General features: G+C 44.1%; 1 protein-coding gene and 1 non-coding gene across 2 annotated transcripts; both read left to right on the top strand.

Moving 5' to 3' along the window:
- The first annotated feature begins 13,138 nt into the window (after positions 1-13,138).
- On the top strand, positions 13,139-13,217 carry TRNAD-AUC (transfer RNA aspartic acid (anticodon AUC)). The gene has a single exon. It is a non-coding gene; the product is annotated as a tRNA-Asp (tRNA).
- A 10,614-nt stretch (positions 13,218-23,831) lies between these two features.
- MRPS9 (mitochondrial ribosomal protein S9) lies at positions 23,832-62,688 on the top strand. Its single transcript, XM_010959096.3, has 11 exons — positions 23,832-24,015; positions 25,376-25,555; positions 37,861-37,923; positions 38,008-38,038; positions 44,043-44,122; positions 53,000-53,085; positions 53,914-53,989; positions 56,014-56,182; positions 57,082-57,190; positions 60,703-60,872; positions 62,463-62,688. The coding sequence occupies exons 1-11, from the start codon at positions 23,881-23,883 to the stop codon at positions 62,552-62,554; spliced, it is 1,191 nt and encodes a 396-aa protein (XP_010957398.2). The 5' UTR covers positions 23,832-23,880; the 3' UTR covers positions 62,555-62,688.
- The last annotated feature ends 9,180 nt before the right edge of the window (positions 62,689-71,868 follow it).

Below are 71,868 nucleotides of genomic sequence, written 5' to 3'. Positions count from 1 at the left end.
CATCTCATCCATAAAATGGGCGCAATGATACCCACCTTCCCTGCCACACAGAGATGCGGATGGGGATGTACGAGGCTTGTGGTAAGCTGAGGCCACGTTCACGTGTGTGGAGACATCATGGATGTCTCTGAACTGCCTGGAGAAGGTGCCAGCTAGAAGTCCTACAGCCCCCAAGCAGAAGGGCTCAGCCCACATCAGCAGGGCTGTCAGAGTTGCCTGGATGGAGAAGCCTTGGCTGAGTGAATTCTCTCCGCCACACCGCAATGTAACTTCCTAACTCAGGGGAAGCAAAGACGTGGGAACCCATCAGAAGCAAGGCGGGGCGTGAAACTCGTGACCTGAGATGTGACACCTACAAGGTCTTGGTTCTCTCTGTTACAGGACAGGGTGGACATGTGATTAGGGGGAGGGGGCGAGGCCAAACCCCACAAGCAAAAGATAACCAGGAATCCTCTCTGGTGGCGAGTTGGCACCATCTCCTCACCCCAGCCTGGTGGGTTTGTCTTGAGAAGAGGTCAGCCCAGTGGGGCTTAGGGCAGGAGAGCAGATGCTGGCAGAGGAGAAGTGCAGGTTCTGGGGCACCAAGCCCTGGCCCCCCTCTTTACGAACATGATCTTGTTTAATTCTCCAAATAGTCACCCAAGCCAGGCATCACCTCTGTGGTCTCGGAGATGAGGGAGCTGAGACCTGACTGGCCAAATATCACCCAACTTATAAATATTAGCTCCCGAAACAGACACCGTGGCTTTCTGAGCCCACCTCTATGCTGTGGACTTTCATAAGCTCCTGGTTAGCACATCATTGTCCTTGTTTACAGATGAAGGAGAAGACGTCACGGCTGAGCACACTTCCCTGACTTCCACGGTGAAACTCTGGCCACAAGACATGTAACAGCTTCTAAAAGGCGTCCAAAGGCTTTGAGTCACAGTCCCCCTAACCCAGAGCCTGAAATCCGTTTCTGTCAGCTGCTTCCTTTGGTAAAAAAGCTCTCTCTCTTCTCCGAGGTCAGCATTCCCAGCAGCGTCCAGCTGGAAGAATAGGCAGGTGCTACTTTTTTGGTCTCTATGGCCACCATTTCCACTTTGCTTCTGCTGCATGGACTTTGTCAGCCTGTTTCATGTAAAGCAGAGCTGGGCGGGGCCGGAGGTCCTTGGCCCTGCGGCATGCACCACCCCGGGCCGCAGATCCCCCCTGGTCATGGGACTGTGATGTGTACATCTCAGGGACACCAAGCCTGATCAAAGTGGCCTTGGAATTCAGAAAGAGGCTGAAATCTCCAAGCCCCACGGATGTCAGTCCCTGGTAGTGGCCTCACCGCAGTTTCTGCATCTCGCTGAGCCTAGCCAGGACACCGAGACCACACTGGCTATTTTAACAGAAATGATTCGACATAACAAACTGTTAATGAGATCCTGAGGAGCTGAAAAGGGAACACGAAGATGTCACGGAGCTGCACCTCTGATGGGGCGAGATGCAGCTGGTTTTGAGAGCGCTGGACCAACTACATTCAACTGCTCCTGCCTAAATGAACCGCGACCACGTGAAGGCAGAGACGAGGCGACAGGGCCGGGGTGACACGCCAGGAACAGGAGGCAGACAGGAAGGAGCCTCCCTTCTCTGCCTCCAGACGCCGCCATCCTCCAGCAGCCCTGCTGGCAGAGGCCATTGGGGACGCAGCTGGCAAAGATCCGGTGTGGTTGCAGAGTCCCAACACGGGATCACAAATCAGCAGACACACAAGTGGGTTAAGAGACAAGAGCTTAGTCACTGGCACACTTACTGAGACTTTGAAAATAGCGTTGACACCAGAAACTGAAAAAAAAAAAATTTAAATTAAAAATCACACCACTAAAAGATATTCTTTTGGGAAAATGTTTGGAATTTAACCACTTGCTTTTTATATTAAGCCATCGCCTTGGTACTGGAAGGCAAAAAAAAAAAAAGTGTTACGTTATTATTGGAAACCCTGCATTCAAGTAATGCAAATCTGTCTTTGAGTTCATTTAACAAAGTGACACTTAAATTACTAAGAAGAATGGAATAAACTCTATGTTATTTGCACTCTCCCAATACACTGGGATGAAATTGTCCTGGGATCAGCAGCTGATTAAGCTGATTATATACCTCATACATGTAGGATGTGGTTTTCAACCGGCCACAATCAAAATACAATTTACTTCTGTTAGTCTAATAATGCAGATGCTATAAAAGGCACCTCCTGGTAAGTGTTTTTCATTTACATTCTCCTACTCTTACCGGGTATTTGCATAGCCCTGCACTATCTTCTCCCTGCCTTCAACTCCAAGTTCTGACTGTGGAATCTGGGTGGGGGGTGGCTTTTCCTGATAAGAAGAGGGGGCCAAGCTATGGGCACTGGGAAACCACACACGCACACACAACTGCTAGCCTGCAACCTGGCGCTAAGAGGTGGGCGGTTCCTGGGAAGGTGTTGGGTAAATAGGTGGAAGCCAGCGCCCAGGGGCAATGGACCTATGAACCAAAGGCATCCCCCGTGTGTGTCTGTCCAAAAAACAACACAGGATTAGCAGGCACGTACTACTCTATATAAAACAGCTAACAGCAAAATCCTCCTGTGTAGCGCAGGGAACTATATTTAGTATCTTGTAATAACCTATCATGAAAAAGAATATGAAAAGGAATATATGTATATACATAGATAGATACCTGAATCACTCTGCTGTACACTAGAGACTAACACAACATTGTAAATCAACTATACTTCAATTTAAAAAATTAAAAATAAATAAAAAAGAATGTAGGCAAGAGGTCAGTGATGCCCACGGGCAATGATCATCGAAAAGGCAAGGAAACCACTTACCTACTCGCCACTCGGAGGACTGGGCCAGTCAGTGCCTGCTGTCTCTCCTGTCCTCGGTGTGCCTTGCATACCCCCCAGACCCCAGAGGGGAGATGCCACAGGAAGTTATCCAGATGAAGGAAGTGTTTCAAGTTGGACAGACCCGCTCTGACAGGTGCTACTCCTTGGAAGAAAGAAGATCGCCACTGAAAGTCAGTGAGGCATTTAGCCAAGTGGAAATTTCTCTAGGCCTTGCCAGTAGAATGGATTTAAGCCAGGACAGGAGGAGAGCACGGGGCAAATTTCACTGTGAAAAAGAGCAGAAAAACAGCACGATGGCTGGAAGGGGTGTGGAGCCAGGGAAGGGGTCACAGATCTCACAGCGCCTTCATTAGGTCTCGGGGAGAACTTCACCCGGCGTTCTGCGTGATCCTCTGACATCGGTGGAACCAAGAACTGATGGGCTAATAACATTTTCAAAGTAGACACTTTAATTTTTTGAGCAATTGTAAGCTTACAACAAAATTGAGCAGAAAGAGCAGAGAGTTTCCACATTCCCCTGCCCCCCACACACACACAGCCTCCCCACTGTCAATATCCCACACCACGTGGTGCATTCGCGGCCATGGATGAACTGACCTTGATGCAACGTCACCCAGAGTTCACAGTTTCCACTAGGGTTTACTCTTGGTGGTGTGCATTCCAGGGGCTTTTGACAAATGTACTAACATTTTTAATCATTGAAAATAAATTGATGCAATAATGACCTTTTATTGTGATGAGAACACGTGACGTGAGATCCACCCTCTTAGCACATTTTGAAGTGCACCATACAGCGTGGTTACCTACAGGCCCGACGTTGCACAGCAGGTCTCTAGAACGCGTTCATCCTGAGTAACTGAAATTCACACCCGTTGTCCAGCAGCTCCCCGTCCCCTCCACCCCCGTGCCTCAGGCAATTACCATTTTACTCTGTTTCAATGACATTGACTATTACCAAAAAACTGAAAGGTAAGTATTGGGGAGAATGTGGAGAAATTGGAACCCCTATGCCCTGTTGGTGGGAATGTGAAATGGTGCAGCCACTGTGGAAAACAGTATGGAGGGGTCTCAAAAAATTAAAAATAGAACTTCCTTATGATCCAGCAATCCCATTTCTGGGTAATTTATCCCCAAAATATGGAAATCAGGGTCTTAAAGAGATCTCAGTCCTCCCACATTCATTGCCGCACTAGTCACAAAATCCAAAGTGTGGAAATAGCTTAAATGTCTACTGACGGATGAATGGATAAAGGAAATAAGGACTCTGCAAACAATGGAATACTATCAGCCTTAAAAAATAAAGAAGTCCTGCCCCGGGCGACAATATCAATGAGCCTCGAGGATACTATGCTAAGTGAAATAAGCCAGCTACAAGAAGGTGAATATTGCATGCTTCCACTTCTCTGAAGTATCTCAAAATAATGACATCTTGAAGAATCATTTTTAAAATAATTCAAATTAAAGAATTTTAAGCAGCATTTTAAAAACCATCTAAGATAGCATTTGAGATAATAACATTTTTTAGAGTGGTCCTGTTTCATCATATACTGTTCTGTGGGATAGTCAGGGTAAATATTACCAACCAGAGTTTATAATTTTGAGAACAAAAGTGCAAGCATCTTGCCTCAGAAGGCAGCTCCATCCCCAGGACACAGGACAGAGAGCAGACCAGGCAGTCAGCCGGGACCCAGAGCTCAGTCCCCCAGAACCTGCTTACCATCCAAGTGATGCCAGCGCTGCTGGTTAAGGTGTTACCAGGAGCAGTCACACAATGTGCCTAGCAGAATGTGGGAACTAGTTCAGCCTGTCAACGAAAGGCTGTATACAGTGAAAGAACGTTTCAACAGCACAACTGAAAGGTGAGCCACAGACATCAATCCAGACATGTCCTAACTAAGCAAAGTCCGATTGCAGTCATGTCTACTATTTACAGCATCCCTACACTCCGCTCAGAAATTTACACACCCTGTTGCAAACTCTCACCAACCGCCTGCATCGCTGGGGCTCTTGCCCTGATTACGCAGACCCCAGAACTGAGGTTCAAGGAGGTTTGTAACTAACCATCTAGAAAGTGACTGTGATGTATCGTGGGTGTCTGACAACAGAGCACTTGTTTATTTCCTCTGCATCTTGATACCTAACCAAAAAAAGGCGGGGGTGGGGGTGGCTTTCTATTTACCACTCACAAATATCTTCCTGGAACAAATGAGAATTGTACATCTGACAAACATGCTACTTAAAGGAAAATAAATAAAGGTAACCCACCATCTGCAGTGCTGAATGCATTCTTTTCCTTCTGGAGAATACCAGACAGTCCAAAAAAGCCCCAGAAATAGTGGTCGATGAGAGATACTCAAACGCTTTGTGAACTCAGCTGGTAAAGAGTTTAGGTATTTGAACACTTCCCTTCGAAAACCACTATGAAGTGTTACTGTGTTGTGGCCAAAAGAGCAAAGTGGGCCCTTGCTATATTTTTTTAAACAACCTGCACAAATCTGTCATCTGCCCAGAGAAGCAGGCGTAGATAATACTCGGTCGGCGGAGTGCCGAGATCTAGACGGTAAGGTCACGTTTCCATCATCGCATTGTACCACATTATGTGGCTACTCCAGCAATAACGCTGGTGATTACGTATTGGCCACGTGCCTAACTGCTGCTTCGCATCTATAATTTAAGTATATATCACGCTGAATAGTGTTGTCGTGCCAAAGCCAAGAGGTATTTGGTAGCTGGGGCTCTGCCCCGTCCCAGAGACACAAAGAAGTTTATTCTGTTCTCCAGCACGCAGGTGTAACATCAGAAAACGCCTCGAAAATTCCACCCATGCATTTGCCTGGGAAAATAGTTGATTCTTTACATTATAAAAATATACTGGCTTTTCCATTTGAGTGGGAGGCTGGGAATGGGTAGAAATGTATCATTTCCAGCTGATATGTTTATGTTCTTGAAACCTTGAAAACATTTCAAAATAAACAGCCCTAAACAGTTAGGGAGCTGAAATGCTTGTCATACAAATTGTTTTGCCCTGAACCTTCACCTGTGCACGTGAAGATTAGATGAAGTTCATTTCAGCACACTGGGAATTTGTCTTTCCAAAAAGCCACTCGCTGTGGACGCAGGGTCAGGGAAAACTCAACTATATTCTCAGACTTAAACGCAGTGAATTTCTGGCAACAGATTTCAAAAATCTCAAGAACTGCGGATGGGAGGTGGTCATCATACTACGTACACTGCCTGCAGCCACACGGAGCAGCACACAAGTGTGAATGATCAGAGCATCTGCCTACAGTACGTGTCGTTGAACTTGAACTCCGTTGCCAAATGGCCTTGGCAACAGCTTGGGCTGTTTACAGAAAGCCTATTTCGCTTCTCCTGAGCCCAAATTAGTCTTAGAATGTGGTACCTACACAAGGAAACGAAAGGAAGGTTTATTATTTGACACTGTGGACCAAAATGTGGGTGGCATTACTGCCCATCTTCCTGTTCTCACTTTCCTGGTGTCGTATCCGTGTCATATCTGGGCGTTCTTAGTTGTAAGTGGTCAGAGAGGTGATGTCAGTGACCTCCCAGATGGACTGGCGTGGCTGCAGCTGGTCCCCTTTTCCTGTTATGCGTCTTGTCCTCTTGGGAAATTGAGGAGGCATTTAAGCCTTAAAACAGTGTGGCAAGTTACTAAATGTAGCTGCAAATTATTTGTAACTTTACTCATCAAGAGGTGGAAACTAATTCTTCTCCCCTCAAGTTTGGGATGCTTGTGGCCTGCTTTGCAGAAACAGCACAGTGGCAGTGAGTCACGTGTGTTCCAAGCCAGGGGTTAGGAGGCCTTGCTGCTGGTTTTCCCACTGCCAGGTACCCTTTTCCCTCCACGTGGATGAGGCCAGGCTGGCCTGCTGGACGACAAAACACCACATGGAGAAAGACCCTGCCTCCCAGGTGTCCCAGCCTTCCCAGCTGAGGTCCCAGACATGTGAGTGAGCCTTGCCAAGAAAAGCCAGGCTGGGACTTCACCAGTGGGCACCCCAATGAGCTCAGCCCAAATTGCCTAAGTTTGGGGCAGCTTGTTACTCAGCAGTACATAACTGTTACAAGCACTCTGTGAAAAAGCAGGGATGCTCCAGCCCAGCTCTCTTCTAGTGATTCCCTCTCCTCACTCAGCCTTTCCATTGATGGGAGCCGGGTTCTAATGGGTCCTTATCTGCCAAAGCGGTTATATCTGCAATGGCATTATCTGCCTTAAGGAGACAGGCTTAATTGTGAAAATCAAAGGGTTTGTCTAGACAAGGGATGCTGGTCAAAAAAAAATTAATTCTAGTCTACTGTACAAATTAAACCAAAAGAAAAGTATTATCCTGAGTTGAAAGAACTACAGATGAAGGGTCTCCAGTGACCAGAGTCGCCAAAGAATCAACAGAAATGCCTCACAAAAGTAAAAAGTAAGTTTAAAAACTGCCGGGAAGGACCAGAGAGCACAAGGCTCTCTGAGGAAAGGCAGGGAGACCGCTCCTCCGTACTCACCCTCTCTGCTTTGACAAACGATGGGGGCAAAGCTCAGAAGTGAAGAAAGCTTGTGCCCTGTATCCTTGGCCTCCCTGCAGAAGACGCCTGTTAACAGTGAACTCAAGCTTAAAGACATGGTTATGGGAGAGGGGCCAGCGCATCAGAGGGGCCCGGTGCTCAGATCGGAGCTGGTCCTCCACTGTCGGGCAGAGCGTCCGAGCTAGTGTGGGTGACCGCGAGGTGCGGTGTCAGTATCGTGTTCAAAAGGGAAAAACCGATGTGCTAACCCCTTTGGCTCCACTTCTGCTTTTAGTGCCCTAAAATCGCCATTGAAAAAAGAGTCAAAGAATCACCTGCCTCAGAGAAGGCAAACATTTGAGCTTAGTCGTCTCAAAAATGTTCCCGGGAGCCGTAGCGAATAGGTTTCCCTACATCACATCGGCCCTATATGTCAGAGAGCGAGGCTGTACAAGGAGGATGGCGTGGTCAGCAACACCCGGTACGTTCTCCCCGCAGTACCAGCCGTGCTGGGCTTCCCTCCACACCAAATTCACTTACCCTTAGAAAGAGCTACAGGTGGATCTCAGACTTAAATGTAAAAAGTAAAGTTTTTCACTCCAGAATATGGGCTGAGACTACTATTCTAGCAAAACAGACATAATCAAAGCCTGGGGGCTGGGAAATCCACACACCCTGTTAATAGGCAGAAACCAGCTCTTGAATGGATTCTTTCCCATTCTAGGAAGAAGAACACACACATACGTTTTGTGTACACACACGTGTGTACATTAAATGCTTCCTCCTAGAATGTGTGTGTCCGAACACATTTTTTTATTGCTCATCAGGAGACGGCGAACATCATTTTGAAAAATTACAAGGAAAACCTGTTTCTGAAGATGACTTACTATAGAAATCAGAAGAAAGTTTAATTAACAATTAGGCATCTTTATTAGGGTGAAAAAAATCATGTCCTCAATGGCATAAGAAAAAGTCACAGACATAGAAAACAAACTCATGGTTACCAGGGGGAGGTGGGGAAGGGATAAATTGGGGTTTGGGATTTGCAGATACTAACTACTATACATAAAATAGATAAACAACCAGGCCCTACTGTGTAACACAGGGAACTATATTCAAAAAAAGAAAAAGAAAGTTATGATGAAATGCTATACTGAGATGAAAAGAAAGCAGGGAGAAATAAAGAAGTGTTCAGGGAACTTACGGTCAGTAACACATCTATAACTTCAAGTTTTTTGGTTTTTGTTTTTTGTTTTCCAAAGGACTAACTAGTAGCTTTATTTGTGCTCATTAAAAAAAAATTGTTTTACAAATATACACACTTTTATATTTTAAATATTCAATTATCTGATAAAGCATGATCAATACATGAATTACCCAACTGCAGAGCAAAGCTAGAAATGACCCCACCCCAACTGCATAAGATATTAAAGATACTGCGTTACCTACCCCTCCTTCTGAAGTCCTTACTCCCTCCTCCTGGACTGCAGTCACACAGTATCAGCTGACCTGAAGACTGAGGTCAATCCCATGGGTAGTCAATCAACCACACCTCTGTGATGAAGACCCAGTGGGGACTCTGGACATCGGAGCCCAGCTGAGTGTCTCTGGTGGGCAAAGCTGCACACACACTGTGGCTCATGGAGTCTGCGTGGGAGAGTGTCCTGACTCCATGGAAAGAAGTCCTGCACCTTTCCTGGACTCTGCCCTGTGTGCTCTTCCCGTTGGTTGATTCTAATCGGTACCCTCTCTGTGAAGTAAACCAACTGCAAATACAAGCTTGTGGCCAGTTCTGTGTATCTTTTTAGTGAATTTCAAACCTGAGGGTGGTCTTGGAAACTTCCCCAAACTTGCAGTTGGTATCAAAACTGAGGGCAATCTTGTGTGGAGCCTTAAATATTTTTGTGTGCAATGCCACTCATTATTCTTTTAGTCACCATTTAAAGGGAATTTGTCCAAATTTCTTCAAAAGAAGGCACACAAAATAATACGAGGGATACTGTTAGAACCTGAGATGCAAGACTTTGCCAGCTTATGTGAGGGAAAGGCAGTCCTCTGGCTTCCCCATCCCCCGCCTTCGGAAACAGCACCTTCATTTGCTGCAGTAACGATGTTCAATGTAAGGTGCAGCCGGTGTCTAACCTGCAGACCAGAACTAACTCTTTGATTAAACTGATAAACCTTTAGCCAGACTAATCAGGACGAAAAGACAGAAGACAAAAAACAAACAACAACAGCAACAACAACAAAAAAAAAACCAATATCAGGAGCGACCTCTTTAAAAACTAAAGAAATTATGTTTGAGGTTAAAACCTCCAGGCCCAGATGCCTTAAATTTTGGTGAAAACTCCCAAACATTTAGGGACAAAATAGCACCAGTTTAAAATGAATTATTCCAGAAAGTAAAGAGGAAGGGATACTTATCAACACATTCTATGAGGCCAGGATTACCCTGATGCCAGACCAGACAAAAACATCACAAGAAAGCTAAGATCAAAACCCTTTGTGATTGTAGAGTGAAAACTTCCAGACAATTTTTTTTAGAAAATTGAATACAGCTTCTATCTATCTCATGACCAACTGGAGTTTAACACAGGAAAATAAGGATGGTTGAAAAGCCAAAAGCCAATCTAATTCAGCATGCTATCCAACTAAGATGGAAAACCATATGAACGTTTCCATAGATGAAGGAAAAGGACTTGAAAGAATCCAACATCCATTCCTGATAAAGTCTCTGAAGACTGGAGGTGGAAGGGAACTTCCTCAGCCTGGTTCGACGCCTCTGTGAACAGTCTGCTGCTAACGTGAGAGACAGGGTGCTTTCCCCTGGTATCAGAAACTTCGAGGACGTCCAGTCTCAATCCTTCTATTCAGTATCACACTAGAGGTTCTAGCCCATGATATAACCCAAGAAAAAAAATTGAAGGACATCCCGACATGTCCAAGGGAAAAAAAAGATTTGTGCACTTTAGAGAGAAATCAAAAATGCCAGATGAATGAGAAAATAGATCATGGTCATAGGTCAGAAGAGCTGAAATTACTAAGATATAAAAAAAACTCTTCAGAATTGATGTATAGAATCAACAAAATAGTCGAAATTTCTACCTGTCACAGAAATGGAAAAACTCCTTGTAACATTTACATGGAAATGCGTGGGGCCTAGAATGTGATATTGAAAGAACAAAGATGATAGACTTAAACTATCTGTTTTTAGCTTTATAATAGTCAAGCCACAGCAATCGAGATAGTGTGGTATTGGTGTTAAACAAACAGACCAATAGAACGGATTGTAGACATAGATTCACACATAAATGGTAAACTCATTTTTCAACAAAAGCATCAAAGCAATTCATCAGGGGAAGGAAAATCTTGTCACCAGACCGTGCTGGAACAATTGGATAACCATATGCAAAAAAATAACCTCGAGCTTGACTTCACACCACCTAAAAAAAAAAATGACTTTAAATGGATCATTTAGCTACATAAAAGAGCAAAAAACTAAAAGCACCCAGAATAAAAAACAAGTGAAAACTTTGTGACCTTGAATTCAACAAAGCGTTCTTAAATGTGGCACTGAAAGTATGAAGCACAAAAAGAAAAATCAAAACAATTGGACCGCATCCAAATTAAAACCTTCTGCTCTTCAAAAGACAACGTTGAGAAAATGAGAAAGCAAGCTACACACTGGAAGAAGTGATTTGCAAAACACATATTCCACCAAGGGCTTGTGTGTATAAAGAACTCTTACAACTCGAGAATAAGAAGATAAACCAATTTTTTAAGCAGGTGAAAGATTGAACAGGCACTTAGCCAGATAAGATATACAGATGGCAAGTAAGCACATGCAAAGATGCTCAACATCATTATTAGGGAATTTTGAATCAAAACCATGAGACACCCCTACAAGCCCACTAGAATGGCTCGAAGTGGAAGGATGAACCGCACCAGTTGCTGGTCAGGTGGCAGAGCAGCCCTCACTGACTGCCGGTAGACAGATACAATGTCACCACCACTTGGGAAAACAGTTGGGTGTTTTCTTAAAAAGTTAAACATACATCTACCATGTGACCCAGCCCTTCCACTCCTAGGTTATTTATCTAATGAGGGGACATGAAAGCACTTGTCTGCACAAGAACCTGCACACATGTGTTCACAGTAGCTTTATTCATAATAACCGAAAACTGGAAACAACCCAAGTGCTCACTAACTAGTGAACAGGTAAATCAATTATGATTAATCTATATCAAGGAATGCTACTTAGATATAAAAACAAATGAACTATTGATACAAAAAGTATATGGATGCATCTGAGCGAAAGCAACCAGAACCTTGCCTCTGAAAAAAAGGGCGTGTACCACATAATCCCATCAATACAAAATTCTAGAAAATTCAGACTCATCCATTATGACAGAAAACAGCTCAGTGGTTGCCTGGTGCCAGGGCTGGAGGGAAAGATGGCAAAAGGGCACAAGGAGACTTTTGGTCCTGATAGGTCTGTCCACTATGGTGATGGTGTTGATGGTTTCAGAGATGGAGACATCTGTCAAATTTTATCAAATGACACTTTAAATAGGTGTAGTTTGTGTATGTCATTTGTATCTCAGTAAAACTAGAAAAAGAAAAATATTCATCACCATTGTCGGGTTAGAAATTAAACACATGCATCCCATACCAAAATCAACAAGATTATAGTTGTGGTGGGTGATAAAGGAACTGTTTCTGCCTGACACAACTCGTCCTTGAGGACGGACTCGACAGGAGGTCCCCTCCTGGTCTAGAAGACAGGGTGAAGCCAAGGCAAGTCTGCATGTTAAAGCAGGTCACAGAGGGCAGGTGGGGTCAAGGAGGAGAATGCTGACCTCTTCCTGCAATGAGGGACAAGGTCGGCAAGAAGCAACGTTCAAAATGAACCCCAAGAGACTGAAATAGAAGGAGAATGAACACCTGATAGACTGACTGAACAAACACACGGATGGGGACGGGCTTTCAGAGCAACATCCATCCTCTGGGTGGCATAAGCTTCGCTCCAGGGGTATTCAGATCTGTGGTCCTACCACTAATCAAATGTAACCCTGTATTTTTTAACATGAGCCTACATTTGAGCGTCCTCATTCTTCGTAGGATGCTAGTCCTTTCACAGGCACTGCAGTGTGCCTGTTCATGTATCTATAGGAACCTCGTCCCTAGAGAAGTTCTTTTTAAACCCAGGTCCTTTCAAGATAGTTAAGAAAAACAAGTGTTCCCTTTGGCTCTGAAGGTACATTTAATAATAGCTTCCTTTAAGTGCTCAAAGCATTTTAATATAACGTTCTTTTTTTTCAATTATATAAGAATGGCAAGGGTAAAGAAAATATTTACAACATAAGAGAAGAAGGAAAAAAGTCTCCCACAGCCATGCCACTCTGAACATCCACTGTTAATATTTTGGTGTTTACTTCAAGGATTTTAATGCACTCTTTAACATTGTGGTGACTACAATACATATTGGTGTTGTTTACTTCAAAGAATAATTTTTATGTCCGTAAAGGTAATTAATTAGGTGACTGGGTTTATTTCCACTTTAGATCTGGGAATTAGATCTGCTCAAATACGAGGGATGTATCAGTGCAGTATGTCATTAGGAGACGGTTCTCACATAGATGTTTGTCTGATGGATAAAGAACAAAAAAATTAAAGCAGCAATTTTTACAGATAGCATTCAATATGAACTTACTCAATAGTAAATGTATTAACACGCTCCATTTAAAATCAGCTAATGGAGGGGAGGGTAGAGCTCAGTGGTAGAGCACATGCTTATCATGCATGAGGTCCTGGGTTCAATTCCCAATTCCCAGTACCTTCAACAGAATAAAAAATCAGCTCATGGGGAGTTAAGCATTATCAAGGGCTGTTCTGAACTTAACAAGAGTCATCAGTTTCCTGATAGTCAACTTTGAGCCAAGAAGAGGTTTGTCAATGGAAGTGTGTGCATGTGATGAATGCTAATTACATGGTTCCAGGTCTCCTTTAGCCGATACCCTGGCAGCTGTCACTCGAGTTATTTTATAAACTTCTGAAGCAGCTGTCAACATTCTGAGGGGGAAGCTCTTCAATCAATGGATTGACAGAAATGCAATACTCAGATTTTTCTGAGCAGAAGGCAAGAGAACATAATATCCATCTATTTAGTGATATAGCCAGAGAGGAGAGGGAAGGATTGATACTGCCATTGTATTGTCAAGTGTCAGAGAACATTCTCACGCTCACGGGCACGGAAAAGAGATTATGAGAACGCACTACTTGGGGGAGCCCCACAAAGTCAAATGGGACATTGGAGTGTCCTAAGGCCACAAGCAGTGCAATCTTATTTTCCATCAATAAGGAAGCTTCGGGTGGTGCAGAGCAACATTGTAAATCATATTTTAATTAAAATTTTAGTACTCGTTGATGTTATTTGTTTATTGTCTCAATAAAACATTTTTAACAGATGACATCTGGACATTTTTGCTTAATTTCTCTTTTTTTTTTTTCTCTATACAATTCTTTAGTAAATCTAATTGTCGAAAAAAGCATCAGACTGACAGGTCTGGAAAATGCAGCCGTTTCTTCAGTCTCAAAATCCATGTGCTCAGGAAAGAACTGCCTCGTGCTGCTACGCCCTTAATTCCAGGCTAGAGAGACGACCTCTTATGAGAAGGTTCAAGTCACTTTTGACCTTGATCTAGCATTTTTGCCAGGGTTGCAGCCTTAAGTGAAAAAATGAATGTCCATCAGAGAAGTACTTTCTGGAGCTGAAATTAGGTTGAATTCACCATATCTTTCCATCTGCACGTGATCTGAAAATGATTCTTGAACCAGCACGACCTACTTAAAAGTAACCCAATTTTTCTTTCCAAGAATGGAGGAAAAGCCTTGCCTGCTCAGACTTTCAGTGTACCATGTTCCTGTGTGGGTATGTCATAATTTGTCCTGTGCTGATGGCCAAAGGTTTGAATTAGGGAGGGTCTGTTTGTAGAAGTCTGCCTGGTTAAGTCATACTGGCAGAATATAGAGACCCATCTCTGCTGATAATTGAATACATGAAAACATTTTGCTGTCAGTGCTGTTCCCTAATAGGTGGAGATACCAGTAGTCACGGTGTGATAGCTGTGGGCAAATAAAAAGCCCAATAAATAATTTTTAAAAAATAAAAATACAGCTATTTATGTTTTTAGACACAATGTATAAGGATGCAATTTTGTGACATCAATAACTGAAAGGGGGCAAGGACAGATCTGTATGTTACTGAAGTTAAGCTGGTATAAATTCAAATTAGAGCGTTACAAATTTAGGATGTTACATGTCATCCCCATGGTAACCACAAATAAAATATCTATAGAATATACACAAAACGAAATGAGAAGAGAATGAAAATACTTCACTGCAAAAAAAAAAAAAAAGTCAACCAAACACTGAAAAGACAGTAATGTGAAAAAATGAGGAACAAAAATCTAAAAGGCATATGGAAAACAAATAGCAAAATGACAGAAGTAAGCCTCTCCTTATCAGTAATTACTTTAAGTGTAAATGGATTAAACTCTCCAATCAAAAGGCAGAGATCAGCAGACTGCATACACATGACCCAACTAGATGCTGTCTATGAGAGACTCTCTTTAGATGGAAGACACTAATAGGTTGAAGAGAAAAGATGGAAGAAGATATTCCACGCAAATAGTAACAAACTAGCAGCATTATTCATAATAGCTACGATGGAGAAGCAATCCAAGCATACACTGACAGATGAATGAGTAAACAGAATGTGGTGTATCTGTACAACTCCACCTTAGAAAGGGAGGAAGCTCTGACACATGCTATAACGTGGATGAGCCATGAGGATCTCGTGCTATGTGAGATAAGCTGATCACAAAAAGTCAAGCTGTATGATTCCACCTACATGAGGCTCCTTGAGCAGTCAAATTTATAAAGAAAAAATAAATTAAATGGTGGTTGGGGAAAAGAGGAGTGGAGAGTTACTGTTCTGTGAGTTTCAGTTTTGCAAGATGAAAAGAGTTCTGGAGGTGGATGGTGGTGATGGTCACACATAATACAAATGAGCTGTAGATTTCAACTAGTCCAGATGAAAAATTGTATGTTTTGTGTGTTTTACCACAAAGAGAAGAAAAGAAATGTCACTAACAAGCTAGGAAGGAAAAGGTCTACGTGGAGAGTACAGTAAGTCACTGAAGGAAATGGCAAGTCAGGGATGGAAGCGACATCTCCACCGACTATCCTCTGAACCCTCGTTGACTCACTCTTACTCTGAATTCGGAGAGTAAGCTTGAACCCTGGGCCAAGGGAATATTTCATGAAACGTGGATATCAATATTTAGGGCAAATCAGTATCTGTGGTGATGAAGTTATTTCAAAAATCACTAAAGGATTTTTTTTGTCGTATTGAGGATAATTTTTTTTTGTCCTCTGTTTGTGTGTAGAAATTAAGAACATAAGAAATTTAAGAGGTAATTCTATTTTCAGAACTGATCTACCAAGATAATGTTTTATTTTTCCTTTGAATTATGTTATTTTCATGGAATTAAAAGGTGTTTTTTTTCTTTCTAAAGATAAAATAACACTTTTCCATTGTTAATACTTGCTTTTAGCATTTAAAATATTCAAGCCAGTGTATTCAGCCTTGACATAGTTTCTAGTATGCTTAAAATACAATTAGGTTGTTGTGAGTATCAAATGAGGTAAAATATGTAAAAATGCTTTATAAATAAATTACTGAATAAATATAAGGTATACATTTTATTGTAGATATGGTTATAAATCTAATTTTGGAAAGAACAAGTCTTATGAAGTGGAAATTTGTTTAAAAAATAAAACATAGAGTTGTGTATAATGTGCAATAAATTCACTTTAATTAATTCCTCAAGGTGCTGAACTTTGGGTTTTTGGATTAAATAATCATCATAATACTTCATTTATAGAAATATGCAGGCACTGGGTCTGCTCGTAAAATAAAATGGAGGTTTCTACAGATATTTGAACGGAAAGTGTAACACCAATGATTTTTTATTGAAAGAAAAAACCAGTTTTAAAAATAAGAAATAAAAAGAATAAATAGAGGGCGGAGAGTATAGCTCAATGCTTAGCACGCACCAGGTCCTGGGTTCAATCCCCAGTACCTCCATAAAATACATACATACACACACACATACGTAATTATCTCCCTCTTGCCTCAAAATAAATAGAAAAGCCCTCTTCTGAGTGCGGGAATAGGGAGGGGGGCATGTGCCAAACCCCCGGCAGTCCACTTTATTACCCTCCCCCCCAACCCCAGCCACAGAAATAAGCCACAGCAAGGACATGCTTTGGGGGCACTGATATGATCGTCATTATTTTCTGATTAATCAGTTTACATTTCCCTTGCTTCGAGAGCTAAGACGCTATTTTCTAAGGATAGAAGGCAGACATCTTCTGCAGGGGTAAAAATCCTCAATATTTTCTGTGCAATAGAAACAGGAAAGGACCCAGTAGACAACAGTACCGTTACTATAGCGGCCAGTCTTACTCTGAGTTAAGCGAGCATCAAAGCAAATTCAGCTGACAGCAGGGAGAGCAGGGGTCCGCAAACACGCTCAGAAATCCTGCACTCATACCCACTCGATTTAGGGAAAGGAAATCAAGCAACAAAATTAGCAAACACAATGACGATATGACATCGAACAGAAACTGGAGAACAATCAGCTTATGAATCTTGACTGCTGAAGAACGGAGGAGACAGGAGAAAACGACAACTTATATTTTACATATTTATTCATTCAACCAACAAGAATTTATTGATCGCCTAAAATCAGACCAGCACAGTCGAGCTGGGGATACAATATGATCCAAACCGACGTGGACTCTGCCCTCAAAGGATTCGAAAAAGACTTCAAATTCATTTCATAAGCATATACAGATGGGTGAGGCATGGGGCACCCCTTGGGCTGGTACACATCACAGCAGTGCCAGTGGAATTCTCGGGAGATGTTCCTCCAAGTTCAGCTACAGCTTGACCCACCTTCCCTTTCAGTGATGTTGTAAGTTAGTTAATGCCAGCTAAAACATCCCAGCTACCACTGAGCACAAACTGATACAATGTTAGTAACCCAACTTGTGCCCGTGGTTTAGCAGGAATCCCTCCCTGATGCTCAGAAAGAGTGAACCTACAATATTGACTATACAAGTACCAAAAACAGAAGCTGAAAACCAAAATCTCATTTCTTTTCTACTGCTTTCTCTTTCCAACAATAGATCAAATGTATAAAAATTAAAATCTGGAAGTCACTCAGACTCGTACTATCCATTTTATTTCCCTGTTATAAACTGCATGAGTTGTTGAATTGTTAAATTGAACTCTTGATTCTGACTGCATGGAGACACATTGCTCTGATTCGAAGTTATAAAGAACATGACTATTTGACAAGTGTGGACCCTGAGGTCACTAACCTACACCAAAGACTGTCGGACACATTTATAAAATGACAGGAAATCATGGATTCACCATATAAGCATAAATATTTCTAAGTTTCAAGGTTATTAAGAATGTAACCCTAACAGCTTCGTTTGAAAATTGACATGCTTATTTCAGGAATCTGCATTTCCCAGAGTAAAGTGTTCATTTGAGTCTAAAGTTAAAATAACAGCACGCAGGTGTGTACAATCTAATCACAGCAAACTTTATTCAGAAAGAGATGTCGACAGTTTAATCACACACTAGGCTGTGATCTGTTCACTGAAATTGGACACAATTTCAGATTTCAGTTATGATACTTGATTTTGGAAAACACTTGGAAAATGGGCCAGGAATGTTTCCTCGGTGGAAATAGCAAAGGTGGCATGCAAATGCTTGAGAGTCATTTAAGGGTACTGAAGAATAATTTTTAATCGCCTGATTTGATAAATTGAGATAGAAAATTTCACTTTGTAGGATTTATAAAATGGGGTGGGTTAATTGCCTTCAGAGAGAGTTCAAAAGTGGTTCTGCATAATGGTAAAGAAATGAGTTCGACGATTTCCTTATTTTGATTTGCAACTCTATAAAACATTTAGGAAATAAAACCATCTTGATCCATTTGGCAGGAAGTAATGTTTTCCTTCTCAAACTCCCAAATTACTTTGCAGTTCTTTCATGACTATGTCACAGTCTTTCCAGAATGATCAGATTTGTGCAAGTATCTTTTTCCCGCTCGAAGTTGATAAGCTCCTGAAAGACAGGTACCATCTTAATACCCAGATGCTTCCAATCACAGAGCCTTGCAAAGTATGTCTCAATAAATAATGGGTGATAAAGATAAAAGTCTTTGTGTAGATTCACTTCTTACTATAATTCATAAAGGACCAAGGGGAGGGTGTAGCTCAAATGGTAGAGCACATGCTTAGCACGCACGAGGACCTGGGTTCAATTCCCAGTACGCCCATTAAAAAAATGATAATAAATAATTTAAGTTCCATAATTCCACTTTCCAGCTGGGCAGCAAAGTCAGCAGAAATGTTGGGCAGGTTTTCCATGTCTCCAAGTCATGAAATATTCAGTTTTCTGAAAAGGTTGGCCTTTTGGAAGAATCCTCTCGATCCTAGAGCCCGAACACCCCTAGCTATCTTTGAGTAGACAAAATCTGAGTCGTTTGGGGGTTCATGTTTGAATGGGGAAGCATCTATCAAGGATGTAGGTGCAGTGCTCACAGTGGGCACTGGAGAAGTCAGGGATGCAACAAGACCCCGGGAGCAACCAGGAGCAGACCACTGAGAATGGGGCAGGACACGGATGCAGGGTGTGTGACCAAATGAAAGCACCCACGTTTAAATTTCCCAAACATTGCTGTGCAAGCCAGAGAACATGTGTCTGACGGGCAGCCAGTTTTCAACCTCTGAGGCACAACCGAGCAGATGTAACCTCACACCCTTACCTAGGAGGAGGAGGGGATGGGTGAGCAGCAGGCAGAGCTCCGTGGTCGGTGCTGAAGCAGGAGGACAAGTGGGCTGGTCCCTGAAGAGAATGGAAGCAGTGAGCAGGTGGATTGGAGAAAGGCAAGAACGAGGCTCTAAAGCCACTCTGGTTAACTCACGGTCCTGCCCGGGACGGGCGTAACACAGACAAGCGTGGGCTCCAGCCATGTCTCCTGGCTCCATCTCTTCCTGGTTGTGGGACCTGAACAAGCCATCTTGCATGTCCACACTTCAACATCCTTACGCCTCACATGAGGATAAAAGTGTCTCCTTCATGTGGCCGTTCCGATTCCATGAGAGAAAGCTTAGAGCAGTGCTCACTTCATTCCATGTTGCATTTTATAATTCTCTTTCAATTGTTTTCCATACATGTGTGTTCCTGTGTACATGCATGTATAATTTACATAATTCTCTTCTGTATTTCTAAGAACTGCATCCCATGCTCCATCTAAATCCATACATTTTCTCTGATGGAGGCAGTAGAGATTTGCTCTTTCCTTTACTTCTGCAGAAGAGGAAGAGTGAAAATTACACTTCAGTATGTTTTTGAATGAGAACGTTCTCATTTTTCAGATCACAATCTTTTACTTATTTACATTTTCAGGCTGCATCAACCATTTAGGAGCAATGCACTTTTTAAGTTGCTCCCTTGCTGTGTAAAGTGGTACTTCCTCTATGGGTCCTAAAACAGTCTCTTTTATGCCTCAAGATGTTCACTTTAGTTCCAGTTTTTTGGAATTTGATGATTCAGCCTGTTTATTTTAGCCATGCCCTTAGTGATTTTATTGACTCCAATTCTATTCCACTCCGCAAGAACTAGCCTGTTGACTATATCCAGTCTATAATCTTTTTTATGTAGTTCCTTTTTTTCAGATCTCCTTTACCTCCACTCAGCATCCTTCACAGGGGAGTCTCGACTAAGCCCAAATCCATGCTTAAGACGTGGGTGAAATAGTCACAGAACATTTTCTATACACTGTTATTTCAAATAGAGGAACCGCTCATGATCCCAGCACTCTGTGAGGATAACTCCTTCCACTGTCTAAACGCACTTTAAAAGGATGGCTTAATCTACGACAAGTAACTACAAACGTGGTCAAGGGGACATTGGCCTACGCACACTGCTCCTTGAACTTGTGTGTGTTTGAAGTCATTGTCAATGCACAGCAAATGGTGTGATCAATCCGCCTTTATGCTCCATGTAAATTTGTTTTATTTTTGATGACGAAGCCTGGAGGAAGGATCCTTGAAGCATCACAACAGCCCTGACTGACAGCTCCCTGAGTGCTGTCTCTTTCATAGCAAACGTAATTGACAGCTTGTAGGTAAAGAGCGTCTGTAGCTCTGTAGGATTGGGTTTGCATTGAACACAGTGGGGTAAGAAAGCAAAGAAGGCATTTGTTCTATTTCTTATTTATTAAAATTCCATTCATATAATAAAATAGATGCATCTTGGGAGAAGAGATTTACTTGTGGCCTGAGACAGATTCAGGTTTTAAACTGTTCAGGAAGCCTAGATAGATAGATAGATAGATAGATAGATAGATAGATAGATAGATAAATAGATAGGTAGGTAGTTAGGTAGGTAGATTATACAGATGGTTGGATGGATGCATAGATAGATATTATGTACTTAGACTACCTCTACCTCTTATAAATACTTTTAAACTTTAGTGAAATGTACATTACTCATTTCCACACGCCATACATACTGTTTATTTACCTGGGAGTGGTCTATAAAACTAGAGTTTTTTTATTGAAGTAGAGAAATTTTTATTGCAGATGAATATCAATGCTTCCCGCTACGTGTATTCACAACTTTTAGATATTTTTAGAAATTCAAGACTAATAATATAATGAACACCCGTGTATCTACCAGTCACCTGCAGGGAAAGAACACAGACAGGAGCACTGACACCCCTCTGTGCCCTGCTCCTGACATTCCTCTCTCTTCTCCCTGCGGGTTGTAATATCCTAAAATTCCTGCTTATTACTCTTTTGCTTTTCTTCGTGGTTTCACAACACAGGAATAAACCCTTCAAAAGTATCTTACTTAGTTCTGTCTGCCTTTGAACTTCATGTAAATGGAATCATCCTATGGGTATGTAGGTGACTTTCCATTTTTCCCTCAACCTGCTGAAACTCATCCACATTCTCTAGTGTAGTTGTGGTTCATCTATTGTCACTGCTGTAGGGTCCTTCTCCATCCATTCTCCGGTCAACAGGGAGGGTTTTCTGTGTGTTGTTACAAAAGAATCGATGCCATGAACATTTTTATACATGGATCCTGATGCACTGTGCAAGAACTTCTGCAGGATATACATCCAGAAATGTAATTGACAGATTGTAGGGTGCGCACGTCCTAACTTCAGATCATTGATTCATTGATTTCAGGAAAACGGTGTCAATTGACATTCTCAGCAGCTGCATCTAACAGCTCCGTGTGCTGCTTCACTCCTCAGCAATGTTTCAACTCTCCTGATAGTCACTTTTGAAGCTGACTTTGCAGAATGGCCATCATTAAAAAGTCTACAAACGATAAATGCTGGAGAGGGTGTAGAGAACAGGGAACCCTCCTACGCTGTTGGTGGGGAATGTAGTTTGGTGCAGCCACTATGGAAAACAGTATGGAGATTCCTCAAAAATCTAAAAATAGACTTACCCTATGATCCAGCAACCCCACTCCTGAACATATATCTGGAGGGGACTCTAATTTGAAAAGATACATGCACCTCAATGTTCACAGCAGCATTGTTTACAATAGCCAAGACATGGAAGCAACCTAAATGTCCATTGACAGATGATTAGATAAAGACCATACTTCAATAAAGAAAAAATTGTTAAAAAGAATCTTTGTAACACACACAAAATATGCTGACTTTAGAACCAAACCCTCTCATTAGATGCGACTCCTCCATGTTGGACTGCTGGGACTTTATGATCCTGATGTGGGACCTGGGATGCCGGATGCCTCCGACATAACAGGTGCTCAGTAAATGAGAGAAAAATTAAATGAATGAATCTAAACTTTAGCTGTTTGGTACAATTACAGATTTTTTTTTTCATATTTTAAATGCTGATCAGCACATTCCTTGATTCCAATCTTTCCTTCTGTCTCCAAATGATGCAACTAACGTCAACCCACAGTTGTGTATTTGTTCCCAAACTTAAGGCTACACAGGGAATTCAACGCAGCAGTCCAAGGGCTGCCCCTAGAGGTGGAAGATGTTATTACACTTGCTTTACCGTAATCTAGTAAAAGATGCTAACGTGAGTTTCAGAGAAAAAATAAAAGTAAAAACCTCCACAATTATTAATCTGAATTTAGTACTTATGTAGTTTTTATATGCCCTGTGTCATATTTTAACAATGATATAAATTCTGCTTCTATATACTTATTTGATTGTTTTACACTTGGTTAAATTTCCACAATTAAGTTAAAAAATTTTTTTTACAATGTGTGGGAACTGCAGTTTAAAAACATCTATTTTAATGAGCTATAAAGTCTTGGTTCCCAAATGCTAGTTCATGGGCACATCTGATAAAAGTTTCCCTAGCCTAAAAGGTAATAACAAAAAGGACAGCGGAGCGAGCTTTGCATACAACTAAACGCACTCCATCTGAAGGACCGCACTTCATTCCCAGATAATGTTACTTCTACTTTCTTAATGCTAAAGTGTTTTCTGTGTTTTAAGAAATAATGGTGATAGTAGATGGCATTTATTTGCTTGAGAGCTTGGTCTCAGAATTTCCGTGTGTGTGTGTGTGTGTGTGTGTGTGAGTGTGTGTGTGTGTGTGTGTGTATTTGTGTATTAATTTTACTGATCCTTCAAATCTGTGTTTGAAAACCCTTTCGGAACGGTTTACTGTATCATTTTACACGTATTTCGTAGAAAGCAGGCTGGGAGTTACTGTCGGAGCACAGGGGCCTCAGAAGGGGAGGCGTCCTCATCTGCATTGGACACCTGATTATTTAGTCCTGGCTGGATTTCCAGGGGGTGCTGAGCCCCGACAGCACGGGGGTGACCTGAAAGGGCCTGTCCTCCGCGGCTGGAGGGCTGGCCTCAGCGTCTTGCACTTAGGAAGCGGGGGCTCCAGCCGCCGGGGTAGGGGAGCCCCTGGACCCGTTGCACGTGGAAGGGAGGAGATGGGGTGAAACCCAGGCCAGGAGGGGGTCAGCAGAGAGGGAAGCGCGGAGCCGGTCCCTGCCGAGCGGGAGGAGCTGGGTGATGCAGGCGGAGACAGGCGGCGCAGGGCGCAAGACGAGAGGGCTGCAGACACAGCCACGTGGAAGCGGCTCCAAGGAGACACCATGGACGACGGACCTCAAGATGAGCAGCTGGGTAACGACGCCAGGAAGCGGACCCGGGGCGGGGTCGGACACGCCCCGCGGACCCAAGCACCCAATCAGCGACGAGCGGTAGCGGGCGGCAGGACACGCCCCCTGCTCCACAGCCTCTTCCCGACAGCCTCTGGGACCCGGCTGCCTCGGCGCCTGCGCAGTCGGCAGGCCCCGCCCCTTCACCCTCCTGTCCGGGTACCCCGCAGCCAACATGGCGGCTCCCTGTGTGTCCTGCGGCGCAGCCGCTTCCTACCGGCTCTTTCTTGCGGGTAGGGTTGGCTTTGCCCGGAGACAAGGCCTCTGGAAAGCCGTGGCTGCTGAGTTGCAGACAAGTACCCAGTGCCAGGTAGGACCTGGGGAAGGAGGTGCGCTGGCCCCTGTAGCACAAGGATGTGGCGCCGGCGCTGCCAGGGGCCCCTGGGGTCTCAGGCGCCCGGGAGAGGGCTGAGGTGATAGAGGCGCGGGGCCGCCCTGGAGGGTGTTTCTGGTTCTCTCAGGGAGGAATGAGTTCTTCCTACTGGGTACAGTCCAGAAGGGCTGTAATCTGGGGCACCTGACTCAAGGTAGCCCCCGTAGGTATTCGCTCCCTTGAGATCCGGAGCAAAGAGACGAGGACGGTTTGAATATACCTTTTTAGCTTAATGGCCACGTTCTGACTTTGTTGAACGTGCCGTCGATATTTGGGGTTCCTGCTTTGTAACTGCCAGAGTTGCTTTGGACCCTGCCTCCTTTCAAGTATAGTCCTGGTGGGGGGGCCCTGTTAGCCTTCTAAGAAATGTCCCTTTTGTTTAAGTAAGGCAAAGTCAGTTTCTTGCTTGCATCCAGAGACCTCTAGCTGATAAAGGTAAAAAGCCATCCAAAAGGGTTACTGTAATCACTCTCATGGAATCCTTATACTGTTTCTTTCTATCCACATTTTCTGTAGTCTGACTTCAGTCTTTACCTTTTCTTTTATATCCCAAAGTTTTTTTTTTTTTTTGCTTTTCTATTCAAATTAGCAGCAGTTTCTTCTTTGTTTCATTTTTGTCCAGTTGAACAAAAAGGAAACTCCTTAATACTCCTGAATACCATTTCAGAGTGTGTAGCACTGGCATTCGGCTTCTTTGGGAACCTGCTTGCTTGAAATTATAGTTGTCTGAGCCACTGATTATCTTTCACAAGACAGATTTGTCAAGTTATATCTATACCATTCCATAAAAGCAAAATTAGGAAAATTCTCTGTCACAACTTTTCAGCTGGAAATAGAACCTAGAAAATGTTAGGAATTGTATCTAGCAGGGGCCAAGCAGACTCTCTCCAGGAATTCTTACTGTTCTTAACTAGAGAGCTGGTTGTTTCACACTCAGTCTCATCTTAGTGGGTTGTACTAATGAATAATGGACTCCTTAGAATGTAAATATTTTTGTCTGAATTTATTGCTGGAATAGTTCAGAACATTTAATAAGTATATTCAGTAGCCTGGTACTGATGCTGTGAGGGCCTGTAGCTTTAATACATACTATGAATTTTCAGGATGTCAAAATCTTAAGCAGTGTTACAAATGTCTTTGAAAAGAGCTTAAAGAGATTTTATGGAAAATAGCAAATTGAGGACTTTTTTTTAAAGCCACTTCTAAATGAACAGCATTAAAAAAAATTTTACAAATATTTTTAAGCCTCATTTATGTTATGTTGAAATCTTTTCTTTCAATTTGTTTTTTCTGCTAGATATTAAGGCTAAGACACACCACAGCTGTGACAACAAAGAAAAATGTTGCAGCCTTAAGACGTGAAACTTACACAATGGATTTTATTAAAAAGCAGATTGAAGAATTCAACTTAGGAAAGAGACACTTAGCCAACATGATGGGAGAAGATCCAGAAACTTTTACCCAAGAGGATATTGATGTAAGTACAGTTACTCTGTTGGAAAAGTCATCACTGTAGAGTTGTAGACACTGAAAGCTCTTGTCTTCAGCCTGAGCCTTTAGTTCTGTGTAAATTTTAATCAGACTGTCAGAATAAAGGAATAAATAAAGGAAATGCCACGATCTGCAAGTTGGAACCATGGTTTCAGAAAGAGATGCTACTCTACTTGAAGCATTGTAAAGTAGAGTGAGTTTTAGATTTTAACTAGAAATGGATGCGTTTCCTTGATTCCGGGTCACAGGAGCCACTGTGAATGCTTGCACATGATTTAGAAACATTTATCCTGTTGTGTGTCTTAAACTCAGCTTTTTTACAAAATGATAAAACAAATGGTAAGTCTATAGGAAATCCCGTAAGTAACCCCAAGCCCAGAGTTTTTATCAAAATAATTATATTTCTGTATTTTCAAAGCAGGGCATGCCCTAAGTGATTTGAGGTAGGGTTAGAATTCTATTCCTGTTTGACTCTTGAATTATTATAATCCTGATAAAGTAGTAATAATAATACTTTTTGCTAGATATCCCAGAGTGGCTAGCAAAGGAACATAAATTTAACCACTCTGAAGCTTGTCTAATTTTTAAAGAAGAAACATATCGCGTGGTGTTTTATATTTCCCCAAGGAATAACATCTTCATATAGATTTATTATTTTATATGACTTTAAATGTTATTCTTGTAATCATTTTATAACTTTATCCATTTTAGTTTAATTCCCATCTTTTTGTATACCTTTCCTAATTATTTGTAAATGGTACTTCAGTATCTCTGTAAGGTACCATACCAACATTTTTGATTAAACCAAAAGAATTTCTTACTGCCCCTCTGGTCTAGACGAATTGGAGTTATTGACCTTATAGCTGCTGTCCTGTTTTTGAATCTTATGGTAATCTGGACAGTACTGGGGGATATTAAGAAAACTACATTTTTAGTAACACTAATTTTATCATAGGTAGTATAGATATTGCTCCATTTTTAGACAACGAGACTGAGGCACAGAAAGAATAAGCATCATGTTTAAATATGTAAGTGTGGGAAACAGAAAAGCTCCAGCATGTTAAACATCGAACCTAGTGTTCTTTCCTCATATCTGCCTCATTGTGTATACTTTATAAACAGTAGACACCTGACAGGATCCAGAACGTATTACATGATGTTTTAGCTAGACAGTTGCATACTCAAAAAGTTATGATTTTTTAAGGAAAACTTGGGGAAAAGGACAAAAAACAAAACAAGATCTTTTCCTTCCCCGTTTCATAATATGTGTCCTTTATAAAAATATGGAATAATGACCATCTTAGTACAATGTCATACTGTAGATTTTTGTTCTCCAGATAGTATATAACCTCTGCTGCCCGAAATCGTCTCTCTGAGACAACTTCTTTGGCTGTTTCCATTTATTTTTTGGTAGCTGTTTTATTGAGCTGTAATTCACATACCGTCTGAAGATTGCCTGCAGTTCACTGGTTTTCAGTCTGTTCGCAGAGCTGTGCGTGGTCATGGCATTCTGCCTGCAGGACGTCTCCCTCGCTGGTCAGGAACCTCCATACCCTGTAGCAGCTCCTCGCCAGTCCCCTCCCCCCCCCCCAAACCCTCTGGCTCCAGGCAGCTGTTTCTACTTTCCACCTCTATTTAGGTGCCTATTCAGGACATTTTATGTGAACAGACTTATAAAACATGTGGCCTTTGTGACTGGCTTCTTTCACTTAGCACGCTGTTTTCAAGATTCAACCATGTCGTATCATGTATTAGTAGTTGATTCCTTTTTATTGCCGAGTAAATCCCCGTTGTACGGGGTCCACTGCATTTCTTTTTAATCCATTCATCAGCTAACGAGCATCTGGATTATCTCCATTGTGGTTATTATGGATAATGCTTTTATGAACATGCTTGTAAGGTCTTTGTGCTTTCGTTCCTCTCGTGTATATACCTAAGAAGCCATTGCTAATCCAAGGCCATGAAGATTTACACTGAAGTTTTCTTCTGAGAGTTTTATAGTTTTAGCTCTTACATTTCAGTCTTTGATTCCTCTTGAGGTGGTTTTTGTATGTGATGTGAGACAGAATACCCAGTTGTCCCGGCATCATTTGTTGAAAGGGCTGTCATTTCTTCGTTGAATTGTTTTGTCACCCTAACACAAAGTCAGTTGGCTGTAAACATGGAGGTTGATTTCTGGACTCTTAGTTATATTTCACTGACCTTCATGTTCATTGTTACGCTGTGTGACCTGTTTTGATTACGGTAGTTTTCTGGTAAGTTTTGAAATTGGAAAGTGCTAGGACTCCTACTTTGTTCCTTTTCTTCAAGGTCATTTTGTCTATTCTCTGCCCCTTGAATTTCCATATAAATTTTAGGGCGAGGTTGCGTGCTTCTGCAGAGAGCCAGCTAGGATTTTGCTAGGGATTGTGTTCAATCTCTAGATCAATTTGGGGAGTATTTATCATCTTAAGTCCTCTGCTCTGTGAGTATGGGATGTCTTTGTGTTTATTTAGATATTCTTTAATTTCTTTCAATGATGTTTTACAGTTTTCAGAGTTTGGCATTTCTCTTAAGTTTATTTCTGAGCATTAATTGCATTTTTATTCTATTGTAAATCAAATTTTTTTATAGTTTTGGGGTGGATATCTTAGGATTTTCCATATGTAAAATGTTGTCACCAGCGAATAGAAATAGTTTTACTTCTTTCTTTCCAGTCTGGATGCCTTTTATTTCTTTTTCTGGCTGATTCCCCCGGCTATGCCAGCAGTGTTGTTGGCTAGAAATAGTGAGTGCGGGCTTTCTCATCTTGTTCCTGGTCTTAGAGAAAAGCATTCGGTCTTTCGCCGTCAGGAGTGATGTTAGCTGTGGGTTTTTGTAGCTCTTTATCAGATCCTGGAGGTTCCTTCCCATACCTAGTTTGTTGAACGTTTTTATCATAAAGAAGTGTTGGAAATTGTCAGATGCTCTTTTTTGCTTTTATTGGTGTGATATATCACATTAATTGATTTTTTTTAACTTTTCTTTATCTTTATTAAATTAAAATAGTAATGACTACCTCCATGTTATTCTTAGGACTAAACAGACACAAACAAAAAAAACATTTATGACATAATAAATCACAAAGTCAGTCATAAAGGACAACCTCATTTTACCTGTAGATTTGCTCTGGGAATCATGGGAGCAAATGCAGAGTTTTGTTTGTTTGTTAACATTGTTCAGTGAAACATTACTTATGAATAGCAAAGCCTTTAATATGACCTAGAACTAACAGTGTTAGATACCAGTTAAGACCCAGAAGAATCAGAGATCTTACCTCTGTCAAACTTGACTGATACTTTAAAGGATACAGGTTATTTATTTATTTATTATCTTTGGGTATTAATTGATTTGGACGTCAAACCAACCTTGTGTTCCTGGAATAAATCCCGCTTTGTCGGGGTGGTGGGTCATCTTTTTTATGTGTTCTGGATTTGGTTTGCTAGCATTTTGCTGTGGATTTTTGTATGTAATGGATACTGCTGTGTATTTTTCTTTTCTTGTCATGTCTTTGTCTGATTACCAGAGTAATACTAGTCTCATAGAGTGAGTTGGGAAGTTCTCCCCTCTTCTATTTTTGGAATAGTTTGTGAAAAATTGGTATTAATTCTTCCTTAAATGTTTGGTTGACTTCATCTGTGAAGCCATCTGGGCCTGGGGTTTTTGTGTGTATATGTGTGTTTTTGTTTTTGTTTCCTTATAATTACTGTTTGCCTTTAAAAATTGTCCTCCCCTTTCTGCTTGTGATCCATGTGTCCTGAGTAACTGTTCTCAGTAACGGGACACTCCCGCTGCCATGGCAGCATTTTTTAGCATCTCTTTACTACCTTTTCAGATGCAGGCGAAGCATGTTTTGGTCACTGACAGAAACAAAGTCTTTCAGTAGTTCTGTAATCCTGTTGAAGGGATGAACATTTTCACAACATAAGTATTCCAAATGAATTACATTGTTTAGAGTGGTTAGTTCATTGCTTGAATGTTTAGTCAGAATGTTAGTTTGGGATGTTAAAATTATTTCATGAGGATGTAAGTTTTAGAGTAGACACGACCTATAATGTCATTCAGTTGCCTAGTTAAAAGTCCAGGCTCACTGTATAATTTTCACGTAGGTAAATGAAGTGTCATTGTATTCAGATTAAACCACTTGTTATTTTATGTATTTTAGAAACTGGTTTTTCCTTACTCCTTAACCAATTGCTAAAATAATGATATCTGAAATCATTTATGAAATGCGTATTGGCAAAAATATTGTACATTTAAAACAGATTTTTTCACATATTAAAATATCTTTAATTTTTTTGATAACATACTTGTGACAGATATATTACTGTCTCCATCTAGAATATCCTTTTTATATTGTTTAAAGAAATCTAGAAGATTCTGTCATTCAGTCCGGTAGAAACAATATGTTTAGTTCTGGTCCTTAAAATACTGTTTTCTAGAGAAGATACGTTTAGCATCACTCTGTAAATGTGAGAAGTGATAGCTTTTCTGTACTTTTAAAACTGTGTGTGTATGTATGGTGGAAGTAAGTCGATGTTGTGTCATTGTGCTAATTAGAACATAATCTTCCTTAGATTTAGCCAATAAAGTAATGAAATCATGAATTAATATAAAAAAACATCCAATTGCTTCTTTAAAATGTGTAGCATCGTTTAAAAATGAAGCTGAGTTTCTCGTGAGGAACAACAGATGCAGAACATGTAGGACTTGGTTGTTAAGTTAATCTCTTTTAAAAGGTCAGTTTCATATAGTTGAAGTGACATTATAGCAAGACGCAGAACGTGGGATCGGGAGCCTCCTTGCCGTGTCACAGCTTGTGTTGTGATGTTCAGCAAGGCACGGCACTGCGCCATGGTTTTCTCGTCTCTAAAGTAATGATACCTGCCTGCCCACCTCAGGGCAGCGCTGAGGAGCAGGAGGTGAATGACCATGTTACAGGTCTCGCTGCTGTTAACTGTGATTAGTAAAATACCCGTAACTTGAGTCGGCCACTAGTTTCCTAACTGCCGTTGTCACACAAATCTTCTGGGCCCCCGAGATGGAGTGTGCGAAGGATGGTCTGCAGTCCCTTTGAGCATGTTGGTTTGTCACTGAGGGACCTAAGCCAGAGATGACTGTGTTGTAGGCGATGCTTCGTCTCTCCCGGTTCGCTGTCTGAGCCCCTGTGCGCAGTGTGGGCCGCTTTCCTTGACACGGTGACAAGGTTGTGCTAGACTCTCCTGCGAGTGCTGGCTCTGCTTCCCCAAGTCTCATTTCATGCCACTTAACTCTTTTGGCATTTTATTAAATTTAGTTGCCTTTCTTTGGCATCTGAGTAGATGTAAAGGCAGGAGAGGACAGTGACAACCATCTGTTACCAAAGCGTCGAAATTGTGTAGGAATTTATAGCTTTATGGTTCCTGTTTTCATTTATGTTTCTGAAACTATTATTTTTGTAAGAGGCTTGGCTCTGTCTGTAACCTGAGAGACAGTGCAGCTGATGAGTCTTATTTAGCATTTCCTTACTGATAAAATGCTTAGTTATTTCTAAAGACAAAAATAAATAACTTGATATCCAAAATCAAGAAAATATTTTAAGCTTTCAGATAATCTTCAGAAGAACATTGTGATTGCTGTTATATATTTAGCTGTCATAAATGCTTTTTATAATATTTTGGCTTTTAATATAGAAATTAAAACTAGGTACTTTAATTTTTCTCTTAGTGATATGATCAGGAAGTTCGATATTCTACAGAAGGAATTCCCCAGATGAGAGAAAATTATTTTTAATTGTTTTTTGTAATGAAAGATACCACCACTTGCTGAAAACCTCCCATATATGCGCAGAAAGCTCTCTGGGAACCTGATAACATTCCAACACTCCCATGTTTAGTCCTAATGAACACTGTATGGGGTAGAGCTTTATTGTTGGGGGGACCAAGGCTGCGCAAGGTCTTTCTGTGTCCAGGGTCTGTTTTTCTCACACTTTCAAAGACCAAATTTCTCGTTAACATTTTCTATAATAAGTTGTGGTCCCCCTGGCCTTGTTTAGTAGAGGATAGTGAGTGTGATGTGCCGTTGCAGAGCCTTCGGATTTGCCTGTGTGTGGTCGTTGCACTGTGGTGCCCCGTGTGAGTGCCGGCTGGGGGCCCCTGCCCCAACCCACCGGCCTGGCTCTGCCGCTCCGCCTCCTGCCCCTCCTGTCCCGCCGGAGCCCTGCCTGCGCTGTTGCCGGGCCGCCCTGCTGTGCCCCCCACCTTCCAGTATAACTGAAGTCGTTCAGCGGGTATATTAAAATCAGGAGCCACTGGCCTGGGCATGAGGACCCATGTGCCCTTCCTACTGAGTGAGACCATGAATTCACGTCCGCTGCTTCAGCTCCTCAAAGGCTTTGCCACTGATTTCTAGGTTTACAACTTTATTCCAGAAGATTGAGCTTGAATTGCAGTCTGGCCCCTGGCCTGGCTGAGTGCAGCGCATGGAACTCAGGTGTGAAACCTGCATCAGCCCATCTCACCTGCCAGGGCCTCCGTCATCTAACAGGCCTTCGGCTGAGAGCGCTGATGTGGGTCAGTGCATAGGAAGGAGTGTGACAGACAGGATCTGCAAATAAAAATCGTTCTGCTTGTCGCTGTTGGTATTTACTTTAAGATTATGTCATTTAGACGATTTTTTTAAGATTATTAACGCTACAGCATTGTATATCTGCTAGGAATTGTTTTGCAAAGTATTTAATGCTCAATCAAGATATTAAACTTATATGAAAAATTACTACTTTTAGTTGGTGAAATAACAAATTAATTAAAAAGAAATTAGGCAGGTATAGATTTTCTCAATTTCAGAAGTTTAATTTTTGCCTAATTTCTTATGTTATATTGAAAGGGTAGAAACCGCCACCTGCTCCTTCCCCCTGAATCACGATGGTGCTGCTGGTAACCGTCTGAAGACCCGATAGGAGGGAAAACAGGTCCCTCTGCCAAGCAGTGTGGTGTATGGCATTTTCCAGAAAGTACGGACGTGCATCCTAAATATTTTGAAGATAGATCTTAATGCCGCCTCCTGTTCCATAAGTCTTCCATGGGTGATCGAACGTTGATCAGTGTGTAAAAAGTATTTTTGTCTGTGATAGTATTCATTACTGTAGAGAGGAGTCTCAGATGAACGTTGAGCTGAATGGGTTTTGTAATTCAATGGAAAGCAGTTGTGGTTTGGTCTCTGTATATGAAAACTGTAAAGGAATAGCCCCATAGTGTATAACGGGGTGGGCCAGGAAGGGTTTTCCTCCAGTCGTGACCCAGGACTAGAGACCGGCCAGCTGAGCGGTGCGGGCAGGGACCTGGCACCGTGGGGACATTGTCACGTGCTGCTGTTGGCTATTGCTGCTGCTTTTAATCCTTCCATGTGTACCATCAAAAATTCTTCTCAACATCATACTGTAAACACACAAAACAGGTGAGGGCCACTGATACTTGAGTTTTCCTTTTTGAATTAAGCAGTATCAGTTACAAATCTTAAGTTGGAGACAGTTCAGTTATATTAAATGTTATGAGTACAGAATGGCACTTGCATTTGCTAATGTCTTTATTTGGGAATTAAAAGTTAAGTTCTGCATTACTCTCGAATTTCAGGAAAGAAGCCAGCAAATTGATACATAATACTGCTGAAGTCTACCAATTACTTTTTAATTGGTATTATAGACCTCATTCCGAAACCTGAATGTTTTATTCTCCTAAGTGTGGATATGCTATGTGAAGTTTCTCTAATTGATTTGCTGTGCCCATTCCATTTGATGTATCATTTTTCACAATATTTCATAATTTGTGCTCACTTCTAATGAACAGAGTCGTTAGGACAAGCATGTCTAAGTACAACTGACAGCTAACATTAGGTGCCAGATGCAGTTTCGAAAGCTGTGTAGAACTGTAGAGAACAGTTTAAATAAATTAGCACCTGTACATTAGTCTCACTTGCTGGTAATTTATAAGCGAATCAGTAGAGATGACATTTAGGTAAGTCATTGATCAAGTTAACAGCTGCAAACCCACTGTCCAGCTGGGATGCCTAATTAATAGAGTGCATTCCTGACCCAGTGCGTCCTTCTCCTGGGTTGAGCCTGCAATTCTTTTACACTTTGACATCAGCCTGGGAATATAGTTAAATGCTTTGCCTTCATTTTAGGGACACTTGAATTTACTGGTATTCTAGTTAAAATCCAAAGATGTAAGAAACATGTTTACAAATGAGAATTACTCTACTCTGACTTACTTGGATGATTTTTTTTTAATTTACGTTTTTATTTTTGTCAGGACTTTCTTTGTCTTGGAGTCAGGTAAACCATGCCACAGTCTAATAAATTAAATGTATACTCCACTTTTTTTTCCCTGGAAGAAGCAGGGAAGCTACTACACTGCATGAGGCTCTGGTTAAAGTAGTCTAGAGCTGTGTGTTACCACTAGCTGTGTGGGATTATGTGAATTAAAGGTAATTAGTATTGAATTAAAATGCAGTTCATCAGTAGCGCTGGCCACATACCGGGTGGCCACACTGGTTTCCGGCTGTCGTGTTGGACAGCACAGATGAGGACTGTTCCCGTCACCAGAGGAAGTTTGTTGGACAGTATTGGCTAGAGGATGGCTCCATCGCTTCCCTCCCCCCTCCGAATAATTAGGAGTTTGTATTTGTTGCCTTCTGCTATTTAAAAGAAGGAGCACCCTTTGGAAGTATAAGTGATACTCTGCAATTTTATTTTTATATTGCCTGCCGCTGAAATGATCCAAAATACCTGAAGAGTTGGTTTTGCCAGCATCACTGCTCTTGCTCTGTGGAGGCCTCACTGAGTAAAATCAGGGTCACTTGCACACAAGCACTGCGCTGCCTGAGCGGCCCGTCCATAACCACGTCGGTCAGCCACTGAGGGACCAGCACGGGAGTGAGTGGCCAGGGGGCTGGTGCGTGTCCTGCCGGCGTGGTGCGGGCAGCTCAGCATCTCGCTACGTGACTCACATCGGCGCATGATGTGAAACTTACTGTTTTATCTTTTGAAATTTTCCGCCTAATGTTTTTGGAGTGTTGACCGCGAGTAACAAGCCACGGAAAGCGAAACTGCGGATAGGGAGGGGGGTGGCTGTACCTTATTTAATCGTCACAATAATGGGTAAACTTGATGTCCTTACAGATCAGAGTCACTGGGACTGGTGGTACTTGGACACTATGTTTAGGGTTAAAAGATACAATAAGGATTATATGTTATTTCATCCTGTTTTCATGTTCACCACTCCCTTCTGAATTCTGAAAGGCAGTGAAAGAAGGGGTTTATAGCCCAAATGCTCTGCCCAAAACATACCTATCTGCTGTTAATCTTAACTGCCAACATGTAGAATTCTCTCGTTCTTATGTTTACTGTTTGTTTCACAACGGTATTCACCTACTTGAGTTTTAACAGCTGTGTGTGTTAACTGGAAATTGAGCTAACACAGAGAGCAACAAAATTATGTTTTTTGTAAAACTCAGGTATTCCTTTGTTTGCTTCAGGAGCTGTAGGAAATCTGTTCAGAGTGGCCACGGGAGATAAGTGGAAGTAAGGGCTTAGGGCATGCTGTGCCCCCGCCCACACGCTAGACGGTGGGCAGCGGGCTGGGAAGGCGCCGTTCTAATTTTTGGGTTTTGTTAATTTGGCTGTTAACTGATTTGTCTTATTTACCGTTCTCTTTTTCATTCCTTTTTCTTCCATCCTTTATTTTTCATGGTTCTCACTGATTTGAGACTTTGCCGTTTATCTGACATGATAGCTTTTGCTCTGTGGCCCTTCTGCAGCGGTACTTGGCACAACACCTGATATAGCTGGTACAGTACAGCATCATACGTTGTTATACTGTATCCATGACTAGTAATACATCATACAGTGTAATGTAGTTAGTGCCCTGTAATGGAGTTGGCTGTGTTACAACCTCAAATAGTGAGGAATTGTAAACTAGTAAATAGGTGTTAATTTACTTCTAGCAAAGTTTTGTTTTTTTTTTTTTGTTTGTTTTTTGTTTTTAAGACAGAGCCGCTTTTCCTGATTCTTCAGTTAAATTTCTGGATACTTCTGTCACATTCTCTGTAAGCTGGCTTTCGTTGTCTTAAGATGTGAGGCCGACATCCTTTGCCATTGATGGTTTCTTTTCAGGGTCTACCAGGCAATTTCCCTGTGACTTTTCTAAGTCTTCATTTTTAGGAGAAATCCAGCTGTGGGGTAGAATTCCTCCCATTCTCGTCTCCCTCTAGGACTCTATCTTGTGGTCACCTGAGGTAACAGTAATTTTCATGTTTGGAAATGATGCCAGTGACAGCTTGAAACTGATGGGAAGTCGGTTGGACTTCTTGTAATTGTGGTGGTCTCGCTCCAAGGTGACGACTTAGTTTTCCACGCTGTCTCATGTTCTCATCACCTCTGGGTCTCAGTAGCCCCTCTGCTCAGACGTCTGACCAGCCTTGGAGGTGCGTGTGTGACTGAGAACTGGGCCTGAAGTCGAGCTGCCCCCCGGGGGCTGTGGGCACCTGGTGGCCCTGTTGAGACAGGTTGGGTCTGGGGAGACTGTATTTACTTACTTTAAAATTTTTAACACTTTCTTCTATCTTTTATTTTAAAAATTTTAAATTTCCAGAAAATTTCAATATTCAGTGAATACAACCACACACACACACACACACATATACACATACACCTTCCACAAATTTGCAGTTCTTAACATTTGTCATACTTCCTATATCTCTAAATAATATTTTTAAAATATAGTAAGAATAATATAAGAAATAATTTTTTAAGGATCATGAGTTTATATTTGTCTAATTCAGACTTAACTTTACTCAACATTACATTTCTTTTATATTTGTATCTCCTACAATAAAATTTTGGTCACCATAAAATTAGTATGTTTACTAACTTGCTTTATGCTCCAATGTACCCAGAATATTTCAAAGTCATAATAGCAATATTGCTACTAACAATAAGCCTACCAGGTAAAGTTGAAGATTCCTTTGCGGTTACTTTTTGTCTTTAGAGGTTAGATTTGTTTCCGTTTGTATTAGGTTTTAGTTTCTTTTAAAATTTTTAGTCTTTAATATATAAAACATTTACATGTTTAGGAGTTCAGTGTATAAAAACATACACCCAGAGAAGACTCACTCTTACCCCTGTACCCCACCCCCAGCATGGAGGGCTTCACGCAGGACGTCGGAGTGTCTCGCCCTCACCAACAGTGCGCCGTTGCACTTTGGAATTTTAGCTCATCCCGTTAGATGAGAGGTACTATCTCAGTAGTTTTCATTGTACCTTTTGTATTATGAATACATTTGAGCCATATTTTTCTTTTTTTTTTTTAATGTAGTTTAATTGGTCAGTTTTTTTCCCCTTGCCTCTGAATTTTGGGTTATAGTTAAGAAAGAGTTTCCCATGTCTAGGTTGTGAATGAATTCATGCATGTTGCCTTCTGGTACTTGTTTGATTTCATTTCCTGTGTTTGACTCTCTGACTCATTTGGACTTTATTCTGGTATATGGTGTGAAGTTTGCATCCATTTTTATCCTTTTTCAAATGGTAATCAGTTCTCAACATGACTTATTAAATAAAAAATCCACCTGCTCTCTTTCAGAGAAGGAAGGGAGAGGAGTCCCCAGTTTTTCAAAAAGAAAAAAATTCACAAAATTAACACTCTGACATTTGATCCAAGTTTTGTTTTTGTTTGGTGTCAGTTTTATTGCTGAATGAGTGACCCAGAGACACAGCTGGGCTCCCTAATATAACTGAACGTATTCGCCAGAATTACCAGCCCCTGCTTCCAGGGGCGGGTCTGGTGCAGCACGTGTACCGTGTGGGGAGAACAGCTCCCTAACTAGCAGCACTGTGTTGGCCTGAGCCCGGGGGGAGTTCAGAGAGGGGCGTTGTGTGGGGGTGGGGGGTGCGGAGCCTGTTCTTTTCCGTCTCTGTCTGGACGTCCGCCCACCCCCGGGGCTGCAGGGCCTGCACTTGTGGACGGGCTCCTGCCGTTTCCTTCAAAAAAGAGAGCAGTTGTTTGTAGTGTCGCCTTCATGTCTGACGCCGCCACTGGAAAATTGTTAACACCCAGCTCAACAGTTACACGTTTTCTCTTCTGGGCGATGTGTGTGGTGATGTTACTTTCCCATTTAAAGGGTTATGATGTGAGATAAGAAAACTCCTGGTTGACTCGGCACTGAGTAAGTGCTCGGCTGCGAGTCACAGCGTGACCGTGTTTCGTGGCGGTTGTTGATTACCCTTTTGTGTGTTTTCAGAGAGCCATCACTTACCTGTTCCCCAGTGGTCTGTTTGAGAAGCGAGCCAGGCCGATAATGAAGGTAGTTATCTTCATATTTTTACAGATTTCACTCAGGTTCATATGTTACAGCAATTATCTAAAGCATTTTTAATTTATTTTACAGCATCCTGAAGAGATTTTTCCAAAACAAAGAGGTAAGTTTGTTCGGGTGAAGTGGACGGGCCTGTCTTTCCAGCGGTGGTGTGCAGTCACCCCTGTGTTAGGGAGGGGCACTCCTGTGTCGTGGTAGTCGTAACTAATAATGCCTGAAGTTTACGAACTGTTTCTTTTTAACTAAATAATGTTAAAATTAGATCAGGTTAGAGTTTATGCCTGTACGCAAATCAGATTATTTGCATTCTGATATGCTTTTTTGAAGGAGAGTTTAGTAGAGATCTGCTGGAGACTCCGTAACCCTGCAGGTTTCGTCCTCTGAGAACGTGCCCATCCCTCCCTGTTGCCTTTGTGTGACTCTGCCTACCTCCAGTGCCTCATCAGAGCTTGTTAGTTTGATTTCCTTACAGTGGAGCAAAGACCTGAAATTTCCTAAGAAATCCAAGTGCAGAATATTTTGTGTTCCTACAAATTTTCCCCCAACCACACTGAAGTTAAACACTCTTTTTAAAGTAACTTGCCTTTGAATCTTTCTTCAGCATTCAACTTAGTTTCCATAGAAGTGGCAGCTGTCTTTTCTGTTTTCCCCCACGTTTCATCTTTTTATGTCATACTTAATTCATGTGATTGTAGAAGTAAGGACCACTGCAGTAAACACCGCTGGCGCCTTGTCAGCGTGTAGCGCAGCAGCAGGAATGTGTGGGTTGCTGGAGGGAGCCTGCTGGCCGAGTGCTGTTTGCAGGCGGCCCGAGTCAGGATGTTTTAGGGTCGATTCAGTAGAGATCAGCAAGAGAGCAAGTATTTTTATTAAAAGTCTGTTTGTTTTGTTTGCACTGGTGTTTTTGCTGAGCTTTCCCTTTGTTCAAAGTTGTCGTGCTTCTGCTCTACTTCATTCCTTAAATGATAACTTTTATTTTGAATCTTGCTATAAATATTTTGAATGTTTTTATAAATTTTATCTGAATTCTCAGATGAGTTTGATGATAAACTATAACTTCAGTGGAATTAGTAGCTTTTGGGAAAATAGTAAATGAAGGCTGAATTAAAAGTGCTCATCAAATTTAAAGCCGCAGCTGAGTTTATAGTTTTGTCCCTGAGGTCTGTCATACCTTGAAAAAGTTTGTAACTTTTATTTCATGTAACCTTCTGCCAGAGCAGAGGAAAAGTAATGTAAGCTTTCAAATACTCTTTAAAGACTCAGAAAATTATCAAATCTGGACACGAATTGCATAAAAAAGAAACCTATACTCTATTCTCACTAAATTAAATGATAGCAAATCAAATAAAGCATTATATTAAAGGAATATACCAGAGGATCTTTTTCCCCCAGGAATATAAGGATGGTTTAACATGAGGAATTTATTAATGTAATTCTCAGTGTTGATTGATTCAGGGGAAAATACTTCCAAAGATGAATAAAAAGTCATTAACACAATTTATATTTTGGTAAAAAGCTCTTAAACTAGAAATAAAAAGAGACATTCTTAGTTTGAGAAAGGCTGTCATGAGAAACAGAAACACATCAAATTAAAAAACGTATCATTGGACTCCTCATACTAAGTTTAGGAATAAGACAAGTGTGCCCTCACTTGCCCCTGGTTTTCTGTGTTGCCTCGAAACTCTTAACCAGTGTGATTTAAAAAAGCAAAGAAATTAGGAATAAATCAGTTAGTATTCACAGATGTTATGAGTGCCCACTTAGAAAGTATAAAACCATAAAACATAAACTGCATTAGAATTTCAGCAGAGTAGCCTTATTTGGATGTCTGAATACTGGAAACATTCAAGCTATGAATTGTTCTGAAATTTTTTAAAGGGACTCTTTTATGAAAACATGCCAGAGTATAGGAGAATCTGAAATGCTAGTCACACAGAGGTCCTGTGAGCCTCCTGCCAGTGGACAACAACACGGTGGCCAGATTCACACAAGGAAACCAGTGTGGGATGGAGCTTAATGATGACCTAAGTACATGGTGGTCTCCTTGGTAACAAACAAATTGTGATCTTTCTCTGCCTTTCTGTCTTTTTCCTGGACAAGAACCACTTTAGAAACATTGATTTCCAGTTGTACAGATACACACCTACACACACACACAGACACACATAGGTGTGTGTGTGTCTCCTATTTTTTTCCAGCACTTTATTCTGTATACTCCTTGCTCATCTTTGTTCTGGTTTTAGATCTACAGTTAGGTTAGTAAATGCTGTCCGTACTCCTTTTGCTAAGGTTTCCCTGATTATCTCTAGTTTGAATGGAATTCATTTTCTAGTAGATTCTTCAAAAAGGGCTCATAGATATAAGTTGCTTGAGTCCTTATGTTTTTAAAATTGTGTTCTTATAGCCTTGATGCTTGAAGGACAACTTGGCTGGAGGAAAAAGTCTGGTTCATACTTTCTTGAGTTTCTTGAGGCTGTGGCTCCACGGTGGCCTGGCTTTTCTGTCTGGTTTTGGAAGTCTTATGCCAGTCTCGTTATCTTTCCTTTTACATTATTAAATCTTCCCCCGTGGTGGTCCTAAGGATTCTTAATCTATCTAAAGCTGTGTAGTAGCTTAGTGAAAATATGACATTGAGCTGATTATTAAGGGTCAGTTTATAGGTGCCAGTGAGCCCTTTCAAGATGTAGGTTCAAATTCTTACATCAGAATATAGTTTTATTAAAAATCATATATATGTATAACTTAGTTATATATTTTTTTGTTCATTAGTTGTGTATATATGTGTAACTAAAAAAGTGAATATAACTTTTTTGTATAAAAATGTTATAAATATTAGTTCTGTTCCCCTTTTTGTCTTTGTTCCTTGGGATTCAATTATAGAAATGTTATTCCTTCTTTGATTTTCTTCCACATCAGTCATTATCTCTCTGAGTCTTTTTATTTCTTCCTTTAATCTCATTTTCATCTTTTAAGGTGTTTCCCTAACTTTTTTATGTCCTTTATTTGTTTTTAATCTGTTCTTTTGGGAGTTACTTGTAAGTTAGTCTACATTTCTGATGATTTTAACTTTTTTTTTTTCTATTTCTCTCCTGAGTTTAATCAAGTTGTTTCATTTCTTTGAGTTTTTTTCATCCGTTATGTTTTCAGTTTTTGAACTTTTCATTCTGAGTGTTCTCTAATAACCCCAAATGGTGGTTTGAGGATATTTAATGCAGTTTGCAGTATAGCATTTCAGTTTCCTTCTGTTTCACCACTGGTTTTGGTGAGGATGCATTCTCATCAGTGGAATATTTAGATTCTCATTTTCTGTGTTAAATTTGTAGCAGCCTTTTTAAAAATGGTGGAAACATGCTTCTGCATTTCTGTGGACAGAACTCTCTTATTTCTTAATCTACATAATGGAATTTTAAAAGTAGATTGTATCCAGAAGATGATAGAGTTAGGTCAGGATTTAAAAGTACATTATGATTTTGGAATTAAGTGATTGAAACTCTAAAGTAGAATCAAATAAGGTGGCTAATTGAAAGATAATCATACAGCTACCGGTGTTTTTTAAATAACATATGATATTATGCCCTTGAAAGATAATCATACAGCTACCAGTGTTTTTTAAATAACATATGATATTATGCCCTTAAGTCACAAAGAGGGCAAAGAACAATAAATCATGTATTTCAGAATCTAAAACTTGTCTCCAAAAAAAAAGATACTACAAATTTAAAATAATAAGCAACAGACTGGGGAAAATTTTAAAACACAGCAGAAGTCTGATACCTAGAGTAAATTACTTGTAAAGAAAAATGGGCAGAAGGGAAAGTAGGTTAATTCATAAATCAGGAAAATAAAAGTAGGTAAATAATTTTAGTCAAATAGGACAGGAGATCATTATTACTCACAGACTGGAAACTGCAAATACCATGTGTCAGCAAAAAACCAGAAACAATGTGAATGTTCATCAACAGGACAGTTAATAAAGTGTCAGAGAATCCCGTGGAAAAATACGCAGGTGAGAAAAAGAGTGAGACAGCTCTGCCTGCATTAGTACAGAGGGACGTGTTGTTGTGTGGGAATAGCAAGTGAAAATGGTTAGAACTGTCTCAGTCCTTCAAGTTACCCTATGCTGGGTGTCTTACAAACAACAGAAGTGTATTTCCCACAGTTCTGGAGGCTGGAAAGTCCAGATTAAGGCTGTGTATGTTTGTTACACCGTATTTCCTGAGTTCTAAGGCACAGTTTTTCAAATTTTACCATCTTTAGAAAGCAGTATTCATTTTACAATTAATGTAAACTATTGTGTGCTGTTAGCGTTTTTTCTTTCCTTCTTTGTAGAATACATGGTGGAGCATCTTAAAATCTGAGATGTCTTAGCTCAAGTGAAGTCATGTGTTCACACATGCACACACACACGTAAACGTCCATTGTGAAATCAAGTACACACAGGCTCCTACTCACACACATGGGATGAGACCCAACTCAGAAACCCTTCCAAGCTTCCAGTAGGTCTTACCTGCAACCAGGATGTTTGTCAGAAGATCCGTTTCTGACTGACTGCTTTTGTGCTGTAGTGAAAAGTGCATAGTAGTTAATAAATACTGGAAAATAAGCGGGATTTCATGAAGTATTTGCAAGTGATTTGGAGAAACAAATCACCCATACGTCATTGGTAAATAAGAATCTGTTTTTATTTTTTAAGCCAAGTTCCATATCTAAATTATTTTCTACCATTTATTATGAAATTTTGGTCTTCATTTTAAGTGTATTGACTTAAAGTGGCCTGTGTGTAATGCCACTTATCCCAGAAGAGAAAGATAACCTACATATTGTACAGGTGGTATTTTGAAAGAAAAGAGTGTATTATTCAAAAACCTGTAATGAAATGACTCTTTTTTTGTTGGACAAAATAATACATATTGAATTTCTGCCTCACAATAAATTCCAGATAAGTTAAACTTCTGATCACGAAAGCATGCAGAACTTCCAGAGAGAAGAAAATACAGGAAAATAGTTTTTTAGAAAGCTCAAAGACTTAAAACAGGTTTTCTCCATGGGGGTGATATTGCCCCCAAGGGGGTGTAAATTGGTTCATAGGAGGTGAAAAAAAGCTATCATGATGTTTGTGGCCCTCCAAAGGGCCACAGCTTGCATCAGCCCATGCGCCGTGTATCTGCGGCATTAAAATTTCATGGGGTGAGAGGCAGTTAGGGAGAAAGTGTCTAAAAAGATTCCTTAGTAGGGACGATAATGAAAGAACAGTTGAGAGACACTGCCACAGAGGAAAAATGACAGCTTCTGCTGCACGTACGCACTTTAAACTTCTTGATTACGAAAGATGCCACAAACAAAATTAAAAGGCAAGTGACAGGTTGGGAGAAAAGAGTTTACCACTCATTTGATAGACAGAGGAGTGTCGTCTTACTGGTTGGAGTTCTTACAGGTCGTTAGCAGGGAAGCAGCTCAGTACAAATCCAGGAAGAGGACGTGGAGTTAGTGTTGGCTTTACTTCCTGCAGCAGCTCCGTTTCTGTCTGTCTGGTGTATATTAGATGCGAATGACCACCTGCACTTCAAAAGGGGTCCCACGGAACACCTGGGTGGACCCCTTCTGTTGTAGACATTTTGAACTCTCAGGTGCGTCAGCACAGAGTTGAAACAAATAACGAGGCACAGAAAAATCCATTTGGTTTTTCTCTTTGTTACAAAACCTGTTTCTGATTTCCTCAGTATACATGTAACTGACTTAATCAGCTTTCCTTTTAAGATTATGGGAGTGCCTTGTATTTACAGCCAAACCTAAATTTTTTTTTTCTAGCAAGATGATTTTGGTGTTTTGTGTGTTTACTTAAAACAAATCATAAAAATTCTCATGGTGAAATATTTAGGAATGTTTTATCAAATGTAAACATTGTGTGTTAATGCATATGAAATATTAAATATTCTAAATATTTACATGTTAAACATTCCAGACTTAAAATTCTAAATATAAATACTTTTTTGTTATTTTGAAACTTAATTGTAATTATAAACAGGTATCAAATTACAATTAAATACAGTACTTAATCCCCCTCCGTCTTTATTTTTATTTTTACTTGTTTTTATCTGTTTTTTTAGTGGTCCAGTGGGGAGAAGATGGCCGCCCATTTCATTTTCTCTTTTATACTGGCAAGCAATCGTATTATTCATTAATGCACGTAAGTATATTACATTTGTGGTAAATAATACAAACTGTAAGCTAAGTAACTAATGATACCAGAGTTTTCTCCCAGCTTCAGAATTTACTTGGTCTGTCTCACAATGGACAAAAACAAGACTTCTAGAGGTAAAACAGTAAGTTGAAAGGCTTTATGTTTTATTGATTCACTTTTGCTGAAGGGGAGCATTGTGGAATCTCTGTCAGGGTGGTTTGTCCTTAAAACGCTTTTGCACCGAGTGGAGGTCGTGTTGGGAGACGGATGCTCAGCTCAGTGACCGTGTGTGGTCGCATCCCAGGTGAAACCTGAACCAGGCAGGCACCAGAGCCACCAGGCACTCACCTGGAGAAAGTCAGTGCTTCTCTCTGCTGCATTGTTACCACGTACGGTTTCTGCCTTTCATAGGCCCGTGCAGTGTATGAGTCTGGAATTTGGGACCAAGAAAGATCTAAGAAATGATTCGATTCCACTTTGACTCCCGGCTGCATTTGCGTGTTCTGGGAACAGGTTTTCTGTCTCCTGGAGCTGGACGTGTTTGATGGTGAGCACACGACAGCTCCTGGTCACAGAGGGGAAAGGCTGGCCTCTGACAGCCAGTCTTGTTAAACGGCAGAACCCACTTTATTTTAGAAGATGATGCCCAGTTTTGTTTTATTCGTTATATGATTTTCACCAGTTACTCCCTGGGCCTCCCCGTCCACAGTCCACGCTCAGGTTGCTGGCGTCACTGGCACAGGGTCCCTCTGCTTTTTTAGAGCCCTCCGGTGTTTATTTGTGCTCCACCAACCCAGAGGACAGAATCCCCACTTGTCAGGTACATTTATTTCTTGGGGGGAACAAAAAAGAAAGCCTCCTTTTCACTTTTTGGTGACCTTGGGCAAATGAGCTTCTTGCCCTGGCAGAAATGAAATGAATGATAAATGCAGAGTGTGTCTTTGCTGAGTAATGGAGCCCGGCAGCTCTCCACGCACAGCCCGCGGCCGCCCGGGACCCCCGCTGCTCATTTAAATAGGTATGTCAAATCTGCCTCCCAAGGCCGCCGGTTTGATCTGTGGTAATATTTGTGAAGGTTCCATATGGACTTGAGCCCCCTGCAGTGCTGAGAAATAATGTACAACGCTTCATGGTGCAGACGCACATTTCCCCTGGAAAGGGGTGCAGCGCTGCGTTTAGCTGTCGGAGCGGATGATGGAGCGAGGCGCTGGGCCTGTCAGCTTGTTACATGGATGGGCTGCACGCAGCGAAGCTGTGAAAATCTGTGCCTTTTAACTTTTCTACTTAATCACGGTTGTAGCATTGCCTTTATACTGTATGCTACATTAATTCTCTTCCTGCCTTCTGCCTTTCATCCCAAGTTTCACGGAAGAAAGTAAAGCATGCGGGTCTTGTAGAGGGGCCTTATCAAACAGCTGTCATCTGACAAGCCATTTGCATTTGTTTGGGCTGAAACTGAGCAACCCCAGGGCAAGGTACTTTGTGGCATTCCATCATCATGCACAAATTACACATGGTATAAGAGCCCTAACTTCATTTTTAGTGAGTATGTTTTAAAAGGTAGTGCTTGAGAAACTCATCGGATTCTCGGTGGATAAAAGACTACCCCACTCGGACGGAAACGTCACATTACATCCAGCTAATAAACGGTCTTCCTTTCTGAGTCGTAGTTCTGTTGCATATAAGAGAGTTCTTCAGGCTTCTGTGTTTTAGTTAAATTCAGTCATTTAGGTTGGGCTGTTGTATATTTTGACCCTCAAACACTGGGTTTGGTATTTGTTTTGTTGCTCAGCAGAAGAGTTTACACATATGAATTACAGATGTTTTGGCTTAACTTGAGCCTATTAATTCAGATAATAAAACCTTGTGTTTTCAAAAATATGTTTTGTGGTGCAGGTCATAGCTCAGTGGCAGTGCTCAGCATGCACAAGGCCCCGGGTTATATCCCCAGTACCTCCATTAACCAGAAAGGTTTTTAAACTCATTTTTTGGAATTTTAATTACAGGTATGTATAAAAGGACAAATGTTTTTCTAAATCTATGCTGATCACTTGGGCATCGTGAATGGCAAATGTTACTGATCACAGCTGTGGTCACTGCAGTCTCGTTTCCTGGATAAGGCAGGTCAGCGTCACACTGGGGACAGTCTGACTCTGGAGCAGTGTGTGGCCCCGTATTCACTGTTGGGTTTACAGTGGTTTTGTGGTGAAGTCAGGCGTTGCATATAAAATAAGGCGGTAAACCTGAAGCTGCTTCACATTTGCTCCCTCCTTTGTCTTGCCACTTCCTGGTCGGGGGGTGGGGGTGCCCGCTCAGTCTGTGGGAGGGGGTCCCCCTGCTGCAGCATGGTGGGGACGGCCCCCCGGAGACTGGCAGGTGGGCGGGAAGTGAATTGTTGTGCTGCCATTTCTTTCTGTGGGTGTAATTTCTTCCCCTGTGACAGAGGGAAGGACGCTAAGCCCAAGTCTGTTTCTCCCATGTCCTGGGCCTGCTGTACTTGTGAGAGACATGGCCGTCATCCGCCAGGCTGTTAGACAGAAAAGCACGGATCTCGAGCATGTGTGCAGTGGTTCGGGAGACCTTTCTGATGTCCATTAACCTTTTTATCTCCTGTAATCGTGTCGAAGCTCTTTTTAGTGTTTGGCCGCTGTTTGCAGGTTGTATGTTACATGACAGCAACAAACAGAGGGTGAGTGTGGTTCAGCTCACAGCCAGGCCCGTGCGCCGGCCTTGGTGGGTGCTCTTCCCAGTGCCGGTGATTAGTCCCTCCCGTTTTGGTGGAGATTGGGGTGGGGCTAAGGGAAGAGGAGCGTGAGAAGGAAGAAGCAATTTGTTGTTCCTGCCCAGGAATGAAGCCTGACAGGAAAGTGGAAAGTGAAGGAAAGTCCGCCGACCCAAGCGGGTCTCGGACCTTGTGAGTGTCACATCCCAGAGGCTCCTTCACAGGTTAGTTGGACGCCCGCTCCCCGCAGGCACAGCCATGCACGAGTTTCCTGGGAAAGTCTATAAAACCCATTTATTTTACAAGATAGCTGATGGGATGCACATATGTAGTAGTGACATGTGACACAGGACTCACAGGTTAGTCCTCAGTGGTGAGTAGTCTAGGCAAGAAGGAGTAAGCCTTACGGAGTTTCTCAAAGGGTCCTTGAGGACTGAGAAGGCTCCGTTCTGGACAGTACCGCTCACCCGTCTTTTTCCGCCCACGCTGGGTGGCACTCCCACCCCAGACAGCCACAGAACCAGAGCTGTGTGCTCCTCGGACGTGGGTAGAATTTCAGGTCAGGGTTTTCAGGAGCAGAATGAAGAAAGAGAATGAAAGTGTCCTGAAACAGATGAGCGGAAGTATAAAGGAGAGGGAAGAATTTGTAAGAGGACGGTCACATGTGTCTGCGATGAAGCAGGTGCTGTTCCATGGAAGAGCTGATCTGGGGGAGCCTGCGACTGGGTGCGGGAGGAGACCTGCCAGCGTGGCTGAGGGACGGGCTGGCGGGGGTGCCCTGGGGGTCCCAGCCGGCCCCGGCACCCTGTCTCCGCAGCGGGAGCTGCCCTCGCAGCCCGGCGGGCAGGCAGAGGTTCCCAGCCTGGGTGCATGGTGGGCCGTACGCGGGTCTCCCATTGTATGACATGTGTCAACTCCATTCACGCTCTGTTATAACATACGTTCCTGACAGTTTTGAAATGCACTCACTAAAAGTGAATTGAAAACTATTCAAAACTCTTTGTGGGAGGTGATTGACTCTGAAGGGGGAACCCTTCTGTGAAATACTGTTGATTAAGACAGGGCACGGCTATAACGTAGCCTTTCCCAAAGTGCTTTTGGAGAAACCCAGGTTATAAAATCTTCAAGAAAAGGTCTGAAATGAAGTTCGTTTGGGAATGCTGCATCTGGTGTGCAGGGAGATCTCAGCACGACGCACGCACTGTGCAGCCCTGCGGCCAGGAAACTTGTTAACTCCCCACTCAGAGGTGTCAGTCGCGGAACCCTTTCTGCCCAGAGCACCTTTTAACACCCCCTGGAACCAGAGCTCAGGAAAGGCGGTGTGAAATACTGAAGACACCGTAAGTCGTCACGTGCACGATGCATTTATTGAAATTTTACATCGGCTCCCCCGCCCTAGTCTTTACGACAGGGTCCTAAGCTCTCCACTGGGGGTTCAGCGTCTCGCAGAACCTCACTTGTATTTTAGGACTAGTTTTACAGTAAGCTTTGGAGTATTTTCAGACTATTTCTATAAATTGAAGAAATTACTTGGCCGCAGATGAAATTTTTAGCCTAAAAGGTATAAAATTAAGGAATAAGTAAATCATTATATACTTAAACAGTTCCACTGAATTGTTTGAAAGTTTAAAATATGAAAGAAAAGTAAATGATTCAAATGCTGGTGTATAAACAGGATTCATTTACCTCTTGAAGGAAGCCCCTGGCTTACTTAGAAGTCCTCCAGTGTGTTTTACATGACTTGAGTACCTTCTGTGTTCCTGGGGCGTGAGAACCAAACAGCGGCCCCGGGGCAGGGGGTGGGGGGGCGCGGCTCACTGCACGCAGGGTCCAGACTCGGAAAGCGAGAAGTCCAGGGACTTCGTGTCACAGAGTTCTTACTTCGTCCACTTTGTCACCTTGGGGTGAATATTTAAAACTTTTTAAGCAGTGCTCTCTAAAAGTGGAATTAAAGTAGCGACCCTTCCCACCATGAGGTGTTAGGACATACAGCGAGGCGGAGTGCCTGTTTTCCGAAGGCGAGGACCGATGCTGACACGTGCACTGTGCTGTGTGCGATTTTGAGACCTTTTCTGACAGCAGGAGTTAGCTCAGTAATTAATTCAGCAGTAGAAACTGCTGTTCTAGAATTATCCTTAATATACATTTTCCTCATATGTGAATAATTACCCTTGTATATCTTGTCCTAAGTATAACACTTAGGAAATTTAATTTTTAACACCTGATTTAGCTTATTGCCCGGGCTGATTTTCATCAGATTACTTCTATTTTAGTGATATAATTGTTTTTATAATATATGATGGAGCTTTAAAATATACGGTATCTGAGTCACAAGCACTTGTATGTAAATTACTCCTGGGCGTGTACCTTCCCAGAGTACTTGTCTGTGTGCCCTGTGTGTGAGACTGTTTCCTTTTTTATGTTGGACAGCATTACGTGAAGTACAGACTACAAGAGCACATGGTATTTACAGAGTGACAGCCCGCGTCTGCAGTAGGGGTGCGTCCCTTGGAACTTTAGATAAATAGCGTGATAAAAACCGTGATAAAGTTATAAACATGTAACATTCAGTTTTGTATATGCCAATAGCTGAAAAGTTGAGAAGATTGTTATTTAGGAAATTTAGTTTCTGTGATTTTTTTTTTAACAAACATATATGAAGTCACTATTCTGTGTTGAACTCGTATATAAGATGATAATTACTGTCAGTTTGTTACTGTATGTTTTGTTTATCAAAATCAGGTGGCTTTTTCCGTACCACCCCTCTAAGAAATGTTTTTTTTTTTACCCTTCCTAATGTCAGAATCTCTACGTGAGTAAAGTAACCAGGACAGATTTTGGAAGACTAAAACCAGATTTTTAGATTAAAAATCCTACTGCTCATGCTCTTGAAAGAGTTTAGTTTAAACATTTCTTTTCTACAACCTGAGCATCTGGTATTTTCAAATTAGGCACCTTCTAAATTTGACTCATACATTATGGAAATCTGATGGCACGAGGGGTGGATAGACTTGCTTTGATTTTATGAAATATTAATTATAGCTGTGATTAATGATTCAGCATTTCACATCTGGGTTATTCCTGTCATATTTGAAAATTATACTATTAAATACAGTAATATAAACTTAGTGTGGGTGGGGTCATGCTAATTCTCTGGTGTCCCTGAAAAATCAAGTGGGAATTTAACAATATACCAGAAGCTAGCGCCGATCATCTGTGATGTTGACACTTCCTGGCATATTTTCTCCCCTCAAGGATTTTTTTGATGTAAATTAGTACAGTCTCTTCAGGGAGTTGAAGCTATAGAAAGTACTTTCTAGAGGACTGTTGTCTCCAACTAACCAAGATAGACCCTCAGGAGTGGTTTTATCATCCAGCAGAAAAAGAAAAATGGCCGTGGTGCCCCAGTGAAACCATTTGGGTTATTTGACTCCAGAATGCTGTCCCTTACCCCATATCGTTCCTTGACCATCACTGGCGGTCAAACACCGCGCTGAGTACTTACATGTATTTCCTATTTGAAGAAGTGTGTGAGGGGCTTACCCAGCCTTGCATCACTTGAAGGGTTCCACCGTCAGTAAAGGCATAGAACCCAGCATATTTGAGATTAGACGTGCAGTCTCCATGGGTGGTCATCTCACATCCCACAGCTTTCCGACGATGTTACTTACACTGTTTGTACACTGTTACAGCGCTAAGTACAACACACAAAGACAGTAGCGTAGTGAAAAATTTCCAAGAAAAATGTGGACTTAAAGTTAAAGTTGCTCCAAAGCCACTGGAAAATGGTGACAAATTTAGCAGCCCGGACGTTGACCTGAAACTTACCTGTGAAGCAGGTCAGTTATTGTTATTTTAGTTGTCTTGGTTATTTCAGAAAGGAAATTAATAGACCCTCCTAAGCTGGGTAGGGTGTCTTACTACTGTTGTTGGTGTCCTCTTGCATTCCTATTTTTTTAGTAGGTTTAAAAGATGCAACATCTCTGACTTGTGACTGTGGGAAGCTCAAGACTCTGGAGCCTGGAGACAAGAGACCCTCCTCCGGCCGCAGTCCCGGCTGGAGCGGGCGCCCGGGGTCGGCCTGCCAGGCAGTGCGCAGGGAGATTCTGTCTGCACGCGTCCGTCCACTTCATACAAGTGGGGGAGGACTCACTTTGTGTTTGGTTTTCTTCCTCTGTTTTACCTGCTCAGAGCACTTGAGAATTGCTCTCTAGAAACAGGTTCATAGAAATGTTTCTGATACACTATGCAGTTGGGGTTGCCACCCACCCTCTTGGCCTTTAAATGTGAATTTAAAGTTCCCTAGCCACGGTCAAATAGGATTACCAATCCTTGGGAGGTAACAGCACTTGAAGTTGAGTAGCAGGTGCGTGTTCTCAGTGCAGATGGTCCACGCTGGTTCTTGCTCTCTTCGTGTAGACGGTTTGGTTTCAGTTGTCGGACACGTGCTTCTGCACAGGTGGCTGGTTTGTACGTTGAACAGAGTTGTAGAGGAAGTTAGTGTGGACTCTGGAACTGAATCAGCTTAATTCGTCCCGTGGTTCCCGTGTTAGATCCAGGCCTTAGAGTGCAGCGCTCGGGGAGTCGTTGAAGCGGATCACTGGGCCCCACCCCAGAGGTTCCGACTCAGAAAGCCTGGGCCGGAGCCTGGGGCGTTGCGGTTCTGACCTGGGTCCTGGAGGAGCTGCTGCTACTGCTTCCCCGCCCGCTGCGAGCTGAGCTCGCGGCCCCTGGCCTCGGGAGTGACTTTCACCCCGGCAGAGATGTTCTGAGGGCTGCTGCCTCTCATTGTCCCTGCTGCTCAGTTAGCAGTTCTGCTACCGTTATTGAAAACAAGCGAAACAAAACACGCTGCTCCGAGTGCCCCAGCCCCAGGAGGTGAACTTTTACATCCTCATTTCACCAAGAAGTCCTGGTCCTTGGAGCCTCATCTCAGCTCTTCTCACCTGCTTCTGTGTTTATGAAGCGCAAAGCCGCAATCTTTACAGCCTTTTTGCTTTCTCTTTCTTTCTTCCTTTTTTTTTTTTTTTTAAACATTCTTTTTCCCCAGATTCTCATAAAGAGGATTCCTGTAAAGAGGCTGCAGAGTGAAGATGATAATAAAACGCAAGCTCTGGTCAGTGCCCAGGCGGGAGCAGGGGCCGCCCCTCCTGTTCTCAGTGACGGGGTGGCCTGATCAGCGCCCACAAGAGGCTGTCCCCCCAAACTGGGAGTTATTAAGACTGTTTGAAATAGGGGAAGACGCTCCTATCAGTAACAAATTGTGTCTTCTTATCCAAGTTAATGATATTGGACAGTCGTGATTTAGCAAGAAAAAATGTCACCAGTATCAACGCTAGCACATCCTTTGAACATGTCTGTTCCTAGTATTAGTGTGGCAGGTTATGTGTAAACTACAAATGAATACACATAGACTGGACGTGAGCCCTCAGGTTTGCTCGGTCAGAAATGCGGGAGACAGTTGTCTTTTTCTGCTTGTTGTAAACTCATTTCCTGGAAAATGTATTTCAGTGATAACCTTTATTGCCAGGTTTTTGCTTTTTTATAAATTCTAACAAAATGGCAAGTTTTCCCCTACTTGTGTTACAATTAAACAGTAACATTCACAGACTTTGTTAGAAAGTAAATTAATAGAAAGAAATCAAATAATGAAAAATAAACATTAGTAGAAAACCTGTTCTTAAGATACAAACTTCATGGTGAGGACTTAAATACTATATAAATGTTAAATATTAGGTAAGTGGTTCAGTTGTAAATACCATAACTCTCACTCATAAGTCTCTTAAGTTTAAAGGCATATTGCTGTATAAATTATGATTCTCTTAAGGGAAATGTTTTATCCTGTTTGTGGAACTCTAAGAAAAATAGTTTGTAACTTTGTTTTTACGAACCTCACTAAATGTAAACTTTTTATAGAGTTATTTAAAAATCCGTTGAAGTTAAGTGTGCTGCTATATATGGTACTAAATTCTCGCTGAACTTACTGTATGACTCTTCAGTCTGAATGGGAGATGGTAGTGTTGAAGCCTTTCAGTAATAACTTGCTGTGCAGCTGTGACTTGAAGAGGGTGCTTCTGAGATGAGGGGGACTCAGGGGACGTGGGAGGTGCGGTGGTCATGCCCCGTCTCGTGGTTTAGCATGTGTGTTTTGTTTGCCACAGGAAGCATATGGAAAGCTACTAGATGTAGAAAAACATCAAAACCAGTTGAAAGCCAAAGGTCTGTTTTCAGAAAAAACTAAAACCAAGTAAGTTCTTTTCTGCATTAAAATATGTGAAAAAATTAACTAGAAAATACCACTTATTATTGGTGTATTTTTAGGCAATACCTAAAGCCTAAAAAATGTGTTCATGTGTCAGCATTAATCATTCAAATTCCAAACAACACTAATTTTGTTTTGTTTTGTTTGGGAGGATATAAATATTAAGGTAATTTTTATGTTATTCCAGATTTATGTATTAAGTGGCACTTAATTATTGTATTTGGCTTTTACGTGTCCTCAGACTTTTTGTGAACGTAGCTTACGTTTGAAAGTTTGTGCTTCCACTTAGCAAGCAGTGCTAGGTTAGAGGTTAGACTTGCCAACCTGAGCGCCCAGTTTTAAGGTTTGGCCTGGTTATTCACGTAGTGCTTCTTGTACAAAAGACCCGAGTCTTTGAACACACCTAGTTTAAGTTGTAAATACTACACCAGCCCTGAGTTTGCATTTCATTACTGTTTTTAGTCCATTGGCAGATTAACTGTGTGGCCGTAACATCTCCTTTAAAGTAAATTGTGAAAAACAAGCACAGTTGTAATTTTTGAGAAATCTGGTGACTTTAATATCAAATGGGTTCCACGAGGCCGTGTTTAACTCTGCAGATGAAACGTTTGCTAGCCTGGGTATCTTTTCTTAAGTAGGTTGAGGAGATGAGACACTGTGTCTCAGAAGTCCTGTCCTGGGCTGAATTTTACAGCCGTGTAATACAAAACTGTGTTTCCCGGTCAGGAGTCCCTGCCGCCACCTGTGGGGTCTTCTGTGACAGGACTGGAGTTACATGGTTAACTGAAGAGAGTGTCTGCGCTGTTTTGACAGAGATCCGATTGGCAGCAGATGGCTGATTAAGGAGGAACTGGAAGAGATGGTAGTGGAAAAACTGTCAGATCAAGATGTGAGTAATTAATCTTTTTAATTTAAGGGGACCTGTGCCGTAGGATTACAGACAGTTGCTGTATTTCGGGCCCTAACAGTCAGGTTCCTCAGAGGCAGGTGTTGCTAAGACAGTTTTCCTTTTAGAACATGTCTAGCTGACCTGTGCCCGGGAGGGCCTGGTGGGCAGCGTGCCCGGTCTCCCGACACCCCTGTGTGGGCGCCCTCGTGTCCTCTCCAGTCTTCCCAGGGGAGCCTGGCCCTGTGGGGGTCAAGCAGGTGACGGTATGGGGGGCCAGCACCGGCTCAGCGGGAAAGGGGCAAAACCTTTCTGCTCCTGGCTTCCCTCCGTGCAGGGGCCCAGGGCCAGCAAGTCCGTCTCAGAATCTGCAGGACCGCCTGTATCAGAGTCACATGGAGTGCTGCTTGCAAAATGTACTTTCCCGAGACGCAGAGCCTGCTCAGAACTCTGCGGCTGTGCCCCGGGAATCCACATTCTCAGCAAGCTCCCCCAGGGCACGCTGCAGCCCAAGAAGATTGTGACCCTGCTGCAGGTCCTAGTCAGATCCTTAGTTTTCTGAATGGTCTGATCAGAGGAAATGGGGTGTTCTAAATTTAGATTCTTTCTGGAAATTTGGAGTGTAGGTGAATCTCACAAATTGTTCCAGGAAAGGTTTCTCTCCCGTGGCACTGGCTGCCATCATCAGCCTTGCCGCTGTGGGGATTTAAGTCACGCCCTTATATCGCTCTTCTCCTCACGTGACGTGTGGGAGGAATTAACGTTTGGGGGGAAGTTGCAGTTTGCTTAACCAGGGTGTCGGGCATTGGTGAGCAGTGGACCTGGAGTTAATTCCTGACGTCCTAACTGCCGAGTCAGTATTGCTGCACTTGGATCAACTGGAACATCTCTCTTTGCTCCTTCATTGAACACATTTCACTGGTATCAAGATGAGGGAGGCAGGGCAGTCAGTGACATCTTGACCATCCCCACTCATGAGTCCCCAGAGGTTCGAAGGCATCACGGCCTGAGTGGCGGGACTGAGAGCAGCCGAGGGAGGACAGAGGCCTGTGAATGGAGGGTGGAGCTCTCCCAGTACCATGGGTGGCCAAGAGCTTCACCTTGACCGAGACAGTCGCCTTCTCTTACTGTAACATCACAGGGAGCAGTAATTGAAGCAGTCCTTTTAATCTTACTGCTGAGATTTTTTTTATATTTCACATTATTAACAGCAGATTTTCACTATAAAGGCAAACAAAGACGAGTATGATTTTTAGGGTTGGCAGTAACACAAATAAGGTTATCAAAAGCTGGGTCTCCCACTCCCTGTTAACGAAGGATCTCAAGTGTTGTTTCCTTTTGCATAAACACTTTAGAGCGATTATTCTGGCTTCTAATGTTAAGGGGTTAATACCAAGTTGTTTACTTTCTAATCACATGTTCAAGAACTATTAAAAAAAATGCACAGAGTAGCAAGGATAATCTATTTCAAGAGGTTGCCCTTTAAGTCAAGTATCTCTTGAATTTTTAAATAGCTTGATTGTTCGGTTTTAAAGGAAATCATAAACATTAAAGTAACACAGCTTGAACAGCTAAAGATATATTTGCCAAATGTATTATGAAATATAATTTAAGAGATACATTTTCTCAAAATCACACTCTCCGCATTTTACTGTACGTAACTTGCTGGAAATTACTTATGAAGCCCCTTCTTGATGCAGTTCTAATAGAGGGGTAGAAATCACACTTGAAGATCATCTAAATAATTTTGGGAAATGAATTTAAATCTCACTCTCATGTACTCATAAGACAGAGAAGTGGATTTTTGTTTGAATGATAAATCTCTTTGTTTCTTGAAAAGGTGAAGCCCTAAAGACACAGGGCTGCATCTGCACGCTGACTTAAAAGCAGCGTGAAGGTGCGGAAGTGTCATCCTGTCAAACTTCATCAAGAAAAGCAACATGGGAAAGATCAAGTATATAAAAATAGAAGAAATTTAGCAAATGCAATTACACTTGCATCTCCTAATGAATTTTTATTGTCTGCAGTACGCACAGTTCATTCGGCTGCTGGAAAGGTTGTTGGCACTGCCGTGCAGGGAGGCCGAGGAAGAGTTCGTGAGCAGGTTCCGCAGGAGCGTGACCGTGCCGTCCAGGAGACAGCTGATGGAGCCGCTGCAGCACACAGAGCAGGGCACGGCCTTCAGCACCGGCGCAGGTACCCGCCGGGGAGCGGGCCACTGGGGAGCGGGCCGCGGGACTCCTGCCCGCTCCTGCTCTCCGCCCTTCGTGTTGTTTGTTTGATTTGCTGCTGCTGGTCAGATGTCCTCATTTTGAAGATTCTGTTGACATTTTTAAAAACTGCCCCTTACAATGTCCCAAGAAGAAATGTGGACACATACCTACACCGTCACGTTCACACTTTTTATTTTCACACATTTATATTAAATCTTTTCATTTTCACATTTTCAACTGGTGGAAACAACGAAATATTTATAATACAGGTGTCTTCCATAAAAGAAAATGTTCGGTGAATCTGCATGTCACGTGCTAAAACTGTGAAACATGAAAACGTTAGACCCTCAACCTGCATCTTCCTTGTGGAAAGACATTTGACATCATGTAACTTGAAAGAATTGACTTATTAAATGATGTATCTGCAGCTCTGAAAACTTAACATCATCCCTTTGTCCTTTTTTCAGCTAATGTTTTCTAAGAGGTATGACCTTCCCTGAGGATTCATTTTATTTCTACCAATTACACTTTATTATACTAGTCATATATTTTAAAAATTACATGATTAGATATATTCTTACTGATTTTAAAAGAAGACTGTGTAAATTGGTTGATTTTTTAAGTAATAAAAATAAGTATGAACTACCTTGTTGAAACTAACTTAAAATCACTGTAGTGTTTCCAGAGTGGAATTGAGAAACGCAATTGTCTGATGAGAAGCTTTATTACATCAGGTCTAGTCTGCCTGTTTCATTTTTGTCTGACTTGTCATACAGCGTTATGTGTTGTTATTCTGGGGAGACACATTTAATGTAGCTTCGCCCGCCTTGGAGCACTGCCCTTGAGGATGTGTAGTAAGAGAGACGTTTTCTGTTTTCAAAGGTAAAAGGAAGAGCGCGAGGGCGGACGTGGTCGTGTATGGAAGCGGAAGCGGGGAGATCCGCGTGAACGGGGTCGACTACCTGTTCTACTTCCCAGTGATGCAGGACAGGTGCGGTCTCTGTTTTGGGTTTGCTTTTGGTTCTTAATACACTTTATAATCATCACGATCAACTGAGGCTTGTGATTTTCTGGTTATATTTGCATGATTATTTCTCTTTGATTACGTATATATTGAGCGAGCAAAAGGACCCTGTCGTTTATGCCCTAAAGGAGGAGCCCCTCAGGCTTTGCGTAGTTCCCACGGCCGGATGCAGCCGCTTTAGTCTGAGCTTCGTACCCGTGAGAAATAGACCTTCGTCCTAAGTGGGGATTACAGCCCGGACCCGCCGAGTGCACTTGTCTTGGGTCTCTGGGAGCCCTGCACAAAGGCCTCCTGTTGAGATGTGTTACTTTCCCAGTCGCTGCCGTCGCCATCACCGAAGTTCTGTGTGAGGAGCCACTCCCTCCCAGTCTTCCTCCTGTTTCTTCTGGTGGTATTTAGGGTCAGAAGGGTTAAAGCCCTTACGATCCCAGTGCTTACTTAAGGAGAGAGGCCCCTGCTAACTTAGTGTCAGCTTCTGGACAGAATAATCACTTCAGGAAAGGTGTGTGTGTTTTATTTCTCTGTGTGTGTCTGTGTCACAAGGTAGCCCCGTCTGACGCCGATTAATGCAAACCTGACTGATCTGCTGCCGTCTCGGGGAGACGGGTGGAGGGAACCCTACTTCCCTTACCAAGCCAGAGACTTGGACTTCTGCGTGGGGGCTGATGTGAGCAGTGGCGTTCTGTCTGTAACCTGTCAGTCTGTTTTCAGATGTAACTCCTGATGGTTTAAGAGCAAGTCTCCATTGGGGCTTTATCTCACAGTTAATTTGTGTTCTTAGAATTTAGTCTTCTGTTTGACTCAGTGGGTGTTTTCCAAGCATTGTGTGTCCTGTTCTGGGCACTTGAAGACATCTGAGCTACTTAAGATGTGATTTCTATCAACAAGGAACTTCCTGTCTGACTGGGACCTGAGGCTAGTCGGGTTGGGGGCGGGGGCACCCAGAGTGGCTCGCGTCTCTTAAGTGGCTGTGGGCAGCTGGGCAGCCATGCCACCCATGGATCGGCCCCAGCCATCGCAGGCGCAGCTCCAGAGCTTCCAGGCCAGCAGGGAGGTGACCGCTGAGCCAGGGGTCCAGTGATCTTGGTTCTAGTTCTGTTTCCAAGCTGTGTGACCTTGGCCACAGCGCTTACAGGTCACTTACCCCACTTACGGGTCACTTCCCGAACGGGAGGCGTTGACCTTGGTGACCTCCAGGGTGCTTGCCTGAGACCGTTTGAAATGCTGACTTACGTTTCCGAGTCCTTTCTTTAGGCTGTTTTTACACAAACAGAGCAAACAGGTAACTGGGAATGTCGCCTTTGCGTTCTTCCTAGCTCACCGAAATTCTGTGTTCGCTCCCTCGCCCCCACACGTTCACCGCTGTGTGCTGGGACTGTGGACACAGAGACTAACAGCCGTTCTAATTTGGAGAGGCCTTTGCTGTGTCACTCAGCCAGTAAGGAAGGCAGCTCTTAACTGATCATCAGTACAAAAGAGATACGTTGCCCACACAGCACTAACCACGTAATAGAGGAGATAAGGTTAGCATTTTACACAGTTACAGAAAAATAAAAGCGAGCCCGTGATTGGCCAGTGTGCTAAGAACTGGTGCCGTGGGGGTGGCATTCAGAGAAGACAGAAATGAGGGTTTTTTTTTTTAGTCATTTTGTTATGTAACAACAAAACCCAGCTGATTCTTTTAGCTGAGGATGTCATGTGAGATCCCTGAGAGGAGAGGAAACGTGTTCACGCCACGGAGCTGCTTCTGCGCGGCCCCGTCTGCAGTCCGGATCAGAATCGTTGCCGTGTAACCGTTTCAGCTGTGGCCTGTGGGTGCTGTTTTACCTGTATATATGTTAATGCTGTACTCAGTGTGACCAGCGTCCCCCTGTCCAGACGACCTTGACCACCCTGACTCAAGGACTCTGATGTGTCTTGAGTAAATTATAATTTTTTTCTGAATTTCAGCCTGTTTCTTTATATACGCATTTGTGAGAGAATCTTAAAATTTCAGGAATTAAAACAGATAAATGTTTAAGCCCCCAAACAAGTAGGCGACCAGAGCTTCTCTCAGTAGTGTCACCTGCGTCACTAACCTCCTGCCCATGTCAGGCGGCGCAGACCTGTGACATGTGCTTATGTCAGTCCCACGGATTCCACCTCGACCGCTCTCCTCGCTGGAAGCGGTGGCATCTATCGGTCTCTGAGTTTTCTTTAGCTATTACAATATGGCGATTACTTACAGTTAACTCTTGAACAGTGGAGGCTGGAGGCACCCACCCGGCACGTTGAAATCCGAGTGTGACCTCCCAGTCGGCCCTTGTATGGCAGTTCCTCTGCGTCTGAGGTCCCGCATTCGTGGATCCGACCAGCTGGGTTCCTGTGGTTCTGTCGTACTTACTGTTGGAAAATCCACGTGTAAGTGGACCATGCAGTTCAGACCAGTGTTGTTCAGAGGTCAGTTGGAGTAGTATTTTTGTAACATTCCAATTTTTTATTTGGCTGCTTTGAAACATTTGTTCAAAAAAACATACAGATTTATGTCATTTCTCACTTGTTTTCTGCTGTTGGGGTTGTTTCATTTCCATCGGAAAAACATCCCTGTTGAAATAGTGTGGTTACAATTCCAGTTCAGTCTGCCTTCTGGGGCTTTGTCCCGTCCATGCACATCTGCTGGGGGTTGTCTCACTGGGGTAGTCCAAGGAGGGACACCGCGGGGCCATCTCTCAGTGTCATGGGGTTACAGTAAGCTTTGTTTGGGGTCCAGAAAGCTGCGGCGTCAGACCAGATGAGCATCAGCATAGACTTCTCTAAATAAAAACTCAGAAGAGACATCAAGGCAAAACAGCGAGGTCGGAGAGCTGGCAGAGGTGCTGATGAGCATCGCGCCTGGAAACCCTCGATCGTGAGCAAGAAGAAGCCCCAGGGCCCATCCGTCCGCCCCAGCCTCCGGGCCTCAGCCCTGCCAGCAGCACGTGGGCACTCACTGGCCCCAGAGTGGGGAGGACCTGGTCAGGGTCTTGCGGGGTCAGCCAGCAGGACCCTGCGGTGAGAGTAGTGCAGGAGGCTTGCGTGTTGCAGTGGGAAGACATCCAGGGCGGCGTCAGCAAGTTCAGGATGAGCACGGAGGTCCTACGGATACAGCGTGGACCCAAGTGTCATTTGATAGTTGCTTGGAAAGGCCTTTTTATATCATATTTGATCATGGAATCCAGAGAGCTTGGCTTCATTTGATTAAAGGAGTTTCCCCAGCTTGACGACGACTTTACGCGGTTATTTTGCGCCCTTACGAGATGATGGGCAAGCAGGCAGTGAAGTGGGGGTGCTGCCGAGTCCACGGAGTGTCTGCGTCCCGGGAACGCTGGGTTGCTCCTCCTGGTGGGTTGATCAAGTGTGAACGCTGGCGTGTGAGATAGTTTCTGTAAGTGCTGTGAGTGTGAGCGCAGCGCAGGGTCTGTCCGTGTCGCAGGCTGACCCGCCCCCGTGATGTGCCGCAGGGTGCAGCTGATGTTCCCGTTCCAGTTCCTCGGCCGCCTCGGCGACCACGACGTGACCTGCACGGTGTCGGGCGGCGGGCGGTCGGCGCAGGCTGGGGCCATCCGCCTGGCGCTGGCGAGGGCCCTGTGCAGCTTTGCCACTGAGGACGAGGTCGAGTGGATGAGACAAGGTATGAGCTGCGGGAGGGGGTGGGGGGTCGTCCTCATGTGTTTGTCCTTGATGTCTGTCTGCTTCCTCCGCGTGTGTCACAGATGAATGGTGGGTTTTGCTTCATCTCAGAAATTTGTAATCATTATTTGATTTAATGATGAAACCCTTAAGGTATTTCCAAAGTTATTGGATATTTATTTTTCCATTGCAATTTTCCTCTACTCACTCTGTGACCCTGTTGCCTATTCGTGAGGTCCGGAGTCTGCACAGTGCAAGAAATAATACGCAATTAATGCACCTGTCCGGGCGCCACATTGGCCTCTGTGGTCAGTCAGGGTAGTCTTCCAACTGCCAGCGCAGCCTGAAGGTCCCCCGGCACCTCCAGGTCCTGGAGCCTCTCTGGGCTGGTGAGGTGGTCTCTGTGCCCCGCCCTCCCCTGCACTGCCTGTGGCTCAGCCTCATTAATTTTTTAAGTCTCTTAAAAATCCACTTGCTTATGAACAATTCACCATGTTGCGGGATTCTTATCTAGTCATCAGATATCTTAGCAGGACCTCTCTTAACAGTTCTGCTAGTTTGGGTTTCTGTGCTTATTGAAAAGTAATAAAGCATCATTACTTAGAATTTAGACAGGTCTTGTTTGCATTCTGTCCAAAATACTGTTGTCTTAGCCCCTTAAGTGCAAGCAGGTGTAGAAACCACAGGCACACGGTGAGCACGTGGGGCCGTAAGGACAGAAGAGCACCCAGACACAGCACGTAAGCCCCGCGTGCAGTGAACGGAGAGCCGTGTGAGAGGAAGAGTCAGGGAGAAGCTGCCATCTGTCTACATGCTTGTAAACACGGTTCAGGAGTTTTCCTGTCACGCGTTTTCTGAGGTCGTGATGGCCGCTGCGTGGCCCAGACCGCTCCTGGGCGCCTCCCCGAGGGCCTTATGCTGAGAGCAGCTCGGCAGCCCAGACATCATAGTGGCTCCTGCTGGTGGGGGGAGCGGAAGCTTCTTGTCTGAACTGACTGTAATTGCCTAGAATAAATGACTCGTCCTAGGACCACAGCCCTAGAACTTAGTTTTTAGCTTCTGAAACAAAATACCAAGAGATGTTATTATCACACAAGTCAGAGTAAGGTTTTTTCTCAGATATGTTTGATAAGTATTACGCATTACGTACGTGTGGGCTCACGTGTGCTGTTACCGTGGTGTGTGCGTAATTCTGCATGCCTCGCCATCAGTAAGTGTTCCTTTTCCACCCCTTGTCTCCCGTAAAACCTTCACGTCTGGAATCGGGCGGGGGGGCAAGTCCCTTGCGGTGAGAAGTGACTGACCACACAAGCACAGCCTTAAGTTGAATGAGTTTCAAGACCAAAAAGGAATCCTAGTTGTCATGGGGTAAGGAGCGCAGACTCAGATGAGGCCCTGGTGTTTGTCTCAGAAGCTGGGAGGGTAACCCAGAGCGGTGAGAGTGGACCGCAGGCTGGCGCGGAGCCGGTACCCGGCGGTGACTGGCCGCGGTCTCCTCCCCCGGTCCCTCCCCACCCACGGCCCCATCTGTCCGCGCGGCCCACTGCCCTCCTGCTCGGGGCTCATCCGGGCATCTGTGTTTCTGCCGCAGCTGGACTGCTGACCGCCGACCCGCGGGTCAGAGAACGGAAGAAGCCGGGCCAGGAGGGAGCCCGCAGGAAGTTCACCTGGAAGAAGCGCTGAGTATCCCCGCGCGGAGCGCAGCTGGCTCCGGGAGACGCTCCCGGGAGACGCGGGCCCGGGCGTCGGGGGTGTGGGGCAATTCATTCCAAATGCTGCTTTGTAGAGGTTACCTTTTAATAATGTTTTAAAATATTTCCCTTGGTTCTGCTGCTTCATTTCTTAAACTTCTTCAGAAGGTAGTTTTATTAGCACAGCTCATGGAATCGCGCCACATTTGACCTGAAAGGAGCGATCGGCAAACCCTCATTTCATGGATGAGAAGGCCCAGCCCCGAAGACCCGACCTGCCAGAGCCACGTTGCCCATTTGATAACGAAACTAGACGTGCTCCTCCTGGTCCTGTTGTTTCCCCTGGGAGCAGTCTCTCAGAATCGAGGGATAAGGCCGCTTGTTCAGCAGAAGGAAGGAGGGGCGGCGTCTGGGCGGAGCTGGGCGAGCCCGTGGGCCCGGGCTGCCGGGAGTCCGGGTGGCTGCTTGCGGCAGCGGGCCAGGCCGCTCCCCGGCCCCGGCAGCACCATCCTGCTTTCTGCTTCTGTGAGTCGACTTTTTGTTTAAGATTCTGCACACAGGTGATAACTATGCAGTGTCCACCTTTCTCCGTCGGGCTTATTTCACTTCGCAGAGTACGCCCCAGGCTGCGAACTGGCGGTTACGGGAGCAGGTGGCTCTGAGGATCCAGCTTCGGCGCAGCTGTGAAAGCGTGCGCTGCTTTCCTGAGTTCTGTATGTGTGTAGGTTTCCTGGGCTGCGTGGTTCCGCTGCCCCCACAAGATGCCCGGGGATCCCTTCCTATGACACTAAGAACCACGAGTCTGAGGAGGGTGTTTTGTCTTTTGCTTTTTTAAGGACAGTGAGTCTGGATGCAGCAGGTGAAGGGGACACTGCGGTGAGAGGGTCTGATCCAGGGGAGCGGGTCCAGGGGGTTGTGTCCTGGGAGGTGGGTGCATGAGTGTTTAACTCACTGGACCTTTCAGACGTGGTAGGTGGTTTTTATTTTGAACCATCTTACGATAAAAGTGGGTGAAAAGCCTCCTGAGGCAGGACGTGGGCTCCCGTGCGACCTCGGGCAGGCTGCCCTCCCTCCGCCGGGACGTCCCGCTTGAGGCGGGGAGCACAGCATCGCTCACTCATGGCACAGGAACCACCGACCCCCTGGGAAGGGCCCTGTCTGTGCTGGTTGTGATCCTCACCGAGAAGCCCCTCCTCAGCCTCTGTCATTGGTTAAACCCAGTGCACAGCGATGCAAGTTTGGGAGAAGGGAGGAGTGGGGGTGACGGTGCGAACAGGCAGTTTCCTCGAAGTAAATGCAGCTCATTGACTCGACTGCCCAGAAAAAGCAGACACGGTGATAGAGGGGGAGAAGTGGGATGTTGCGGACCAAGGGTTTCCCTGCCCGCTGAGACGTCAGGGTGGGATCCAGCCCGGCAGCCCATGGACACGGAGCGTCCCAGCCTCTCACAGAGCAGGGAGGAGGCAGCCAGCGAGGAGGGCCGGCACGTTGTGTTCCACAGGCGTTGAGGTCACGTGCCTCTGTGGGAAGGCTGTGGCACCTTCCCCCAAATCAACAGTCAGGAGCCGTGAAAATAAACACCACCGTCACCATCATCTCACAACAACACTGCCTCTTGGGTGAACAGCTTCGTGGGCTACAGAACATCTTCCTCTTAATCTAAACCTTTTGGTTAAAACACAATAAACTTATGACTAAAACTGAAAGTAATCTTTGATCACTAAGCTGCAGAAACTGTTGAACTTCAGCACTGAGCAAATCTTGTCAGATTTTTTCTGTCATTTCTCAGAAAATATAAATGACTACTGAGGTGCAAAATGTGAAAAAAAATGTTCTAAGAGAAGAATTCAAGTCGTGTCACTGTTACTTCAACACCGGCCACTAGCTAGTTAGCTTTTTAAATGAAATAATAAAATTCATATTACATATTTTTAAAAGGAACCATAGGTAGAATTAGGCATTTCATTAGAATTCGAAGACACTTGAAGATCACCATTCATGGAGTGAAGACCTGTATTAACTGCGTTTCTGAAGCTTTGACATCTCAGGGCCTTGCTGTCTGGAGGGCGGCCCCTCCCAGGTGAGCCAGTCCCAGGAGCTGGTCAGCCACGTGCCTGCCACCTCCCTTCACAGCGCAGAGCAGCCAGGGCAGTGCCCCAACGCCCTCTCCGGGCTCTCACGCCCCAGGCCCCGTCCACCTGCCCTGACCACCCAGAGCACCAGACAGCTCGTGGCCACCTCATGTCCTGGAGCCAGCCGAAGGTGCTAAACCAGCCGGTCCTGAGCCTGCGCCCTGCTCACCTGCGCTTCCCTCGGAACCCACAGCGAAGGTCCCTCTCACCCTTCCACCTGCCTCCTGACCCACCCTGGCGCTTCCCCGCGTGGCCCTCTCCCTTGGGAACTGCAAGGAACAGACTGTCCTTTGGGCGCAATTGTTCCCCGACCTGTTAGTTGACCAGGCCCTCTGCCTCCCGGGCCCCTCCTGCCGCGGCAGAGCAGAGGGTCGTACAGCAGGGGCGGTCTCCCCCGCCGTGGTAGCGCGCTCTGTTACTTGGATTTCACTCATCACACGCTCGTTTATCAAGTCGTAACTACCCACCAGACTAGTTCCTTCCAGGAAATTTTCTCTAAGGGATGGGAGGAGACCCTTTTTATTAACGTGATCAATTCTTAACTATTCATGAAATCAGTGCTACTTACGCTTTAATGACAGTTAGGGCCACATTTGGATCTTGTGTGAAAACTCCACGAGAATGCCAAACGTGTTCGTTTTTCATTTTCCCAAGACTTGATTGTACTTCTCCTACAAAAGATTGAAACCTCCCCAGGGAGCCAGCCTCACAGTGTGAGGTCTCTGTCCGTGTCAGGAATGAAGGATTCCTGAGACCTTCCCGTAGCGGCCTCCGCAGGGACCCATCCGTCTTCACCGTGGAGCACGCTCTTTCCCTCGGCCCCCGCTATCAGGCTGCACTTTTCTTTTGTAATTTCAGGATTTTGCTTTGAAGTGAGGGGAGGAGGCAGTGGAGGGGTTTTTTTTTTCATGTTGGTGTTTAATAGAGGAATCAAGGAAGCGGATGACGGCGTGTCAGTCGGTTCTACTCAGCTGTATTGGGACCCTTCCACTTGCAGGTTTCAAAAGCCCCAAACCTGGGCTGTCTCTAAACTGAAAAGGAGGAGCTGTCGGGGTACCTGACCTACTAGAGGGAGCCGGGGAACCCTCCTGCAGGAAGGGAGCGGCATCTCGGGTCTCCTGAAGCTCAGGTCCCAAATCCACCGTCTCACTGGGTTCTTCCCACAGATGCCAGGAAATGGCTCCTGGGGCCGGGAATTGGCTCTGGGAGCCAGGGTCCTGTTGGAACGAGGGCCGGTCCCCCGGGAGCTGTGGTTGGAGCAGGAGAAGGGACAGTCCCGGGAGACCACAGGGCCAACCTGTGAAGGTGGGAGGTGGCACAGAAAAGGACCTCGTGCCCCAGGGTCAGGCCCGGGTCACTATAGGCCTGTAGAGAGTGGTCTCTTCGCTGCAGATGTTGGGGGTCCCTTACCATGAGTGAATGTTGGCCTCCACCCTCCTCTCCAGGCTCATTCCCCCCGCCTGCAGCCCCCCTGCCAGCCATCCCCATGGCCGACCCCACACGAGCCACCCAGTTACACCTCCGCCCCAGCCGCACAGCCCAGGGTCCCAGGAGGCTGGGGCTTCTGGAAAAGATCTGCACTTCGAATCCCAAATGAAGCTCAGGGGTCAGCCTCCTCTCAGGACGTTTCTGCGGCCAGTACCTGGGGGGAGAGCCCATGTGGGCAGTTTCACGCCGTCCGGTGGCCCTGCCAGTGAAGACTGACTGACGCTCAGAAGCAGATTCTGTGATGTGTGAATCTGAAATTAAAACCAGGAAAGTGAAGGTTTCTTTTCTTGATGAGCCTTCCTGGGCCAGAGTCGTGGGCCTCGCTCTGGGAGGGGGAACTGGGGTGGCTGCCCGCCCAGTTGGCATCCTCACCCGTGTTGTGGTCAGTTGAACTGCAGTAGCCTGATCCCACGTGGAGGGGAAATTTTGAAAGTAAATAGCGAGGTGAAAGGCAAGGAAAGAAGGAAGAATGGGATGTTTTCGTCGATACTCCAGTGATTCTCAGCCGCACACCAGGGTCGCCTGGAAAGCTGAAGACATGAGAGCCCCCGTCCCATCCCCTCCCTGGAGTTTCTTCAGGAGAGTGGGCATCTCTAGCTGAGTTTGCATTTCTAGCCAGTTCCGGTGATGCTGCTGGTCCAAGGACCACGTGCTGGGAAGCACTCGCTCCAGCTCTGGAGTCTTCCCGGAGAGGGACAGCATCCTCACGTCTCAAGTAGAGGGTGACTTAGGGACCGGTTAGCCCAGCTGCTGTGAACCGGATGCCTCCCCGGGAGACGACGTACACGTGCCGGATGGTCAGACCCGGGGCACCAGGCGGTCAGGGGCCAGACTCGGGGTCCCACTGCTGTGCAGCCTCCGACACCCACCCCTGCCCGTGAACAGAGGGCGACGCCGCGGCCCGCGGAGGTGGGGTTACCCTAACTGCTGTGAAAGTGCGCTGAGCTTTTATTCCAGCCTGCGGACGTCGTCGGACATTGCCTGGCGCTCATCCTGAATTGTGCTGAGAGCGTGACTCACTCGAAGTGAAAAAGGCAAACGGTAACCATTTCTCCATCAGAGAACGTTCACTTACTTGTGCCTGGATTCGACTTACGCAGTCTGGTTGCGTCTTCTTATCTGTAGGCAGTGAAATTATTGATAATGTTTTGCTCTCTCCTTTTAGGCGTGGCTTGAACTTTTTAAAGCTCGTTCATAACTTTTATAGCAGAAAATAGTGATTTTTGCTGCGAAGAGTCCAGACTTCTAGCGATGAGTACCCTTGTCTGACCACAAGGTGGAGCAGTTGACAACCAAATGAGCAACTGAATGCCCAGAACGGGGGGAACGCGTGTTGAAATGCACCTTGAAAACACCAGGCGTGCTGGTTGCACTTTTGAATCCACCTACGGCAAATGAGTCTCTCAATTCTCATCTGTTTTTCATGTGCTTTACACTTGAACTTTAATTATTTCACTTGTTAAATCGAGTCCTTTCTATTATATTAGTTTCACGTGTACAACATAACAAGTTGATATTTATATACAGACACGCCACGTTGTATTGTGCTTCGCAGACGCTGCACTTCTTATAAATTGAAGGTTTGTGCCAGTCCTGTGGCAAGGAAAGCTGTCAGCGCCATTTTTCCAGCAGCATTTGCTGTTTTTGTGTCTCTGTGTCACGTTTTGGTAATTCTCGAAGTATCCAACCTTTTCCATCATCATGACGTTTGTTACAGTGATCTGTCATCAGAGATCGTTGATGTCGCTGTACTGTGATTGTTTCGGGCCGTCACGCACGAATCACACCCGCATGAGACAGTGAGCTTCAACCATCAATGTTGTGTGTTCCAACTGCTCCACCGACGGCTGGTCCCCGTCTCTGCCTCCCCTCGGGCCTCCCTGTCCCCTGAGACACAACAGTATTGAAACCAGGCCAGTTAATAGCCCTGCAGTGAATGACCTCTGAGTGTTCAGGTGGAAGGAAGAGCCACACGTCTCTCACCTTAAATCAGTGCTGTGCACCGGCAATTCACGCAGCATTGTCAGCTGCTTGTACTTCAATAACAAATATATATATAAATGAGATTTAAATGGTGAAAAAAAAAGCTAGAAACGATTAAGCTTCGTGAGGAAGGCTGTCGAAAGCCGAGACAGGCTGGGAGCTGGGCCTCTTGTGTCAATTAGCCAAGTCACGGCTGCGAAGGGAAAGTCTTGAAGGAAACTAAAAGTGCTGCTCCAGTGAACACGGGAATGAGACGAAAGTGAAACAGCCTTCTTGCTGATGCGGAGAAAGTGTTAGTGCCTGGAGAGGTCAACCAGCCACAGCGTTCCTTTTAGCCAAAGTCTAATCTGGAGCGAAGTCCCGACTCTCTTCGAGTCCGTGAAGGCTGAGAGGTGAGGAAGCTGAGGAGGAAGAGTGTGAAGGCAGCAGAGGCTGAGGCTGGTTCACGAGGCTCCAGGGGGGACGCCGCCCTCGTGACGTCACAGCGTGGGAGGCGCAGCCGGTGCGGGTGGGGAGGCCGCGGCAGGTTCCCCGGGAGACCCGGCTCAGATCACTCACGGCGGTGGTCGCACTGCACAGCAGATTCCCAGTGCAGACGAAGCAGCAGCCTCTGTGGGAAGCCGATGCCGCCCAGGACTTCCACAGCCAGAGAGGAGTCAGTGCCCGGCTTCAGGGACTGTGAGGGAAGGAGCTAGTGCAGCTGATGATGTGGAGCTGAAGCCAGTGCTCATTTACCATCCGGAAGTCCTGGGACCCTGAAGAATGAGGCTAAACCTGCTCTGCCTGTGTCTGTAAGTGGAACAGCAGGGCCTGCACGACAGCACATCTGTTTACAACACGGTTACTGGATATTCTTAATCCCACTGTTGAGACCTACTGCCCAGAAACAAAGGTTCCTTCTGCAGCATCACTGCCCCTTGTCAGGGCACCTGGTCCCCCGAGAGCTCTGAGGGGGACGGACAAGGAGGTCCGTGTTGTTCTCATGCCGGTGACACAGCATCCACTCTGCAGCCCACGGACCCAGGAGTCATTTCGACTTTAAAGCCTCATTATTTAAGGAGTACGTTTCCTAAGGCTGTGGCTGCTGCAGGTGGGGATTCCCCTGATGGATGTGGGCAGAGTCCACTGAAAACCTTCTGGGAAGAGTCACCATTCTAGATCCCGTTTAAGAACATTCCTGATTCATGGGAAGAAGTCAAAATACTCACATTCACAGGAGTTTGGACGAAGTTGACTCCAACTCTCCTGGATGACTTTGAGGGGTTCGAGCCTTCCATGGAGGAAGCCACTGCAGACGTGGTGGAAACGTCAAGAGAACTGGAATTCGGCGTGGAACCTGAAGACGGGACTGTGCCGTTGCGTCTCGGGATGAAACCTGAACAGACGAGGAGCTGCTGCTCATGGATGAGCAAAGAAAGCGGTTTCTTGAAATGGAATCTCCTGGTGGAGATGCTGGGAAGACCGTTGAAATGACGACAAAGGCTTCTGAGTATCAGGTGAACTTAGCTGCCAAACCCAGTGGCAGGATTCACGGGGACTGACTCTAACTTCGGAAGACGGTCTACTGTGGGTCAAATGCTGTCGAACAGCACTGATGCTACAGAGGAGCCATGCATGAAAGGAGGACTCAGTCAGTGCAGCCAACTCTGTTGCTGTCTTGTTTTGAGAAATGGTCACGGCCACCCCAGCCTTCAGCAGCCACCCCATGACCAGTCAGCAGCTGTCAGCATCCAGGCAGGATCCTCCAGCAGCAACAAGATTATGACCCTCTGAGGGCTCAAATGATAGTTAGCATATTTTAGCAATCAAGTATTTTTTAATTAAGGTACATACGTACATTGTTTCTTTGGACATGATGCCTTGCGCACGAATAGACTACCGTACAGTGTAAACACAACTTCACATGCACTGGGAGACCAGAAACTCCGTGTGACTGGCTTCACTGTGACATTCACTGTATTGTGGCGTCTGGAACCCAACCCACTGTGTCTCCAAGGTCTGCCTGTGTAAAGCACAGTGATCCCCTAGGTTAACATCTGTCACCATACAGAGTCACAAAAAAAACCCGTTTTCTTGTGATGAGATAAATGGGATTATTCTTATGGAAGGTAGATTGTCGAAGAAACCAGAAGCCGCAGTCGGAGTACTTGGCCACGGCTCTTATACTGAAGGAAGATTCCTGCAGACTGAAGTCCGGACCCCTGCCTCCACCTCCACCCCCAGCTGCTGCCCCCACATGGACTGGCTGCCCACTGACGTCTAGTTGCCATTTCAGTATGTAAATCTATATGTTTTGAGTGTTAATGAGCTCTCTAAATGTTAGTCTACCAAAAAGGAGCAAGGTAGAGAGAATTTAACTCAAAATAGTGGAAGACAAATATAAAGAGACAGACTCCAGACCAACGGGTTCAGGGCTGCATTCCGCTCCCCTGTCCCCAAGACTTGAGTGAGAGGGATGGGAGTCAGTGACCCCCCAACCCCATCCACCCCTTTGTCCCTCTGTCCATCCACTGTCTCTGGGAGGCAGCTAATTAAGGGTCCAGCTCCGAGCGGCTTAGTGTGAGTCCTGCTTCGGTCACCCATTTGTGTGACCTTCACCTCCCAGGGCCTCACTTCCCTAATCTGTGATTGGGAAAACCGTAGTATTTGCTTCCTAGGACGGCTGGTTATAAGGAAGTGATCAACGTGTATAAATGCTTAGGACACTGCCTGGCACGTCATGGTTGTGTGAGCCTCCGATTCAGCACTAAATCGCGGGAGGGACACCAGTTCCGGAAGGAGTAACACACAGGCTGCCTTGGAGACCCTTCGTGAGCATTATGCGCGGTTACGGTGACAGGTCTCGGGCGGAGGGGCCGGGGCTGCACAGCGTGGAGGGGTTCGCAGGCACGGGCAGTTTTCACTCATCTCCCCACTCACCCATCTCTGAGTGTGAAATTAACTAAGATGAATGTAAGATGTCAAACAATATGTTGATATTATGCAAATAAGATAGCAAAGTTTGCACAAAACATTAGCATAAGTAAAATATAAAGTGCATGGGTTTTTCTAGTGAGAAAGGCAAGGAATAAAGCTGAGCAGCAATTTCCGACGATTCATCTAAACGATAAGAGGCATTAGGACGTTGTTGAGGAGAAGGGCTGCTGCTCCTGGCGGGCCTGGCAGGACCTCTGCACTTAAACCGGAGGGATTTCTCTCCACTTCTGCGTCTCCAAAGTCATCTCAGGAGTTAGAAAATCTCAGAATATTAATTATTTAAATTGAAAACTTACCCTTTTATCATCCCAAACCTTTTCCTGATTACCCACTGATTTGCATCCACTACAAAGCAGGAACGAATGTCATCAAAGGCATTTTTAAGGCGACTTTATTTTGTTACGTGGCAGGAGGGGGGTTATTCTGGTAAGCACTGGTGAATATAGCTAATCTTTCATTGTTTCTCTGACTTAAAACATCTTTTCTCCAATTTGAGATCAAATCCAACAGCTCTGAGAAACTGTGTACTTGTTTTTGTGTGAACCCAAGTCTTCATGTCTCTGGACAAGTTCTGAGGTCGTTGCCTGCTTGGTTTGCCAGGGCGGCTGGACCATTTTATGTTCCCTCCAGCCGTGGGTGAGGGTGTATTTCTCTGCATCCTCACTGGCATTTGGTGGTGTCACCGTTTTTTATTTCAGCCGTTCTCAGGGTGTGCAGCGTCCTCTCA

The sequence above is a fragment of the Camelus bactrianus genome, chromosome 28 (genome assembly GCF_048773025.1).
Source record: "Camelus bactrianus isolate YW-2024 breed Bactrian camel chromosome 28, ASM4877302v1, whole genome shotgun sequence".
In the NCBI taxonomy this organism is placed as follows: domain Eukaryota; kingdom Metazoa; phylum Chordata; class Mammalia; order Artiodactyla; family Camelidae; genus Camelus; species Camelus bactrianus.
The sequence above is the reverse complement of the archived record's forward strand: the minus strand, read 5'-3'. Positions and strand labels throughout refer to the sequence as shown.

Coding starts and splice junctions, on each gene's coding strand:
- MRPS9 (XM_010959096.3), top strand. CDS start 23,881: ATGGCGGCTCCCTGTGTGTCCTGCGGCGCAGCCGCTTCCTACCGGCTC. Junction 53,990..56,013: donor AAAAACTGTCAGATCAAGAT/GTGAGTAATTAA, acceptor TATTGTCTGCAG/TACGCACAGTTCATTCGGCT. Junction 56,183..57,081: donor GGCCTTCAGCACCGGCGCAG/GTACCCGCCGGG, acceptor CTGTTTTCAAAG/GTAAAAGGAAGAGCGCGAGG.